Below are 60,948 nucleotides of genomic sequence, written 5' to 3' on the forward strand. Positions count from 1 at the left end.
ATTGACAGGTCGGCAGTCAAGTGCTGCACGACACTTTCACTTTGTGTAGATTAGACAAAAGAGGCGTTTAACCCCTGTGGAGGGCATTGTTTCCATTAAGAATTAAGCTTGTATTCTGCATTTGTAATGATGACACTTAGTTGCTTGAGTGTACCTCAATGGAGCCAAATAACCTTTCAGGTTTTTATGCTAATATCCATATTTATGTGGTTCCCTGTTGGCTGAGAAAATGCTTTGACCTCTTGCCCTTATTAGTCTTAAAAGCTAGCGAATTAGTGAGAACATGAATTTACATGAGGCTCTCCGAGACCAAAAAGCAGATCTCTTACACATAAAGTGGGATACCACAACACCAAATCTGAGAAAAAAGAGAATACCATGGGGAGATGCAATTAAGCAGGATTCCTTGCATTATTATCATTATTAGTTTTGCATGTTTGCACATCTAATTCAGAATTTATCCCTATTAACTGTCCTGTTCATGTCCAGTCAAGCTGTAGATCTGCATGTGTGTGTTTTTAAATGTGCACTAATGTCAGTACGTTGGTGCAACCTACAGAAACAGGTGCAACGTGGCTTTTCCCTTTAGATATTTATGTCCCTTTTGTTGCATTTTAAGATTTAAATGAGAGAAAATGTGTAAAAGAACAAACTGATCTGACATAACATTGAAACAGGCTGCATAACATTTCCCTCTCTTTCCACTTTATCTTTGACATGCAAAGACGTTGAATCCTGACAGGAAAACAGTGGGCAGAGTGGGAACTGTGGACCTTTGAACAGATCAGGTTTTACATAATAATTGGTTGCAGCAATTATGACATTGCTCTCTTGTTTGTAAATTCTTGTCATGAAGCCTCAAGTTTGGCTTGTGGTCTCTTCTGGAGCAACAAATGACCATATCTGGTGAAAAGGAGGGAGCTGGAGTGTCAGATGTTCTTCAGCCAGCACCTGGTGGCTCTTAGAGGAATTGCTGACAGACAGAAGCTACTTCCATCTTTTATGCACACTCTGATTTTCATGTTGTGCAGTTTGGAGGCCAGATCATGTTCTTCAAGCCATTCTTACATCGTTTGTGTGGGGAGGCTGTTGTCATCAGGGAGTGCATGATGTTACCTCATAGCTGTTTTGATGCTAAACCTGGTCAGCTTATGAGAGTCACATCATGAAATCAATCCTAAATAATAACAGAAACTACCGTTTAACTGAAATAGAGTTTCATGATTATTTCTGCATAGTCACCCCAGTCAAAGTCCATATTTCCATCATGTTAAAGGCTAAATTTAACCCCACATTAAGCTGCAGTGAACCATTACTGACATTAAAGTCTAAACGTCAGATTTAATGCATGAAGTGAAAGGGATCGTGGCTTCCCTGAGTGTTATTCAGATCCATTGGAAGAACAGAAAGAAAAGAGGAGAGAGAAAAGAACAGAGCAGCAGATCATGTGGATAATCATTCCAGGTCAGCGGCTTGATGAGCAAGCGGCATTAACACAGCACGGTTTAATGCAAGCAGGGACTCCAGCGGAAACAAACGGAGGAGAGCTAGCAAAGCAGGGATGGATGGATGGATTGCTTAGAGAAGACAAATCACAAGATTGTATAGAAACATGGTCAGGCAAGTGTGCAGAATTTGCCCAATGCTGCTTTCATTACAAGCCAATGGTGCGTAGCTGAGAGGTATAAATTTCTCCTCCGTTTTAGTGTAGAGGAATATGATATAAACTCTAAAAGGATCCCGAAGCTCTCTATGCTCTATAACTAATGCTGATGGGGTTTTGTCCCTATACTCTATGACTTCAGTGAATTTCGTCAATCTAATAGAGTTTTTACACCACAGGTACCCATAAAACAAGGTTTTTATCCCCTTGTTTTTATGCAGGTGTCTCTCCAACTGCATGAAGTAGCTCAGTTTTTCATCAGCACTCCGAAAGCTAAGACTCAGTGGTTCAGTATACCTCCACCTCCCGGAGGACAGGTATATCATTACACATCTTGAATTGATGACATTGCACTGCATCCTTCAGGTTATGTTTCTGTTGTTAACAATTCAAATCAAGCAAGTTTTCCAGCTTCACATAGCAGGACCAATAACAAGAGTCCAGCTGTCTTTAATGCTTTCAGAATATGTAGGTATATATTTTTTTATTATGATTATTAGTTTTCTCTTTAGTCGAATCACATTTTGGACAATTTACTAATAAAAAACAATTTTCCAGACTCAAGAATTTACCTATAAAAAAACAAAAAAAACAAACAGCAAGAAGGTCGCTGGTTTGAGCCTTGGTTGGGGGGGGGGGGGGGGGGGTTTGAACAGTTGCATTTCTGTGTGGGGTTTGCATGTTCTCCCCGTGTATGCGTGGGTTCTCTTTGGGTACTTCCTCTCACTGTTTAAAAACATGCATGTTAGGTTAATTATCTCTCTAAGTTCTCTCTAGGAGTGTGTGTGAATGGTTGTTTGTCTCTCTATGTTGGCTGGACTGGTGACCTGTCCAGGGTGTACCCTGCTTCTCACCTGCTAAATGCTGGGTTAGGCTCCAGCTTGCCCGCGACCGTTCATTGGACAAAGCATTGCAGATAATGGATGGATAGAATGGAGATTTAATTAGGATAAAAATCTTCATCCTGAAATGGAAAAAATAAAAAAATTAAGTTTACAGTTTTGTTTGTATTGCATCCATTAATGTGAAAGTCAGCTAAAAGCATCTTTAAGATCCACTTAACAAGCTGGCAGTTATAATCCAGTTAAAACATATCTATTGTATCCATTACATCCACATTAGTCCAGTTTCTAATAATTGTGTTCACATAAAGTCGGTTAATGAAAAATAATTGTCTAGCAAAGGAAACCAGCAGATAGCATGTAATCTCGTCTTTAATTCCTTCCCCCCATTCTGAACATGTATAAGATGATGGGCAAAAAACAAGAAAAAACTCCCTTTAAACAGGAGGGAAAAAGCTCCAGCAGGACCAGAACCAGAAGGGCGACCCCTGAAAAATACATTAACTACTTTATATCACTAAAATTTAATCTCCAACTATTTACCACAACTACTTTTTAAAGGAGCATTCATTTGGCTTTTTTATATTATAACTATCTATAGATAGATAGATAGATAGATAGAGAGAGAGAGAGAGAGAGAGAGAGAGATGTTAAAATGCACCTGTAAAGCACCAACAAAAAACAGATGTGTAGAAACAACTGAATGCTGGGGTACTCTGGTGGAGGTGATGGGAAACACAATCATTGATCAGGTGCATAGACCAGACTACAGAGTGTTCTGGTTGCCTTAAACCTCTCCACATGTGGATGTCTGCAGGTGCAGGCAGGCTAACTCAAGCTAGCAAGACAAAATATAGACAATGGTTATTTAAGGCTGATCATTTGGTGTTTATTGTTGAAATTTTAGAATCAACCACTAAGCCCTGGTCTACATATGCTTCAACAAACTACCTACAACATGGAGTCGTTGCTTTCCCATAATAGCTTCCATGGAGTGTAACTTAACATTGAGTCTGTTTTAAACACACCAAATAATCAGACAATGATAAGAGAAGAAATGGTGCATAATGTAGACAATGCAAATGCATTACAAAGCAGATTCTTTAGGCAGACTGCATAAAATCCAAACATCCCTCTGTTGCACTGAGTCTGGAAGCTTGTGGACAATATGAAGAGGCCACACAGTTCCCGCTGCCCTCACAGGATGACAAATGTGTTTTTCTCTGTAGCAGGAGTCACAGTTATTCATAGATAAAATCAAATCTAAGCTAAGATGCAGAATTCAATCACAAGTGGTCAGTCTAGATGAATTCGAGACATGTTCTCGGGTTTGAGGTGTAATCCATCCTAGCTTCTCTAACGTATAAATTCAGAGAACATGCATGCTGTAACATTTCAACCAATTTAAAATAAATTAGAGGAGCATTTTCTTTAAGCATGTTTACAAGTAAACCTTAAACCAAAAGAGATTTTTCTTCTTTAATTCTCTCATTACTTAAACATTCCTCTTAGCTGCACTATCTTCTCTCTACTCGCTGCTGACATATTGGTTCTGAAACATCCTAAAAAGCCTCAAATGGCCTTAATCGAGTCGAGAGGCAGAGAGGAGACGGCGGGGAGGGAGAGCGGTTTGAGATGAATCCACCAGAAAATGGATGCATTTCCTTCTTCATAGCTCAGCTGGAATTGCTTCCATGGGGAAATCATAAAGCAGAACACCAGCAGAGGAATCCCTCCTCTGGCCTCTTTGAGGAGAGACTGATGCCGACGCTAGCCGGGACTGACACCTCTCTGAATCGTGTTTTATGCAAATCCAGGTCTTTAAAACAAGCATCCAGGGGTAATATTTACAGAATAACAGGCCTGACATAGTCGGCCTTCTGCCTGCTCCTTATCTATTCGATTAATCACATCAGCAGAGATACAAATGCTTCAATCACAACATGAAAGCATGACGGATGAATGAGCAGCGAGGTTCCCCTGCTTTCTCTTACTCCCTTCTTTCAGACAACTTTCTCTCTTCCATCACTTTTCCTGCCTCTTTTTTCTTCTGCCCTGTACAGCTGTTGGTTTTTTTGTTTTGTTTAGTTTTTTTCCCATCCTCTCAACGTGTTTCTTTAAATGCATCTTGCAGGATAAACAGAGGATGGGTCTCAACCTCTTGCCTGGTCCATGAAGGCAATTTCATGGATGTACAAGGAATAAAATGGAGGTCCAAAACAAAGATCAGGTCAGAGGAATATAAAGATTTTAGGGCCTCAAAGCCTCCATTTCTCTGACATCTTGCAATTGCTCCAAACTGATGTAACAACCCAGTCACCAGAAAAAACTATTTTCATTTTCCATTGAAACCAAAAGCATGTGCAATGTATGCCTGAATGTTTTATCAATTCTTCTTACGTTTGGGACACATGCAATAACTTTGGGCTCATATTTGAACATCAACTTTATACCATCAAATGAGCAGGTACTGAGAGAAGGGTGGGCATTAGACCCAGTATTAAATATACCAGTTACAAGGAAAGACCGTGTCTGTGTGGCAAGACGATGTGTGAGCAAAGGAAGAATTAGACCATCTGCAGGCTTGAGGTAGACAACCAACGTTTATTGTGACCTTCTCCACACACTGAACGTTCCAACTTCCCTCTGTGCAGTCCGTCTGATTGGCAGCACCTCCTATATACCCCGAGGCACCACCCTCTCAATTCAAACAGGCCTATCACAGCAGACTTCTGAAAAAAATATTTTTAAAAGTTAAGATTATTAATAAAACATGATTATATTGCAACATTTCTACTTAATTCTACAGTTCATAAATTAACAATTAAAACAGGATCATAGAAAACCAAACAAAATATTTGTACAATCCTCAATGTTCACGTTTCAGCCTCTAATCACATCCACTCAATTATTCAGTCAAGACTGAGAACATGCCCACACACACTCTCTGCAAGAGAACTCCATGGTAGGCCTCCTCACTGAGCAATGACCAAAATTCCTTCTCAGAAGAAACACTTTGACAGGGAATGATTGACATTACACGAATTAGAAAACAAACACTGGATGATGACTGCCCATCATTAACCTTTGTACACAAGGGGTAACATAAGGCTCAGGAGGGTGCTAGTGCTTCCTAATTGTGTGTTCTACATGCCAATAAAAAAGATAACACTTACATTTGAACTGATCCAAAACACATTAAGCTTTTAGTTTCTAGGAATGTAAAATAAAGTCCTCTCTGGAGCTTGTACTGTGATTAAGGTACAAAATGTGTAAATGTACAAAAAATAAGGTGAGTTTTGTTTGTTTTGAAGAGGACTGATAATTGTGATGGGAAGTACTGTGCTAACGCTTCAGAGCATGTCAAGCAATCCAGGAAGTATTTCCATAAAACGTGTGTTGAGGCTTGTAGTTTAATTTCAGATGAGTGATGTCATTTATTACGTCTGAAGCCTTGCTGCCTGGGCATCCCTCAAATACCAAATAAGCTATTTCCAAATAAAGAAAATGACTAAACTCAAACACAGTTGAGTTTAATCAATATTGTTTTTTTATTTTTTTATGAAAAAGTCATTAACTCTCCTGTGTACTATGCATCATTATATTAATTAAACAAGCATATTTACTGTCCTCTACCTTCTTCAAACAATTCCCATTTTCAGAAGTGACACAGAACATGAATATTTATTTATTATTTATTGTTATATGACATTACACCAAGACAACTTTCGGCTAAAGGATTGGTTTACAAAATGGGATGCATTCATAAACCAATTACAGTTTATTTCACTATAGTTTAGTCATAATAAACACAACAGTAAATACACTATGTTGATATAAACACATTATTTTTAGTCTCAACAGCTTTTACAGGTCATATGTTTAAGATCAAAGTTGCCTGTTTCTTTGGCCAGCAGGTGATTTCATGTCCACATTGTATTTATTCTTCATGGAAGCTTCATCTGACCATCACTAGCTGCTGTTGTTTCCTTCCTCCAGGTTTATTTCTAGTAAAAACGACAACTACATAGCAACAAGCAGCATTGCCCACACTGCCACCTTCTGGTGGTGTTATGCAGCCTAACAGTTCATGAAAAGTTATTACCATCTCTTTTTTTGTGGCTTTTTAAAACATCACTTCAAATTAGCTTCACTAGCAAATGGCAGCCCAATCACTGCTGCTTTGTTGTGTTCTCTGGAGGTCTTTGGTGCAGCTTTTTCTGCCTCAGGCATTCAATGCTTGCAGGGTGGGCCAAGAACAGATCCACACTGTCAAATTCAATGTCCTGCAACTCGCCACTGTGATAGCAGATAGTTGATGACTGTGGTCATGACTGGATTGTATGATTGTGTTTCTATTTTAAATTTCACAAACTATAAGATTCTGTCATCTCATTCTAAAGTTGCATGAAAAATAAAGGTGGAAAGATGATCTAAGTCTGAATCCCTCCTTCCATCTACCCCTGGACTATATTGGCCTGGTCCTAGCTGTATTAATGGAGGTTATCCCTTCCCTCTTTCTTTCTTTTCTTCCTCCTCCCTCAGCCGTTCTCCTCATTGCGCCTCCTCCTCACGTCTCTCCACCCCTCCACATTAATCACATGGCAGGGAGAATAAAGCAGAGCATCTGTAATAGTTTAGCAGCATCGCTGAAGGACGCGCAGAGGTCGGCTAGCATTGCGGCTAATGTGTGGACACCCGGGGTATGGTGTGTGTGTGTCTGTGTGTGTTTGTGTGCACACGTTTTCATGTATTAATAGTAATAGATGGCTTGGTGTGGATGCAAGGACAGAACGGGGACATGGGGTGCTAAAAATGGATCACTACCTTGTGGTTTAACACACATGTATGTGCACATATCTACTGACATACATGCTTGTGAATGCGACACATTGGAGTATACACACCGGGGTTAGACATTAGTTAGAAAATTCTGTGGCTGATTTTGTTTCATTTGATTCAGTCCTTGTCCATTTATGTGGTATTTTACTGGATATTGGTAAATCTTAACTCATTGACTTCTTATTTCACTTCTTCTCGGTTGCAGGAAGTCAGAGGCTGGTCTCACAGAGGAGCGTTTGGCCGTCTTTTTTAGTGCCAGGTTGATTTGTTGTTACTGCAGTGGTTTTGCGTCACCTCAATTCTCTTGGTGCCAACATTTCCTCCTGATTTCGGCTGCCTTCCTGCTTGTTATCACATTGCAAAATGCTCTTTTTTTTCTTTCTTTCTTTGTACCCAGAAGGTAGTGTAAAGATTTCCTGTTGATAGGCTGCTGCAAACTGTCTCCCATCATGGCTCAGAGGGAAAAGCAGTTGCATTCATTTTCATCTTTTATCAAACCAAACAAAGATGTCAAAGTCATCCGAGGACTTCTTTTATCAGGATTTTTAATTTCATGGTTGTTGTTTTAAAAGCATTTGTAGTGTTTGTTGTTTGAGTAGTTTTTGAATATCCACACAAACACACACACACACACATATATATATATATATACATATATATATATATATATATATATATATATATATATATATATATACAAACACACACACACGTACACCATACAGTCTACCACCCTATGATAACGTTTATGTTGAAGTCTTAGAAGCAGATAAGGAAGTCATTGTGTCTCCTGTAATGAAAAGGGAAGGTGACGATACAGATAGGGTTTTCAGTATCTTTGGTGGAAAAGCAGCACGCGAGGTGTAACCTTGAGTACAGCTCATGTCAATCAATCCAATCCATTCAGCCACCTCAACTCACCTCCTTCCCTCCCTCGACTGGTGAGACAAAGACACTCTGTGTCCAGCTTCAGCTCATATTGATTAAATTTACCAAGAGGTGACACAAGCTTGGCATCAGTGCTTCTGTTTCTGACTTGCTTTTGATGGTGATAAATATTATGTACGTTCCTGGAGCTACTGATGCCCAGCAACATTCCAAGGCTGAGAAACAACATTTTACAACTTTTCCTTTCGGTTTACTGCGTCACGTTACACCTGACTTTATGTTATGCAATGCAACACACTCCAGCAACTGGATATCAACACAATGGTCGTTTGATTGTGGACCATGGTTGATTTATCGAAGAAATCAAGGCAACATTATCGGAAGAAGAGAAGAAAAGAAAGACAAAAAGTAAAAAGCAAGAGATAAGACAAGAGAAAGAGTTCGCTGTGAGCCAGGTCTTCTTGTCCAGTATCACTGCCTGGCCTCACCTCAGTTCCCATAAACACACTCCTAAACACTTCAGATTTCCTGATGCTCAAAAACACGGCCTATGAATCTCTCAGCTGATCAAGTCATCATCTTATCTTCTTTATATCAGGCATGATTTACCTGATTTTGCCTGCAGGCAGGGAATCTACATGTAGAAAATACTTTTTCAAGCCTAACCCTAACAATCTGACACAGTTCCTTAAAGAAAAAGTTCAAGCTCCAACAGACTCAGATGTCATGTGATCGGTGCATGGGTGCTCCCTCTCAAAATAAATCCATAGCTAAATACATATTTGTCCTTAAAGATTGATATTTGTATTCAGTTGTCTTTCAGGTGCTGCTCTTCTAATCCTTTTTGTTTTCCAAATATGGCCATGTGTGGTTCTATAAAGACCAAAATGGCACACACAAACTAGTGGCTCACATCATGTTGATTCTGTTGACTTTTTACATAAAGTTTGTGGTTTCTTACTGATTCCTGCTGTCTTTGTGCTATGCTAAGCTTAACCCTTTAATGCCCAACCCATGAAAAAATGGTAAGAAAAGTCCAATTTATTTTAATATAAGGTCTTTAATAAAAATGTAACAAAAAATTTACATTTTTTGGGGGGGGGTATCTACCATTTATTGTCATGTGATATTTTAAAAATATTATAATGTGGTTTTCTGCTTCTGGGTATCTATTAGGGGACAGAAGCTCTGATTGTGTTCAACAGGATTTTGAACAATGTTAATACTATAAATTTAAGCAAAATGTCTCAAAAAATGTATGTAACAAATATGTCACATCAGGCTCTTATGGGTTAAAACAGGGTTAACTATCCTCCTGAACAAACAGAAACTACGATATTTAATAATCCTTCCCTTTTACTGAAGTTCTTTGTCATTGTTACTTAGAACATGTATATGTAGAAATGTCTTATGGTCTTATCTGTGGTGTCATGCTTGAAGTATATCCAAACAAATCCTTTAGTCACAGGATGCTGTGATAGAAATTTTAAACTACGAATGTTAAAGTGAATTTAGTCTAAAATTTTCATTTTGTTTCAGTCATCCTGTCACGTAATGCTTACTTTTCATTTTCACTTCATGCCATCTGTGTTATTAGGTTTTCATGTCTGAATCTCTGCATTCAGCTGAGCTCATACACACATATAATTCACATCAAACACACCCACACACACCTCCAACAGTAACATCTTTCTCTGGTTCCTAACAGCCTGAATCTTGGCCTGTGTTGCAGGAGGATGAGACGGGCGAGGGGCGCTTCAGCTTCCCCGGCTATGGCATGGGCCCCACCTGCCTGCAGGCCAAAGACGGCATGGCCATCAAGGGCAACAACAACAACGCCCCGACCTCGGCCGCACCCGAGAAGAGCATCGAGGAGATGAAGAAGCTCTTTATCAGTCGGGCCAAACGTATTGACACGGTGTCCCGTGTGGCCTTCCCGCTCGTCTTCCTCATTTTTAATATTTTCTACTGGATCACTTACAAGATCATCCGCAGCGAGGACATCCACAAGCAGTAGTTCAAAATAAAGAGGAGGAGGGCGGTGATACAGAAGAAACAAAAAAGAGGAAGATGAATTCAAGGAGATATAATTGCCCCTTTTACCAACCAAGCCTCTTGTCCTGGTCCTCTTCTTACAACCTCTTCCTCTTTCAGTCGAGGATAAGTTGCTTTTTGTGGCAGTTAATCTTCCCAAACTTTACCTGACCTTATCTTTTGAAGCACTTATCGTTTTGTTTTCCCTTCATTCTTCTCCCACTTCCTCAATCCCAGCTCCTCTTCTCGTGTCTTTCCAGCTCCTGAATAATCCGAACCAGTGCAATAGCAATGCAGTAAAATGCATGATATATGAATGTGGCAATATATTAAAGAAAAGAAGAAAAAGTCAACTTTTTCAGGCTCACTCAAGAAACTGTTTGGAAGTGAACTAACTGGAACAAAAAGGAGACATTAAGGAGATCTTGTATTTGATTTCAGTTTTTTGTGTGAAGACCAGATATATATAATTCTATATGAAAACATGATGTGGGGACGGGGCGGGGGATGTGCAAGAGGTATACGGTACTGTAATATACTCATATATCTATTATAATTGGAAAAAAATATATAAACTTTGTCTCCAAAGGTGGAAATCTGGAATGAAAGATGTTTCACCCAAAAAAGGGAAAAAAAAAAGAAAGGAAAGCGGATCAGTGCTTCCACTAAACAGAGTGATGGAAGGATCTTGCATTCTATATATCTAGATTTGCTTTTAACATGTATTGCGAGCACTTGTCAAAGCTTTCCTTCCCTCCCGCTGCCAACGCCACAAAAACTGCAGAGACATTTGAGGTTTGATGCTGCTGCTACTGCAAATCACATGACTGGATTTAAGGAAAATAGAGAAACAATAGCAACAACAAAAAAATGAAAAAAGAGAGAAACAAAAACACTGGACAAACAGTGCTGAAGAGTATCTGTGATAAACGTGTTCCTCTGTCAGTCCGTGATTTATTTCATATTGCATTTGTTGTTTTTTGGGGGGCTTTTTTGTACTTTAAATTATTTCATGTGCCAACTAAACATGTCACTTGTGGCTGTACTATGCTCTTCAGCTCCGACCTTTTCGTCTGGAGGGAGGGAGAGTTGTTCGATGTCAGCAGCTGACGTCTTCTGACGTGCTTCTTCTGGGTTTTTTTGATCACTGGGATTTTAGTTTCCATCAGCAGGAGAGAAAGACCAGCTCCATCCCTGGAAGGAGGAAAAAAAACAAAAAAAACAACGCTGTTTCTCATCAGCTTTCCTTGCCGTGTTGATCGGGAACTGAAACATTAATATGTTTACATCCTTGTAGTGCTTCCTTGCTTTGACCCCGCCTTAATGTGACACCTACAACCCCACCCTTCCTGTCCCCAGCTGAGAGGATATATGTCGTAAATTATACAGATTATAAGACCTGTTATACCTTAATTAACTGTACTTCCATCTCATTCATATGCGCCAACTGTAGCTGTAATCTTCATAAAGCTATGTCACCTACACAGAGCAGACGTAGGGGTTTTTTGCCATGTTGGATGGGATCTGATAAGTTGGACAGATTGCTTTGACTGATGATTTTGTTTTGCACCAGGCTTCTCTATGCAATGATCAGTATATGCAATTATAATTTTTTCCATACTTTTAGCTTTTGCATCTATAAGCTGTCTTGAGACTATCAGAGATTTCTGTTTCACTTATTGCACTGCTGACCGCTAAGCAAAGTCATGATTACTTTTAAGAATGTCTGTGACAGGAGGCGACTGCAGGCACTTTTGCCCAATCCCTACAGATTAGTGTGGGAATTATTGTTTCTTGGAAGAAACCTGCGTAAAGCAGATCGAGCCAAACTGAGCCAATCAGAACTTTAAAAGAACGTTAATAAATTTAGCTTGATTTTCTTTGTGTGCATAAATGTCTGCTTTTGAAGTATTTTTGAGTATTTTACCTCAGTCATTTGCATAGTCTGCTGAAGATGCCCCAAAGTGCTTCTTTACTGCAGAAATTCACAGAGGTTATAATGTGAAAGTAGCAAAGCTAAAGCTTTGTAGCAAAGTTACAGCTAAACTGATTCATGATAAAGATGTATTGTATTTTTATTGTTGTCCTTTGAATTTCTGGCCTCTAAATTCAAAAAGTGAGCTTCTTTTTTCATAAATCTCAAAGAATTGCCTCAGCTTTTTAGATAACATGAGAAGATGGCTATCATAGAGGATAGCTTAGCTTAGCTTAGCTTAACATTATTGGCCAAGAACAGTATGTAACAATTTCCTTTTAAATCTCAGTTTATGTACCAATTAAACATATAAAATACTGTTTTTCCACTAAGCGCTGTTAGATTTGCAAGCTGGTAAAGCTCATTACATTCATATCAGCTCCAGCCTCCAATTTTTTGCTAAATTTATCAAAAAAAGATGAAGGATAAACTTTCCTAAATGATTATTGCTCATTCAGCATGCATATATGAGCCACACCGTCTGTTTGACCAAAGTCCAATTTAAAATGGTGACTGGACTTACTGTACCTACATGGAAAAATCCATGTTTCTATACAAGTACATTTCAAATGCCAATCACAGGATCATGTCCCAGGGTCCTGTTTTCCTACGTCCAATATTCTGCTAGCATATTTAATATTGTTTAAATTGCATATTGTTGGACATCCATTATGTGAAGAATATAGGCCCTGGGAATGTGCACCCCCTATAGCCCTTTTACATTTAAGTCTACATAATTTTCATTTGTTTTAATCTATTGGTACAGTTTATCCTTGTTTACATGACACAAGATTCATGTAATTTGTTTTATCTGAACTCTAGGGGTGTTTAAGACTGATCTGAAGGGCTATGCTGCATATTCCTCTGTTCATATTCAAATTGAGGACTAAGTCAGTCTAAAGATTCATGAGAACAATTCAAGATTTTATCAGCATAAGAATCCATCATTGACTTTAAAAAGTCATTTATGACCACAAACAAAAAAAAAACACAATGGACAGTGTTGTTGTGTCAGCTCAGACATGTAGCATATCTTATTTGTTTTTGTTTTGTTTGTTTGTTTGTTTTTTTAGGTTATTAGCAAACTCCAGGCTACATCCAAAAACTGAACTTTTAGCATAAAGTAGCAAACCTGAGCTGGACATAACTTTATTTATCTACAAATAATTTTAGACTACAGAATTCAAAGTTCAACTTTACATTTATGTAAGTAGAAATCTAACAGAAAGCAAGAAAAGAGTTCAAACATGTGCATAGCAAGCTAGTCAGAAAGTAGCAAATAGCAAAACATGCTATTTAGCTTTCTTGATAGGAATTAATCACAGCTTACTGGTGGCATTTCTGCTTTAGACTGAAAAAAAATCAAAGTTTTTCCTTGAATCAGCTTTTGAATAATATCTAAATTAGCTCTCTGCTAATGACAGCTTTTCTGCTAACGTATGTAGCAGCAATGTAGCAAAATGTGAGAGATGCAGGGGATGCTAGTTTGTGCACCTGACTGGAGTTTTTTGTCCCATTTCTCTGTTATTTATTTGTTTGGCAAAATTGCATTTTTAATTTAATGTCTTTCTTTCATGCAGGCAGTATTCTAACAAAAAAACAACTTTTAGTTGCCCCAAAAACTAGCTTATAGATCTAACAATCAATCAATACAACTTATTAGCATCTTAGATGTGATAATTTTATTTCCCATTTGAAAGGTTTGTTGTGACCCATCAGACCCCATTTTTGCACCAAAAGGCAGCTTCTATAAGCTAAATAATTTGGCATTTGTACCAGTTCTGTTAGCAAATAAAAAATGGTTCATCTACAGAGTGACATACTCTATCTGAACCAGCTCAAACTGTCCTCACCTCCACATCTCTAATCACAACCAAAACCCGAGCAGGAAACCTTAGTTAGACTGACTCATTAATTCCTTCTGTGCCATAAACATCTAAACTGGAGGAACTTCTCTCCACGAGCCAACAGCAGTCAGCCATTTTTTAGAATGCACATACATATCTTCTCGTGCCATATGGGGTTGAATATGCAACTAGAAAGAATACGAAAAAGGACCTACAAGCATATCATGCATTCATTCAACCACCATTTTACAAGCTTCATGATCCTTTCCTCCGGTGTGGGGCTTGTGTGTATCATAGTCATTTTAGAGTATGTCATAGGCCTCACAATGCTGTATGAATCATCAATCATTCAATGTGAGTTTGGGGTAGGGAGGGCTTCATAACATTAGATAGATGCTGAGTTTATATTACATCATGGAGCAGTGTGATGCAGACAGACCAAGGAGTGAACAAGAACGATGAGTTTCTGGATGTTTATATATCCCTAGGTTCTGAACTGGATTTTAAAGACGCATGGTTTGATTTGTTGATAATAATAATTCTATGTTGTTTTTTCGAGGGGTGTTGTTTGATTCACTTGTATTTTATTGTATGTATTGTACAATCTGACGCCCTGAGGCAGAAGGAAAAATACAGTGACCCCTAAACTGCTGTGAACTAAAGGAAATATTAAAATTATTATTATTTATTTATTACCTTTTTTTGCACAAGTTGGAATGGCCTTAATTTTGCTTTACTTGCTTCTATTGTGTATTGGCACAAAGTGCACCTGTTTAGTTTGCTAAATTTACAATGCTCATTATGATGCTTATAATCTGAGAGTGCACATCAAAGCAGGATTAAAAAAAAGATCAGCAAATCCTTTTTACTTTTCATTAATCTGAGAAATGATATTTTGCATGAATATAAATACAATGGCAGATATTTTGGCTTGTACAAAAAAAGTGAAGCAATTTGAAGAGAAAAAAAAAGAATGTACCATTTCTGCTGTATCTGTATATATCTAAATATTTATTGAAATATGTCATACTACTAATTCTATTAACGATTAAAGGTTTTCTGAACAAAACTCTCTTTACCTGTTTTTGAACATTGTCAAGATTGTTGGAGTTGGATCTTCTGCTTTCTGTTACTCGACTCAAGGATCTGTGTAATCATTAAAGAAAAGTATTAAAAATTGCAAATAAATTCTTGCTATGAGTTTTCTTTATTCTCCAAAATACTGTTGATGAGTAGATTTGTATCTGTACGTTTCTTAACACTTTCCTTGTCAACTTTTAATGTGGTTTTGTTCAAAAGTTGCCCAGCTTTCTGACTTTTTCACTCATTTTCTATTCAGTTCTTGTACCTGACCATTTTCAGAGGAATGCGTGATTTGTAAAGCCACTTAACCCTGACCTATGAACCAGTCAAGCATAAAAAAGGCTCCTAACTCAAAGGATGAACCAGTGTTGTGTTGACACATTACCAGGAATTGCAAAGAATCAATTGAAAATTGGACCTATATGCACTCTTACTAGAAGCCTGTCACAAAAACATAATTTGTCCCCATTCTTTTAGTTGCTTGTCTGAAAGGTAAATACACTTTGACAGACAGAAAATGTGATTTTAGCAGCAACAAGGTGATTCCCAAAGAGCTATTGGCTAAAAACAAATCTGAGCATGGTGTGCAGTGTTTCCTTAAAAACTTTTCAGGTAACAAGAGGACAAAAGAGGTGTCAGGACTAAAAAGCTATCTAGAGCAAAGGAACAAATCCAGCAAAGACCTGACACAGGACCTGAGAACTGGACTCTCAGCTGATCCATCTACTGTTGGCCAAAGCCTCATCAGAAATGATCTCTATGAATGGATGTCTGTCAAAAAGCATTAAGGGAAAAGCCAAAAAAGTATTGCATCAGATTTGTCTCAAATGTTGGGAGTGCAGTAAAAACATGCTCATATGCAAGTTACACTATTCCCGCACTAATTTAGCACTTGCAGGTCGCAGAAACACACACTCAGGACCATGAGCCTTCCACAAGTTCAAGAGATTCTGCTGGGTCTTCACTTTGTCATTGAAATAAAGTTCAGTTTTTGACACAAAGTAATATATGATGACAAAGTCTTATTTTATACGTAAATATTAATATATATGGGGGCTTGAGGCCTCTGAGTGCTATGTCTGAAAATGCTGAAAACCATGTTGGTCCAAAATGACTTTATTCAGGAAACGTCTGCAAAGAGTAAACCCATACATCCTGTCTCCTCTCACCTCTGTGTACCTATGAATTAAGATATCTTTCAGACTGAAAAATTAAGCCAATGCAAATTTGCTTTCAGCCTGCATTCTGTCAAGTGGCCACCAGGGGGCAACTCATTGTGTGTAGATGAAAAGGACTTCTTGCTTAACATATGACTTCATTTAAAGTTTTCCTGATACATTTTCTGGTCTCATTGACTATGTCCACGTCTTTAATCTAAATATGTGATGTTCATTTAGCAAATTATGGTCGTATTTTGATTAAAATAGATGATAACGCAGCTATTAATGTTAAATAGCTTAAGTTTTTTTTTTGTGTGTGTGTGTATTATTCTGTGTATTTTACAGTCAGTATTTTTATTTTTTTTGCGGATGCGCTGTGTATTTCCTATGTACAGCACTCAAATGCATTACTCACTTTCAAAGACCGGTTTCAGAGAAGTGTTAATTTCAGCAGCCAGTTAATCTGTTTAATTTAAGCACAAATTAAATGTTTGCTGTAATTATTCGACATAAACTCATACACTCAGTTGAGCTTTGCTTAAAACACCCACAGAAACATCCAGGCTCTGTCCATTCTCCTCTCTGTCTCCCTTTAGTTCAGCCTGAGTTCAGGTGAAGTTAGTGGGGTAGAGGAAATCAAAATCCTTGGAGAGCTTTGGTTGAGCCCGTCTTCTCACAAACAAAAACACATGAGTGCATATTTACCTGAATTCACTGGGGAAGCTCAGCTAATAAAATACCTGGTTTCATCTACAGGAACCCACTTGGAATTAACTCATGAGTTCAGGCAAAAAGTAAATGAGTAATGGTTGAGATATCAAGATACTAATGTATTTATTCATATCCAGACATAGGATAAAGAAAATCCGCCCTCGTTTAGTTCCAGGGTTTTATTTATGAAGAGTTAAAAACATTGGTCCTTACCAGGTCTTAAAATGAGGTAAAACAACCTCAGAATAAGAACACAGCACATATTACACTGTCATTTAACAAAAACTATGCAAAATCGGTGTGTCAAAAACTGCATCCAGCTCATGATCCAGTCGTTTGTAGAAGCAACCTCAGCAGCAATCATTTAAAAGTTTTCTTTATGAAGTTCTCAGTCTCTCACATGGTTGTGGAGAATTTTGGTTGACTTGTCTTTACCACGTTGTCTTAGTTCATTTAGGTTTGCAGCATTGGTTTCTGCACTCGTCTCTGAATGTCTCAACACAATATTTCAAGCAGATAAAAGTCTGGACTTTGACTGGATCATGTCAACACCTTGATTCTTTTATTTTTCAGCCCTTCTTTTGCAGATTTGCTGCTGCTGTATTTGGGATCATTGTCCTTTTGCATGAGTAATTTTCTGCCAAGCTTTATCTGTCAAACAGATGCACTCCTTTTTGACACTAGAGAGGAGTTTATGGTCTTGTGGCTGCAGAACAAGCCCAGATCATAAGCCCGCCAAGTACGATGTTTGACTCTTGGTATGAGATGTTTATGCTAATATGCTGTGTTTCCACTTTGGTCTGGTCTGTCTAAAGAACATTGTTCCAGAAGTCCTGTGTGTTGAGATGCAACTGTAATAAGTTAAGTTGTGCTGAGATGAAGATGAGGCTTTCTCCTAAGCCCTTAAAAAAAGGAAGCCATAGTTGTTCAGCCTTCGTTTTTCATTGTACTATCATGAACTTTAACATTTAGCATGCTGAGGCCTGTAGAGTCTGAGCTGTAGCTCTTAAGTTTATTGCAGTTTCTCTGAATATTGCACAATCTGACCTTAAACTTGTTGGGGCATCCACTTCTGGAAAGACTGACAGATGACTTGAACGTTTTCCACTGGTGAATAACCTTTCTCACTGAAGAATGGTAGATGTCTCACACTGATGGGCACAAGTTCTCTTCCTCCTGGTCATTATGTCAACACACAGCTGAATGCTGCAGATCAGGAAAACTGACATCATTTCTGCTTTTGTAGAGGTGCTCACAGTCAATTCATCTAGAATATTTCATTATCATACCTGGCTGAGTTACCAGAGGTAGACTTCGTTTTTCTTAAATAATTAAGGAAGCAGTAAAGCACAGAGTGAATGACTATTAAATGCGTAAAGCAAAAAAAACTTACTCTGCTGCTAATAATCTTTGCTGCTTAAATTCAAATTGATTTAGAATTAAATCAGCAGAGACGGCTGAGCAGAGAGCAGAACCCGTTTGGAGTCCGGCTCTGTCAGAACCCTGCAATCACCAGGACAGATGACTACTTAAACACTCCCTGCATGAAGCTTCAGGCTTGTTGGTTTCTTGCAGAAAATCAATGCTAATCATACAGATGGAAGCAGTATTCATACATTTGCAGGCCCTCTTGAAGTGTGACCGTGCATTTGGGTACTAAATGGGAGGCTTAGTGATTCTTTTCTGTTATTCATAGCGGCATTAAAAAGCTTGGCTGATTGTAGGTGCTTTTGCTGTCACAATAATTTAAAGTGCAGAAAACCCATGAAGAAGAAGGCAATTAAGGGAGGTCAAGAAAATCAGCTTTTTATGAGTCTTACCAATAGCACTCAGCTTTAATCTTTATTCAGCTCACAGAAAAAGAATTTCATTTTCTGACACCTTTTGGCCTCTTTTGAATTTATAAGACAGCTGCAAATAGAGCAAGACAGAAGTGGACAGACAGGGTTGCAGAAGCAGCCATGCTGAACGGCTAAAAATCATTTTGAAAACATAAACCGCCTGTCTTTGTTTTTAAACCACTTGTTTTCTGACAAAATATCTTGTGCTATAAGACAATATAAGCTTACAATGACTGCAGCAGTATTAAACATCTCTGCTTTGGCATGAGCAGAGGAAAAAAGTAGACCTGAGAATTTATTGACTTATGTTGCCTGATGTTAGAACTGTGACTGTAATCAGAATAATATGATATTGGATGGAAAATTAGCAACGAAAACCTAAATATTTTCCTATATTGAACCATGTCTGCACGTAATCCAGACTAACGGTGAAATTACACCAATAACTGACGTGTGCACGCCTAAAAAAATACTTGCTCAAGCTCAGGTCTGGCAAAAACAGTGGGCACAAAAGTTTTAAACTACAGTTGCTGCGTTCTGTCAGCAGCGGTTGCTATGGCGTTAAGCTCAGACCTACAGATGGCTACATGTGACACACCACACCCTGCAGCAGCCGTTTGTTAACCAGCACGTCCTGATCTATCCCTTGTTGTTCAGGAACTTTGAGTCATAACTTTAAATCAATCAATAAATAAATAAATGTGGCTGCATTGACGAGGGCAATTACAAAAATCAAATACCAATTGGCCTGTCCTGGAGAAAAACATCAGTTACACAAACTGGCCATTTTATTAGGTAATAGTAACAGGACGCCTTTTAAGAAAGCAGCTGGAGAGGATCTGAGCTTTGTGACATGGTGCATTATCCTGCTGGAAGTAGCATCAGAAGATGCTACACTGTGGTCATAAAGGGATGGACATGGTCAGCAACAACACTCAGGTAGGCTGTGGTGGTTAAACCATTCAGTTAGTAAGGGGCCAAAAATGTGCTAAGAAAATATCCCTCACACCATTAAACCACCAGCAACCTGATCTGTTGACACAGGGCAGGATGGATCCATGTTTTCATGTCTCCACCGTCTGATTGTTGCAAATGAAATGGAGACTCATCAGACCAGCAGCGTTTTTCCATCTTCTATTTCTTTTAGATTTAGTGAGTCTGTGTGAATTGTAGCCTCAGTTTCCTCTTAGCTGACAGGAGTAACATCCAGTGTGTCTTCTGCTGCTGTAGCCCATCTGCTTCAAGGTTGGACGTGTTGTACATTCAGATGCTATTCTGCATACCTTGGTGGGAACCAGTAGTTATTTGACTTCATGTTGTCTGTGACTATTCTCTGTAAACCCTACAGATGGTTTTGTGTGAAAATCCTTGTAGATCAGCAGCTTCTGAAATACTCAGACCAAGAACCATGTTCAAAGTCACTTAAATCTCCTTTCTACCTCATTCCAGTGCTCATTTTAAACTTCAGCTTGTCATCTTCACCATGTCTACACGACTAAATGCATTGAGTTGCTGCCATGTGATTGGCTGATGCGTTAACAAGCAGTTGAACAGGTGAACCTGATAACATGGACACTGAGTGTATTACTCCGAGATAAGTGCACTAAAGTTCAGTGCTTAATTATTCTAGAGAAAAATTATATTCTTACTCAAGACGTATATTTTTTTTTTATCCAATAGCTATTTAAGTCCCTTTGGAGATTTCCCAGGTGCATCCAACAGGGAGATTCCCAGGCAGACCCAGAGCACGCTGGGGGGATTACAGCCTGGGAACACCTCCGATTCCCCAGGGACAAGCTGGCGAGTGTCATCGGGGAGGACTGGACTCCCTCCTGGACCACAGATAAGTAATGATGGGTGGCTGCTTTAAGCCTCCACCATATCAAACCTCTTAACCCACTGAAGGCCTACAGCTCAACTTGAAAATCATGCTTTAAAATCTCAGTTTGCTGGAAAACAAAGTTAGTCTTATACTGTTTATAAAATTATTTTTGAACTTTAAGATTTTGTTGATCAAATTTGATCACCTTCACCTTTTCATCACGACATCCATTTTTTCTGCGTCAGAGATGACACACCCAAAATAAATTAGGTAGATCTTTACAAATACAAGCTGTATGCATAACCTTGGTCCTAAAAGAGAGCTGAGACATGATGCAGCGTCAGAAGCGTAAATTTAATTAGAACACAGTAGAAAATGTAAATGTTATCTCCTCCTGAAGGAAAACCACATTACCAGAGGACAGCAGCCCAATGTATCTAGGAAGTGGTAAAGTATTATCTGATGAGTAGCTGTGCAAAAACAAAATTTAAAAAGGTTAACCTGAGCAGTTTTAACAGATGTTACACAGGTAAATATCTCAGGAACCCATCAGCTGATGTGGACACATTGAGGCAGAGTCACGATTTCACCTTAGAAATACAATGAGGAAAGAAAGCGAACCCCAAATATCACAGAAAGAGTGAATAGTTCACCATAAAACCCTCTTCATCGCCATGGAAACTAAAGGACCTTCATGAATCATTTCAAACCAAGGCAGAGCCCCATGAGAACACATTAGCAGTTTAAAACGAACAGAAGACATGCTTTATGATGGGAGTCTTTTTGCTTTCGTTTTTGCTGCTAGTTCGCAGATTTTGTCCTCACACAGTGATGAAACAGACATCTTTGTAATCAGCAGCCTCTGCCTTCTCTTGCCGCCTTGTGTGGAGAAATTAGAAGCACTAAGTGGACAGAGCTGCTCATGTTTTTCTAATATTTCCATATTGATGCCTTGGGTTTGAACTGTGTTTCATTTGGAAACCCTGCTGTCTTAAAAGTCTTTTAGCAGTTTCTTTCTGGGATTTTGACACGCTACATGTTAAGATTGCTGCTTCTTAGCATGAGCAAGATTCTTCTATGCTGCCTCCTGTACAGGGGGCTTTCGTAATGAAGAGGCCAACATTTGCATCTTGAATTATTGCATCAGGCTTGAAGATGAAAGCATCGCTCTACCTGTGAAAAGCAAATGAATGTAGCATTAGGTCTAAATACTATTTATTTTATAAGTAGCATCTTCATTTCAGTTCTGACTTTAGTTTGTTTTCCACTGCCATGCTGGTCCTTCACAGACATTAAAACCAGGAAGGTGGATTCTGTTGAATTAACTTAAAAGTTGTTCCCATTTCATGCTTACATTGGATTTAGCATGTTATTCGTCCTGTAAGGATCTGAAAACTACCGTATTAAAGGCTGAAACCCCTCCCTGGGAAAGATTTCCTGGAAAAGGCCCCTGCTGTGGAAACGCAGCTGCAGTCACACCTAACATATTTCAAAGCTTAATATAATTTTATATCCAATTACTCAATAAGCAACCAAAGACTAGGAATCTGTTCTAAAATTCAACACCAGCCACTTCTACAAAACCACCAACTTAATTTGGCGTAAGCTATTCCCAGTCAGAGAAAAACAGACAAAAAGGTAAAACAGTAAATCGCTTTTAATTTAGTTCTCTCATCGGCATGTGAGCTTATTTTAAACATGATGACAAATGAAGTGCATCGGTAATAGAAGCCTAACAGGTTTTGATACATGCTCCATTCAGACGAGTCTGTAAATCCACATATTACAAGCTAACATTACTCAAATAAAGACCACTACAGTTCAGCGCTTGACCTGACAGAATAAAAAGATAAGACAGATCCATCGCTAGATACAACGGTGGCAGCAATACACAGGATTGCCCAAGCAGTAAAGTACACGTTCCTTTAAGAAACAGGGAGAGAACGCGAAAAATTAACACAAAACTAACCTCTGGGTTTTTAATCCCGCAATTCAAGTAGCATTTACCCTTTTTCGTCTGTTTGTGTGTGTGTTTCGATTTGTTGTTGTATTCAAGTTCAGCATGAATGAAAGAATAAAAATATTGACTTGAGTCCAGATAATAATACATGTGAAAAATCCATAAAAATGTCAATGTGGATGATCTGACAGCGGGGCTGGTTGCGTCTCTGGTGTGAGCTGTGGTGTGGATTCAGAAAGGAGAAAGAACAACCATACAGAAAGATACGAAGATGACCTGGGGAGCAACCACTCGCACCGTTCTGGAGTGTCAGGCGATGGGGCCTTGCTCATGATGCTCATAATGATGTGGTGGTGGGGTTGGGATGAGGAGGCAGCAATCTTCATGAGACAGGCGACAGTTGAGTCTGGCTGCCGAATTCAGCAGGAGCTGGCGTGACTTAACGGTGAAGCTTGATCAAACCTGCGTCAATTACTAACAGAAAACCCTTCAATGTACATACAGGAGACGGAAAGGAGGACACGAGTCAAAAAGTTCAGTGTATGAACAGCAACCTAATTTTAACTGTTAAAAATCCCCCAGATTTTCTCTCCTGGATGTAGAGTAAAGGGCTTTACTTCCTAATTTGGTTTTTGTCCAATCAGAAACATCAACAACCAAGTAAACTGAATCCAGACAGTAATCTAACTCAGGTTTGGAGCCCAGGTGGTTCATTGGCGTGGAGCAGAGTAGCGCCCCTCACTGGGCCCAGCACCCCGTCCAGAACCAAAGCTGGGTTTCTGTGCCATGCCTCCACGAGTGGGGGGGCCTCTGGGTCCTCCGCCGCCTCCTACTCGCTCTCTGGGACCACCGGGACCTCCAGGACCACGGGGCCTCACGTCCCGCCTGTCGCCCTCTCTGGCTGACCGGGTCTTCTTCTCCTCCACATTCAGACGGACATCACCTCTGAACTTGATGGGCTGAACAACAGAAGCAAAAATGTTTCCCACAATTACTTACAGCCGAGACGGCTTCATCCACCGATGATGCATTTTTAACTAGAAAACTTGCAGTTCGAAACGGTGCATACCCTGATGTTGAGGATCTTCTGTACAGGTTCAGAGTCATCAAACACCACAAAGCCAAAGTTTGGTAGCTTCCCTCCACTGTTTATCCTAAGCTCCAGAACAGTACCATACTCTGTATGAGAGGAGATAAAATATCAGATGCTGGATGACATTCTGATTAAATTTTAAGTTTCCCTAAGAAAAAAAAAAAAAAAAAAAAAAAAAAAAAAAAGGTATAATCTGTCACATTATCCCGTGTTGCTGAAGCAGCATTATTAACCCAACTCACGTTCAAAGAACTCTTTTAGTTCATTTCTGTCCACATCATGAGGAACGTTGCCCACAAAGAGCTGGTGGGCATCAGGATACCGGACCACCCTGCGACCCTCCGACTCGCCCTGTTCACCCTCTCGAGCTGAAAAAATGAGAACAGAAGAGACTGAAACACGTGTAGATTTATTAACCATAAGCAAGGGAGAAGCATTTCATTCATTCTACAAGACACACAGACTCATGAGACTCTGAAGTTATTATCTCCACCAAGGTGGAGGTCATGTATTCACTGGCTTTCACTGGTATTCAATAGCTTGTTGTGTGTCAGGTGTCGTCTGGGTCTGATGTCAAAATGTGAGCAAGATGAAGACTGTTTAGATACAAGTCGTCATTAAACTAGATCATTTAGTGGTCCATTCATGGTTCGTAAACTTTCGTTTTTTGTGGTTAAACCGTCTTGTCAGAGAACAGCACGTTATGCAATAACTCAGTTAATACAGTTAAACATGTGCATTCAAGCGTTTAGAGAAAGTCAAGTTAAGGTCAGCTGTGAAGGTTAACAGTGTATTTATGTGCATTGTGATATTACACAAAAAGCCAAATATCACTAATTTTGTGTGAGTAGTGCAAGTGAAACATTCAAACTAACAACACAGCTGTTTTAAGCATCTGCTGGAACAAAAACAAACCAAAACTCAAAGGTAAAGCGAGCTAACCACGCGTGGAAAAAGACTATGCACCGTCATGTCTGAGCAAAACAGTTTCCATCAGTTTCATCCCTCTTATACTAAATGGATCGCTCGGGGAAGAAAAAAAAAAAAAAAAAAAGTTTAGAATTGAATATGAAGAAAAAAAAAAATAGAATGATTTTTTTTTTACTTTTATTGTACACTTTATTACCAATGACCAAACTAGTAATCAATCAGATGTACTTTTGAGATTTAACCTTGTATGTGTACTCTGTATGCACCTGGTCTTGGCCCTCTGTGTGCTGGTGGAGGACCTCCAGGCCTCTGTTCCCTCGGTCTCTGGTCTCTCTGTGGTCTCTGTGTTGCTGTTTGGGACTCTGACTTTACCTCTGCTCTGGGCTGCAAGAGTCAAAATATGTTTTCATGTTTCCTGCTGTTAAAATTAAGAAGATTTAAGTAAACTGAACCCCCCAAAGCAACATGCCTGACATCAAATCCATCAACAAGGCCAACTTTTATATTAAATACCCTATTTATAATCATAAGCAACTTAAAACTTACTGGTGCTGTGGGAGTGACTTTGACGACATGTGGGGGGATTCCGGAGACTGGGACAGCGCCACTAGGAGGGAGGTTTTTACTAGTGACCGATGCCCAGGAAAACGGCTACAAGGGTACAAATAAAAGCAGGAAAATTAGAGCTTGCCCGCACCATTCAAAATCTAAATTATTGTTTTTGTTCATGTAAAACAATTCTTTAAGCATCGACGCCCTGTCTTCAGACCTACCCTGTTGTCTTCTGGAGCAGCAGGGGCAGGTTCAGCAGGTGCAGCAGAGGCAGGTTCTGTAGAAGGTGGGGCAGGAGTGGCAGGACTCTTCTCTGTCTGGTCGTCGGCTGTGTGCGTTTCTGTCTGTTTCTCCAGAACCGCCTCAACTTTCAGCTCCACGTCAGCAACCTCGGCCTCCGTCTCCACCTCTGGCTCTGGTTCTGGACTTGCAGCATCCACCTCATCCTGGTCACCAGGAGCCGTTGGCTCTGAGCTACAAGAACGAGGTAAACATCAGTTTTCTTTAACAAAGAACACTTGTTGCTTAATTGTGGCTTTGTACGTCACAGATCTACACTGACTGGCAGCATGTTACTGATCTGCTATGGAAATATGGACAAGTATTGTTAACGATGTAAAAAGTGCAGCCGTAATCCTAAATACATAACCCCCCCCCCCCCCCCCCCCGAAAAAACTAGCAAACAGGTACGGGTCTCCAATTGGATAATTACTGCATAGATGATTATCTTCCTGCAAGTACCTTCTCATTTCTGAAACAACCATGTGGAAAGATTCATTCTGTGGTCGTGAAAAAGAAATCTAAGAGGGGTCAAATCAAACAGATCAAACATCTAAGGCAGGGGTCTCCAACTCTGAGCTACTGTCCTGCAGGTTTTAGATGTCTCCTACTACAACACACCTCTGCACAAGCCTGTTAATGACCCAGTGATTTGAGTCAGGTGTGTTGCATCAGGGTAGAATCCAAAACCTGCAGGACAGTAGCTCACAAGGTCCAGAGTTGGAGATCCCTGATCTAAGGAGACGCAGGAACTACTAAAACTGGGTTAAGAACTGTCCAACACATTAGTAAAAACTAGAGGGTTAGTGGGGAACCATCATCTTTCAGGAAGAAATGTGGTCAGGAAAAAAAAAATCGTGCCCTGCAATCAGTTAACGTTTGGTAAAATCAAATCAAAGAAAAATATCAGTAAAACTCAGGGCTATGTTTAATAATTAAAGTAAGAACGCTGCCACACAAACAATGTGAAGGGAATGCATGGGATTGGGACTGAACAGCTGTGTAAGAAACTCACTAATCAGTTATCCAGTGTTTCTCAACCCAGGTCCTCAGGACCCACTGCCCTGCATGTTCTTAGTATGTTCCTACTCCAACTGATTCAGATCAATGAGATTAGCAAGTTGTCTCAAATTCTGTAAATGAGCCATTCATTTCATTCAGGTGTGCTGAAGTAGGGCTACCTCTAAAACATGCAGGGCAGTGGGTCGTGAGGACCAGAACTGAGAAACACTGGGGTAACTGGATGAAAATGTTTTAGTTTGCTAGGGAGCATCAAGATTGAACTCTGGAGCAATGAAAGAAGGTCATGTAGTCTGATGAGTCCAGAATGACCCTGTTCCAGAGTGATGGGAGCAGCAGGATAAGAAATCATGTCTAGTGCCTACAGTAGAAGCCTGTGGGGGCAGTCTATGATCTGGGGTTGCTGCAGTTGGTCGGGTCTAGGTTCAGCAACACTATGTGTTTACTGAATGAGGTCAGCTGATACCTGAATACTGAATGAACATATGTCATCAATGGATTTTTTCTTTCCTTATGGTACAAGTATATTTTTCCAACCTGACAATGCCATGATTCATCAGGCTTAAGCATGAGACAATTTTCACACATGAATTGGCCACAGAGTCCAGACCTGAACCCCAATAAGAATCTTTGGAATGTCCAGGGGAAGACTTTGTGCAGTGGTCAGATTCTCCCACCGTCAATACAAGATCTTAATGCAACACTGGATGGAAATTGTTCTTGTGACATTGTAGAAGCTTATTGAAACAATGCCACAGTGAATGTGCTGTACTCAATGCTAAATTTGGTCCAACAACATTTATGGTAGTTTTTTTTTTTTTTTTTTTTTGGACCAAGCAGAACAGAAGTACTACATAAAGTGTTACTTCAAAGAAATCCAGCCTTGAGGATCATGGTGCCATCTACCAGTGTAAACAGCTATTGCAACATAACACAAAAAAGAATGAGTTTGGTGTTTAATAAAAAATATTAACGGCATAAAAAACACTTTAAAAATTCATGCCGTACCAGGCCGTCTGGTCATAGAAGGAAGCGGATTCCTCCGGAGCCACATCAGGGGAGGGGACCCTCTCGAGCTCCTCTACCTCATCCTCAGACTCTGAAAACAAAACCAGGTGTATGATAATAAATATTTACACCAGACTGCTGCAGTTTAACAAACGACAGATGAGGTATTGTGAGAAAACTGAGGATTTTGAGGCCACTGTTACAGTTATGTCTTGGCTCATCTGGAACTTTAAACATTAACGTTTTGCGTTTGTTTTCTGGAAGGGCTTCTGTACTTCCAGACATGTTAATGTCCTTCAAGCTGTTCACCCACCTACCTTTCTTTCATTTTCTGGTTGTTGTACATAAGAAATCTGTATCAATTTAAATTTCTCTGGTTAAATGACAGCTAGATTAAAGAGTTTGTGTTCACAGTAAAGTTTAATAGAGTTAAAGAAGGTAAAATAAGTTCCTACCTTCTGGGGGCTCAGAGTCGGAGTCGCCAAACACCTCGTCTTGGTAACGAAACACATCATTATGGACGTAGAATTTATTGGCAACCGTACCCTAAAAGCACAGAGCAACAAAATTCACTATTATAGCTTGATCATAAAGAAAACCCAAAGTATTCTTAAAAGCTTTGCAAGTTGAAGACCTCTACTAGAAGGCGTGGTGCTGTACTAACCTCAGGTGCCAGAACGAAGGTCTGCATGAACTTCCTCATGGGCTGCATGTTGTTGGAAAGCTCACCCATCACCTGCACCACCACACCCTCGTTCAGGGTGGCATGCGCATCCACATGCCTGATCTTGGTGTGACAGTCTCGGAAACTCAGAGCCATCACCCTCTTATGGATCTCCTGCAAAAAAGGTTAAACAACGATGTAATCTAGAATGGCAAAAGATCCACATTCATTCATTCATCTAACACACAGACGTCTCTGCAGTGCTTTTCACCAACCTTTCATTCAGAGAGCTGCTTTTCTTTTACTGGGTTGCAGGACTCCACACAAACAGTCAAAAGAAGCATTTATTGTTAATAAATCTAAAATATCCAGTTTTTTTTAATGAATTTTACACAATTTTTGGAACAGCTGTGTCAGATTGTTTTGTTTTTGTAACCTGTTGTAAATGAACCATTTGATTGGATAAATGGTCAATTAGTGCAGAAAACTTTAGCTCAAGGTGTCTGGACATGCCTTTTACAACCGTTTTGTCGTACAACTTCCATGTCTTTTGAACTGACTGAATAGTTTCTTTGTAACTCCAGTTTAACTTTTTAAAACTTTTATTTAAAAAGGAATAAATTTTCTATGCACAAAAGATGAGGGCGGTCACCAGGCCATCTGCTTATTTGTGGAACAGATATTTTCAAGCTGCTCTGTTCGATTCGTAAGACATTTGCGTCTTCCTGTGACAATGTTCCTGGATGCCGACATTTCCAATCACAACATTATTTCCCTTTCATTTTTAAAAAAGGGACAAAAATAAAGATTTTTGTATTTAATTGTCTGATCTGAGCCTCAGAGTTGGCACGAGAATGATGTAAACGGTGGATTTTTAAAGAACCTGCCTCTTATAAAAAATAAAAAAGAGGAAAAGCCTAATATTGAATAACAAAACAACTGGGAAAAATTAATCATTAACTGAGCAAGAAATTTATAATTTGAAGTTTTTTTTGAGGGGTGGATTACAACTCTAACCACTCGTTTAAAAAGGGGGAAAAATGCTTTCCTTTAACCTGTGTTGCTTCATTTCCCACTACGCAGATGTGTGGGAGTCTGGTGTGATGCCTCTCTATGGAAATAACACTTAAAAAGCTCTTATCTGCCAGATGAAGCCTACTTACAGACTGTCCATAAACAGCCTCCGCCGGTTTGCCGTTGCTGTCCAGGCCGCCGTGCACGTAGGAGGAGTTCTTTCCGTAAAACCTGAGCAGAAAAGATTAATAGAAACAAAGTTAAAGCCATGCTATTCTGTAGTACGAAAGAAGTTACTTTCAATAAAGTGCCATTTTTAATCCAAGCAGCCAAACGTGCAGTCGGCCTGCTTGACATGTCACTCTTCTCTGCAATGCACCTGCTCATTATCTCTAATAAACACAAGTGCCAAACAGTTGATGGTCGTACCTGTGCAGGTAGTCAGGAGCCTGGTTCAGGAGTGTGTAATACTGTCGGACAAACTCTCGCCCGACCAGCTGGGCACTTGGCTTCTCCATCACCATTTCTTTGGTCAACTTGAAATCTCTGCAGAAAAGAGATGAACCAGATTAATTATATTTTCACCCAACTTCACTCAATATAGAGATTAAAAGAAAACATGCAGTGTTTGGTCCAAAGATTAGTCAAGTGAAAAGCTTGATAACTGGTCTTTAAAATGTCTTTAGTGCTCAGCTATAAAAGATGACTAATTTCCGTTTTTTAACCTTCAGTATAAATGGCCATTTTATTGAAATCTGACTGAGCAATATTAAAATCCCCAAGCTTGCTGACAACTGTTCAAGTATTCTTATTTTTTCCTTTCAACTACTTAAGTCATTAAAAGGCGGACAACATCCCCACCCTCTGAAATTACAGATGGCTGTTTTTCTTTTCACATTAACCTATATTAGAACTAGTCATTTGTGGAGTTTAAATGGCCCCTAACAAGTAAATTTGGCATGTTTAAGCTTGAGATATTGCTGGCCTCAATAGTTTCACACACAATGGGTGGAGTATTTCATCCATAACTGAATGGAATGGGTGTGCTATGGGACATCACAGTGACTGCTGCATCTAAGGAGTTAGTCAACTGAATATCCTGTTGTACACTACTTTTTCTTGCCCAGATCAGACACGCATTAGTTACTGTTTTATTACAAAACATAACAGTGAGAATTCAGATCCTGCTGCGATGAGTCATTCGACCGCCCTGACGGGAGAACACTCGTGTCCGATCCCCTGAGCAAATCTGAACGATAACTCAGGTTGGGTAAACATATCGTCTGATTTCACAACCGCAAGCAGTGTCTGACTCACCACATTACCCGCTCATTTTTCATTTATTTTTTGGGCCAGCAGCACAGTGTTTGATCTACAAAAACAGACCGACGGACAAAAGTTTATTTCCCCCATCTGGGCGCACAGACATGAAAACAACTAGCCCAGGGCACGAAAGAAACCACGACATTTGCTTTTGTATGAGCCGAAAAACTCAAGCTGGATCATTGTACTCAGGACCGACCCCTCTGTTGCTTTATTCACACTACTGCTATTCAAAGTTGTCACCTAGAGGAAGAACTACTGTCATTTTCTTGGCTGATTCAGATGTACCACACACACACACCACTTACCAGATAAAAAAAATGTTCCCGTTTTTTAAATTAACCTCAAAAATAAGAATCACAACAGGGTAGACTTTAAAAATTTAAAACGTAAAATAAATCCTTTAACTTCAAGTGCTGCATTTGAGCTTTTGGACATAAAACCCAAAGTTACAGGTAACAATGAAACAAGTAGGCTGTCAACTAATGTAGATCCAACACACACCAATACGGGTATTGTGTGTAAAAACAGCTTTGGATAAGGTATGTTCTGTAGACAGCTTGTAACAACTTATAAGCATGCGTTTCACTTTTGATTGCAGCTGTTTGAACATCTGTCAGATAAACAATTTTGTGTTACAAATAACAGAAAGTTTACTCTTTTACAACAGTGTTCCTCAATCCAGGTCCTCAGGATCCACAGCTCTTCATGTTTTTAGATGTGTTCCTACTCCAACACACTTGATTCATACTTTACAAGCCTGCTAACGAGCCTCTCATTTCATTCAGGTGTTCAAGTAGGGTTGCCTATAAATATTTGGTCAACTGATTCAAGGATAGTTTGTGCGATTTCTCTACAGCTTATTGTACACGTCTGTATTACCACACTACCGTCTGAAGGTGCAACAGAAAATGACAAGCTAAATATGATTTGGTTTTAAAAGTCACAGTATCAGTTTATATGAAATATGTCAGAGGAAAGTAACCAGTCACAGTCAACTAACAGGGATAAATATGAGGTTATTTTAAAATTTGCACATTAATTTTGCTAATAAATATTACAAAATACTTCTTAAGGAGGGACAATCCAGGGAGGTCAAGCTGAATGTTCACAAGACTGGAATAAAATGTCTGATAGATACATCAGACATTACAAAGCAGACCGCTTTAATGAGGGACTTGACTGAAGCCGGAGGATGAGCGAGTTCAGTAGGCAGAGTTCCATAAAATGGGACTCTACTGGAAAAGGTCTTGTGTTCCTTTGTCACCGGCTGTGACCTGGAAATAATTGGTGGCGTGGTGTCGGCAAATCAAGGTCAGGAGGGAACATACCAGGTCCATCACTTAGATGTATTTAGGTTCAAAGCCATTTAAAAACTTAAGAAAATAAGTAGGACTGAGCGATATGAACCAAACCTTATATTGATATTTTTTACCTGAATCACGATCTACGATATATACCTCGATATATTTTTTGTCAAGTAACCAAATAGACAGTTCTAATTTACAGCCTTTAGTACTAAATGTACTTTTATTTAGGATCAGCAGCACATGTGCATTAAAACAGCTGACTGAAATTAAAGTATCTTTAAATTAAATGCTCATAAAACAAAATTAAAAATACTTTTCAATGACCATAACAAAAATACGGATGTGCAAAATGCAAAAGATGCTTTTAACTAAAAACAAGCCATCTCGAGATAAACGATATTCCCTCCTTCTACATCGTGCCTGATAAAGTCTGATATTTGAAAATCTTGATATATTGCCCAGCCCTAAAAATAAGGTTTGCATATCAAATAACCTTGTGGATCCAGTAAGTTAGTGGTGAAACCCCAGTAGAGAATATTCGGGGTCACCCAAAAATGTCATGTTTTTTCCATGAAAACTCACATTAAACAAATAGGATGCGAAATCAATAAAAAAATATAGTCAAAACACTGACGTTAGAAATAATGATTTGTACCTGAAAAAATACTTTTGTCCTTGCTTTCATCAAAAAATCCTCCATTTGCAGCAATTACAGCCTTGCAGACCTTTGGCATTCTAGCGTTCAATTTGTTGAGGTAATCAGGAAATTTCACCCCTTGCTTCCTGAAGGACCTCCCACAAGTCGGATTGGCTTGATGGACACTTCTTCCACACCGTGTGGTCAAGCTGTTCCCACAGCAGCTCAATAGGGTTGAGATCTGGTGACTGTGTTGGCCACTTCATTATAGACAGAATACCCGCTGACGGCTTCTTCCCTAAATAGTTCTTGCATAGTTTAGAGCTCTGCTTTGGGCCATTGTCTTGTTGTAGGCCAAAATTGGCTCAAATCAAGCGCTGTCCACTGGGTATGGCATGGCGTTTCAAAATGGAGTGATAGCTATCCTTATTCAGTATCCCTTTTACCCTGTACAAATCTACCACTTCACCAGCACCAAAGCATCCCCAGACCATCACGTTTCCTCCACCATGCTTGACAGATGGCGTCAAGCACTGCTCCAGCATCTTTTCATTTGTTCTGAGTCTCACAACTGTTCTTCTTTGTGATCCAAACACCTCAAACTTAGATTCATCTGTCCATAAGACCTTTTTCCAGTCTTCCTCTGTCCAGTGTTTGTGTTCCTTTGCCCATCTTAATCATTTCCTTGGATCATTTTGTTGGCTAGTCTCAGATATGGCTTTTTCTTTGCTACTCTGCCTAGAAGGCCAGCATCCTGGTGTCGCCTCTTCACTGTTGACGTTGATACTGGTGTTTCGCGGGTACCATTTATTGAAGCTGCCAGTTGAGGACCTGTGAAGCATCTGTTTCTCAAACTAAAGACTCTGATGCACTTTTCCGCTTGCTCAGTTGTGCACCGGGGCCTCCCACTTCTATTTTGGTTAGAACCAGTTTGTGCTGTTCTTCGAAAGGAATAGTACACACCATTGTAGGATATCTTGAGTTTCTTGGCTATTTCTCTTATGGAATAGCCGTCATTTCTCAGAACAAGAATAGACTGATGAGTTTCAGTAGAAAGTTCTTTTCTTCAACAAGTTCTGGTCATTTTGAGCTCCAGATACTGAACTAGCCAAAGGAAGACCAATTTTTTTTTTTGCCTCTTTAATCAGTACAACAGTTTTCAGCTGTGCTAACATGATTGCACGAGGCTTTTCAAATGATCAATTAGCCTTTTAAAATGATAAACTTGGATTAGCTAACAGAATATGCCACTGGAACACAGGAGTGATGGTTGCTGAAAATGGGTCTCTGTACACCTGTGTAGATATTCCAATAAAAAAAAAAATAAAAAAAAAAAACCTGTTTCCAGCAATAACAGTCATTTACCACATTAAGAATGTCTAGATTGTATTTCTGGTTAATTTCATGTTATGTTATTTGAAGAAAATACTGCTTTTAAAGCTTAGTTTGCAGAAAACGCTGAGCCATCCATTGAGCACTCTTTTTTTTTTTTTCTTCTTATTACAGCCAGTGTTTTTGCTGCCATTAAAAACAGAAGTGGCAGGCTAGAAGATAATAGCAGCACTAAAATGATAAACTGGGATTTTGTGTGAGGAGGATGAGAGATGCAAACACTGTTCCCCTGGTCATTCAGTAACCAGACGAACGAGGGTTATTCTCTCGTGGTCTGTCAGTCACACCTGTCCACGCAAGCACGAGCCATCTGCTGTTCTAACACACACACTTGACAAACAGCACACAACCGGATCCAGGAGGCACAGCAACAGACGAGTTTAAAGTGTGCTGGGACACATCAAACTATGCCAGCTATCGACAAGTAACCATTAGCCTTGTTGTATCCGTGTTTTAATAAATAAAAAAAAGACAAAAACCTCAAATCTGACTAATTACATTTGCCTAATCTCCATCAAAAAACTGAACGTGTAAAAGTGTGTGCATGGCACACAGACAAAGGCCACGCCATGACAGAAGTGATGGTGCCATTCAGTTGAGACCGGCCTGCAAACAATCATGGCGGCCCGGCACGTCGAACGGGACTCCCGGCCAGTTCACCGGCTGGTTCCAGATATAACCTGGGCTCACATGGCACGCTGCTTGGTTCACTGTGGAGCTAAACAGCGACAGCTGGACGAGCCCATAGGCCCCAAACCAGAGCAGAGTGGGGCTACAGTACGGTTTCAGGAGTTGCCCCAGCACGTGTCCCAGCTTCTCCCCGCCACACTTTCCTCTCGAGCGGGGCTAACCGATTAGCTTGTCCAAAACAAGAACACAACCGTACAACTGCCGTGAAATTTGGATTAAATAGTGGGGTAAATTATGTAGAGATGAACGAGACATCAAAAGCCAGGACGGGAGGAAGTCACGACTAAACGGGGCTAAAAGTGGGCTACACATGGGCGGTGGGTATCTCCTGGAAATTCAAAGTGAAACTAAGTACTCATTGCGGTCGTTTAAATTCCGCATAACAACTCACTGTCAGGGATGATTAACCCATAACGGTAATTAAAGTCACTTAATTGTGAAAACATTGTCAAAATTTACGACTAGCCGTGAAAACTGATCGATAATGTCAGTCAAAGCTGACAACGACCATCCATATACCAGGATGTAGACGAAGACGAGGAAAGCGAACTGGTAAAACATACGAGGTAGCATTGCAAACTTACACTTTTTGCCTAAAATACACAAAAATGTTCAAAATAACAACTTACCAATGGGTCAATTATTTAAACAAATGCGTTGTGTTGTAACAAGTGATTTCTTTATATCACCGTAGCGGCAGCAACACCACTAGCGGCTTCGCAACGTGCTGAACTACCCGGGTACCGGTTTCACCTCTGCAACCACACATGATATTCCGCCTCTTCAGTGATTTCTAACCAATGAAGTTCAGACTTCTCATGTCACTTACCAATAGTAGGACAGGGCCATGAGCTTCTCACACCAAAATCCAATCGTTAAGCGTTATATTGCTGGTTGCTTTTTTCATGGGAACCAATCACATCATAGCAGTGGTTGAAGGTACGATGGTTTTATGTTTTGCTTCGGCCGGTATTACCTTGTCTAGGAGTGTACCGGAGACGTTTTCCCGCTTGGGGGCGACAAATGTGTTAAGTGAGTGTGAACAAATGTGATTCTATAAAATCAATGTATATATTTATAGTTTATTTCCCTAATCTACATAAAAAAACATTTAAAAAACATTTTAAAAAGTGATACTAGATGGTTATCGCTTCCAAAAGAATTCCAGGCAGAATCAATGGCACATCCAGTTATGTAAAAAAAAAAAAAAAAACATCTACAACACACAGAACTTAAGGATATATTTAATCATTTATTTTTTTGTCTACATCAGAATATTATATTGATTCTTATTTGAATGTGGATTCATTTTATTTACTAAAAATGTAATTCCTCAGTGAAATTAGACACTTGTGCACTTTTTTAAACAAAACACCCCAGACATCCAACAGCACCGTTAATTAATCATACTTGATTAACTTTTCTTTGATATAATTCTTTTTGATATAAAAACTATTTGTAGCAATGTGTCTAGGTAATTAGGACATGAAAACTGAATCCACTTGAGTTTCCAGTGAAGGACATCCTTTTTTTTAAAAGAAAGAAAAATGCATGAGAGACTTAGAAAAAGAAAAACATATTAGATTAGCAAGCACTCCCTTTGTTTTCTCTCTTGGCTACAGGCTGAGACAGCATTAAGGAGGAGCTGCTAGCTGCAGCAAAGAGGAGGGACTTCAGGCTAATGGACCAGGCCCGGCTGTTGTTTCACATTCTTGAAACTGGAGTCTGGATGAGCGGGTGGGAATGGTAACAAGGTGCTTTGCCGCTCCTTCTGCTGTCGCCCAGGGGACCACAGACAGCTTTGTATACAGTCAGCTGGTGAAAATCAAACACAGAAGTGCAGAAGAGCTGCAGAGAACAAACCGAAGACTGCAGGAGCAAAAGCATATACAAACTCAGCTATATGGAAGACAATATTTGTGTGTGAACATGGTGTCCTTGAGTTTTCCTTTCACTTATTTTACTGCTTCTTTGACACAGATATATACTTTTATCATTTTAGTGAGACTGCAGTGTTAAATGGCCTGAGGTAATTTTTCAGATGATACATACTAATGTTTAAAGTGTAAAGTTTTAACATCCTTAAGCTTTAATTTTTATTATGCCCATCAAACACATCAAACCTTTATTTATAATCAAGCTTGATATATTATGTTGTGTTAATAATGTTTATGAGTGACTTTACTTGTAATTTGTTGGCTGCAAGATCAAAATATGCTTATCAAACATTGGCAAATGAGCCAATTGTCCTAGGATAGGTAATAGTTATCTACTGGACCATCATGTCTTATCCCATGGGGCAGCTTTCCATGCATGAACTGAACCTTTATGTTTTCCTACACATACTGACACAAAGTGTGACACTAAGAACACAAACTTGCTAAATACCTATGTGGGTTAGTATCAACAGGTAAAACTAATAATGTAACAGATTTCTGTGGTTTTGGATCCTTAAACAACAGACTGCGTCCACAAGCTGTGCAGGAAAAATCCAGACTGGGGTTTCATTTAGAAAAGAGTAAATTGTGGAGGAAATGTATGTAATGCTGTAACTTACAGATGTCAAATAAAGTCACATTATCTGCATTTACAAATATCCCAACTACTCAAATTACAAATAATTACAAATATGCAGTATGATAATCATCGCTAGAAATTAAATCAAAGTTCTTCTTAACTCACCAAACTGATGAGGGTTAGAGTAAAAGGGAACACCTGTGGGATTTGATAGGATGTGTAAATATCAGTATACAGTATGTGTTACTGGTGAAAAAATGAAGAGGTTTCAGCTTTGCCTTAAAGAAAAAAAATCAAGATGACTATCCCTTTGGAATGATGTAGCTGTAGCTCTAAATCTATATCAGATCTTAGTACAATGTGAACATCTGTGATAAAGTGAAGCAAAACAAAATGGAAAAAATAGTACAAACAGTTCAGCTTGAGGTCTCCAAAATGGCCTTTTACGCAGAGTTTGGACATGTTCTCGATGTCTTCTGATTGGGGAACTTAATGTTTTAAAAAGTTCAAATAAAAACCAATACTTCAGGGGAAAACAAGGGAGAGGCAGTTTTTGCAGTAGCTCAATAAATGGTTATTTCTGGGCCTCTTACCCAACTCAGCAGGGGAAAATTTAAACCATGATTTTTGTAAAACGCAACACTCAAAGACAAGAGGATAAGCTCCTCCTTATGAAGAGATTTTTTATAATTCAAATTCCCAAAAAATGGCAAAAAGTTTTAAATAAAAAAAAAGTGAAGCCTGTCCTGTAAACAGCCATGGCGCCGTGCTGGTCCCTTCTCAGGTTATATCAATAAAAATTCCTTTGAAGAGGGAGACACGCAGATATGAAGGCATGCAGAGATTTCCAGATCTTTTCATAGTCTTTTATTCAAGGAAAGAGATCGCTCGTGCTCTCAGTGTCAGTAAAAACATGTTTGTGAGAAAAACTCTCAGCCTGCGAGATTCCCCTCCCTTTATTCAAACATTATCCTGTTTTCACACGTGTCCTCATCAAGGACACAGAATTTGCATGGAAAACAAAAACTCTTCTAACAGTAGTCAGAAATATAAAAAAACTAAATACACAAAATGAGCCAAAAAAAGCATATCCCACCACCAGCACCAATGGAGCACAGAAACTGACCAGTTTGCTCTGTAGAAAGCAAGCAAAGGGACCATTTATTTAGAAACTTTATTTTTTGACTTTACAGTTTTGTCTCCTTGAGATTAATGTGTCAAACTGACCTCCAATTAAAAAGCCCTGAACACATCATAGCAAATACAGCATAAAATATTGTCAACGACGTAAATTTACATCAGAGGTCTTTTAGTTTTCTTAATGGGTGTTTTCTTCAACAAACAAGAGAATTCAGATGTTCATGAACACACGATGGTTAGTACAAACTGTGCACGTTTCTCTTTTGGAATAATTTTTTTTAGTGGTATAGGTAGGAAAGATCATTATTTAAACAATAAAAAAAACAAAAAGAATTTGCATTTAGCACCTTAACTGTTTCTTCTTTTCTTTATTAAACTTATGGATCAGCACCGTCCGGTTAGTAGCAACTAGAGTTGTGTGTCATGCTGCTGTTGCTTGTCAGAGGAACTTAGATGATAAGGTCTTTGTCCACGTCCTCTGCCAAAACAAAGACACAAAATGCTCATTATTACAGGTTGATGGTCAGTGAAGGCATTAAAATACAAAAAATACCAGATGAAGAATCATGGCAGCATTATTTAATAGCGAAATATCCCTTGTTGTCCTCATGTTAAAAGGTAAATAATTCTATTTTCAGATTAAATTAATTAAAAAAAATTTTTTTAAATCTAAACTGTAAAGAATTTATTTAATAGAGGCAAATCACAAATGAATGCAATTGTAAATTATTACTAACTATATCACAGATTAATTTCTTTATGTTAAATGAAGGAAGCAATAATATTTAGCATAATATGCTGTAGCTACAGAATAACAGATGTAGAGAACATAGATGCAGATTTGCTACAGTGTTGTGCAGCTGTGAGTCCATCAAGTTACTGTGGTCAACATCTACTAATAGAAACTAATAGAATTAGATTTTCCAGCCAGAATCTACCACACTAAAATTTTTAATTTTTAGAAAGTATTGAAAGGTGTTTTATCAAACTGAACTGGATCAGCTATATGACAAGAAAATGAACTAAAGATATGTACGCCACAGAATAAAGGATGAGTCATCAATGTAAAGTGACATGCAAAGTCAGTTCAAAGTCATCTTTTTTATTTATAAATTTCCTTTTGTGATTTTAGAGGACATGACTGGTACAAAATGATCACTGAAATAGCTGACATAGAAAAAAGCTGAACATGGAATTAAAATAAAGTACTACAGTGGTATGAAAGTGGTTTAGGGTGCAGGTTGTGTTGAAATTTATACACAAATGTGAAAACCAGAAATGTGGTTATCTGTTGATCGACACTTACGCTCCTTGATGCCGAAGCAGGCGGCCCACTCCTCCAGGGCGATGTATTTGTCGCTGTCAGCATCGCACTGCTCAAAGAAGAGGGTGGTGCAATGCTCCATGGGAATAAGAGGGGCGCGCAGGGGGGCGAGCTCAGAGTGGGTCAGGTATCTGGTGATATACAAACATTGAAACACAACATTGTGAGTCATTTAGGGGAGCACACATACAGAACGTAACAGCAGAACCTCCATGATCAGGATTTCTTGACCTTAGAAGGAATATACTGAAGTACTGGAATTATATTATAATTATACTTTGGATATTTTGCTTAATCAACCACACTGTCAACATATCAGCTCTCTGTCTGCAAGAAGCTTGTTTTCAAGGCCAAACCAAACACTGACGAACTCTGCTGGTTCTCTGTATCGTTTCCACATACGTACCCATCAACAGGGTGCTGGTCAAGCTGGCCAAACTGCCAGTGGACAGGGAAGATGTACATGTTGTAGTTCTTTTCGAAATCATAGGCCAGCAGGTCCAGAGAGTGATCGCCGGCCTGCAGCCTCTTATCATTCTCGTAGATCTTCTTCACCTGAAAGGTTAGATGAAACAGTAAATAGTTGCTCATAGCAACTAGGTCACCTAATCTCTATAGTGTTATGTGGTTTCTCATGAAAACCTGTGAGCACTGTTATGTTGAAGTGCTGTTTTTGGTTTAATTGCTACTAACTTAATGAGAATGGAGCGATCCATGTTAAGTTTTCACCTTCTGTTAACAAAGTCTGTCCAGTTCCAACAATATAATAGCAGGGAATTACATAAGAATAAATAAGTGAGACTGATTTTAAAATGCTTAAAATAACACTTCACATATTCTGCACTGGATAGCTCGCCATTGTTGTGAATAATATTTTGTGTCCATAATATTAACCAGTTTGTTGCTTCACCTTTGTGACCTTACAGTGTTGAATGGTATTCAAGTGGTGAAAGAAGAATAAACTCTGCATTTTTGTTCATGTAAAACTAACTTTCATCACATTGCTTTCTTTGGGGGACTCTACAAAATAGTAATCTAATAGTTACTATTTTGTAATAAAGGTAAGGAATTCCTAAATGAAGACAAACCTTTTATCTCTTTAAGGCTCAAATCTATTGCACAGTAAAATAGTCAGAAATAAAACTACAGAGCACTCTGAGAGGCTATATTCATGTTAAAGAATAGTAGAAGGTTGGCTACTCATTTGATTTATAATAAGCCAGCGCTTGTGACAAAACAACTGTTGGTGGTAACCCCTGCAGCTAGTTTTTCCATCCATTATTTTTGGTGTTCACTAGCATTGTAAGCCTAATTGCTAGTACCGCTAAACTAGTGACTCACTGGATTAAATATTTCCTCAGGTGAGCACTAGCATGGACAGGCTAAATTGGCCTTTTTACGTGTCTGCTGTAACTGACTGTGCTTAAAAGCAGACAGTCAGATGGTGTTGAACACTGAATGCCGACTTGTTCATACAGTATGTGGTATGTGATTGTCAACATAGCAGCTGGGTCTGCAAAGCTTTGTACAGATTGGACAAATGACCTTAACTTGGTCCATCTTGGTCATGTTACTATACAATTTTTGGTGTAAATATACATTTACAACATCCAATATACTTTGAAACACCACTTTGCACTATTTGCTACTCTGATTTTCCTTTTAGGATTGCTATACTCACTAGTTTCATAATAGGAAGCTAACATAACATTAAGCTAATGCAACATAGCCTAATATAACATATTAGCTGATTTTACCAAAAAGTTAAAAGGTCATGTAAAAACAAAAAGTATTATGTTTTCTTTACATGCTTCCTTCATGGACATTTAAGAGGCAATTGCTATTTATTTATGCATTGAGTGACCCATTGGAGAGGCCCATCCTTCATGTTGAGATACACCTGTTTAAACTACCTACCTGCAGTTAACACAAATTAACACAAGCTCAATTTAGGCATCCACTGCAGACAGATAAGGAGGAAGGAATGTATATACTTCTAGTGTCTTAAGCACTACATGTTAGGAATACCTCTCTTCATCTATTGTGAACTGAATAACACTTTGTATAATTAAAAATAATCTCACCCTGAGCTTCTGTTTCTCGGTCAGCAGGTTGTTGTCTTCATCTCGCTCATACAGAGTTACCAGAACGTTCTTCAGCCAGTCCCTCATACGCAGTGGGAACTCGCTCAGCTCATTTTCCAGGCAGGGCTCAATGTCTGCAGGCAGGAAACATATTCACAACAATATTTCACTAAACTCCAGTACAGTAACTTCAACGTCCTGCCTTCAAACAGGTTTCTCACACATGTGCAACAGATTTTAGATTTGCAAAGAGTAACTAAATCCTTTTCTAATGCTTCAACAGAATCATTTATGGAGCATCAGATTAAAACCCTTTTTTGGACACGACTGAAGGAGAAAACAGATATCTCAAACTTGCTCGGTAACCTGCTTCGGTACAAAATTAAGATTCATTTGAAGCCTCATCAAAAGAAAATCAGTCCCCATCTAAATGTTCCAGACTAAATCCTTTTTTTTGTGTGTGTAGTGAACACTAGCATGATCTCCATCTGAACCCTTCAGCCCTGACTCATCCCCTCATTACGCTGGAAGAATTGCAGCCTGCGTGTCGGGACGGATCCTCCTTGTGTTGCAGACCTGCAGGGTCTGACATGAAAATCCAACCCACCCATCAATCACCGAGATGCCAGCTTTCAGAGCACAGCCTCTGAGAACAAACAGTACACTTAGAGCACGCTGACAAGACCTGAGCTCAGCTTCGGCTACAAAACTTATCACACGTGAGAAAAACTGACTGGAAACAAAACAAGAACTTATCAGACATCTGATGTCTGCATGCGCACAAACACATATAGATAAAAAGAAAAATATGAAACAACACTGTCAAAATAAGACAGTTCAAGTTCATGATTCTGTTTGGACAATAGTAAGATTAAATTCCAGCTAAAGTAACGATTATTTCCATTTGGCTTATGAATTTCTGCAGTGAAAACAACCTGGTGTGCAAACATATTTTTTGCTTTAACCACCACTTAACCCTTCAAGGCTGAGGTGGTTAAAAAAAATTTTTAATGATGGATTTTCCACTTTCTTGTTTTTGTTTCTCATTGTATAAGTTCAAGATTGCATCTGGTATAGCATCTGTACTGCAGCTCTTTAGTTTTACTGTATTTAAAGTTTGCAACTTTTTTTTTCTGCACACCGTCTCTGTTATTTGGTCAGTTTGACTTTATTCTCTACAAACAAGTTCAATCCAGCAGAGGCCCTCTCAAACTTTCATGCTACATTATCATTTGGCCCCTGTAAGTCAGGTGTGTCCAGGCAAGCGAGGCAACATCATCGCCATGGCAACATGGAACATTTGGAAAAGCTTTCTGACGTAGATTGCGCTTCATCGTGTATTTCAGTGCCTTTCTGTGATGTTTTCCTAACTGACAATAAATGAATGAACCAAAAAGAAATGAAAAACATATTTTCCAAGCTTGGTCTGTAACATGAGTCTGGACTGGGTGATAATGCTCCACCTGCCTCCACCCTCCTTACACGCTTATTAGCTATTGATAAGCAAGTTAATGCAGAAGGGTGTTTTTTCTTTGTTGCCATTTACTGATAACATAGCTATTTTAATAAAAGCATCATTAGTGACATTTAGCAAACTGAAGAATTCAATCTGTCCTGATGCAGGACAAAGATTCTTTAGAATGTTATTACATGGGGTTGTAAGTTTAAGTCTGCTGAATTTCCTTCTAAACGTCTGTGTAAACTGACAATTCAGTGGGGTTGGTATCATGTTGCACCTTAAGTTTGATGCAAAGTGCATGAACTCACATTTGCAAGGTCCAATGTAGTCGAGGTGCAGCTTGTGGCCCTTCTTGGTTCCCTCCAGAGCGCACTTGGTAGCAAAGAAGTGGCAAGATGAGTCGTATGTCTTGTTGTCAGTGCCACAGATCTGGAAACAGAATAACAGCTCAGTCTGAAGGGTCATGTTTTTTTAGGAACTCATGTCCATTTCTGTCATGGATAATCAAATCTTTTTCACTGTATTTAAATCATTTTCATCTCAAAAGTTGAAAACATTTTTGTCAAAAACCTAAATTGACAGAATATTTGGTGAGGCAGAGAGAGTCAGAGTGTAACATTTTGCCTCATTACATGAAAGTTTTGGTTGTTTTCCAACTCCCATGTTAACTGAAATAAAGTTGTGAGTAAGTAATGGGTTGGACCGTGTTTACCTGAAACTACAGATTTTACACAGGTTTGAAGAGGCTGGTTTTGAACTCACATGCTCAAACTCTCCCTCAGCAGCGGGGCAGGTGGAGGGGTCCTGGCACACACACATGGGGGTGTTGCTGTCATCAACCTCACACACTTTGCCCTTTTTGCAGTGGTAGTTCAGGCAAGGATCTGCAGAGTAATATAAAAAATAAATAAATAAACAAAGCTGCTGACTGTTAGCTGAACACGTGTCATAAACACTGCTACGTCCAATGAAATGAAAGCAACTTGAACGAATAATCAGCAGAATGATTTTATAATTAGGACTATTAAATATTTAAAGATACAAATTAAATGTTTTAAATATAAATAGTTAGTTATTTTTCCCCCGTAGTGAATGCAAATTTGAGCAATCTCAGCGAAAATACATGTAATAAAATATCCAGTCCTCTGCAGAAGAGGCTTGATGATCATGAATTTACATGAATTTCCCTGCAAAGGGATTAATAAAGTATTTTTCATTTCATTTTTCATTTCATTCATTTCATTCATATATCTGCTCAAGCATGGGTCCAATTAGTTGCAAATACATCATATAAAATACACCATTTTACATCCTCACTCATAGTGTATGAATTACAGCACTCCAACATATATATATAAATATATATAGTATCTTTTGAAGAAGATGCTACCCTTGAAAATGATTTTATCATTACTTGACTTGACGTGAACTACTAAGTATACATGCCTCAAATATAATCCAAAGTTTAGAAGTAATTATAAGAAAATTCATTATATGATCCATATTAGTCCAGTTTACTATGTTCATATGAGCCAGTTTGTAAAAATAATGGTCAAGCTAAAAGGACCAATGGATTGCACTGAATCTCCTCTTTGATTCAATCCTCCATCCTGTGCTGCACAAGATGACAATGGAAAAATTCCATTTTAACAGGAAGGAAAACCTCCAGCAGAACCAGTGCTAGGAAAGGGGGGAGGATGGTGTTATAGAAAAGTTACCAAGAGTCTGAATGAGTAAAAGTAATTAGAAGATTTATTACAGGAGAAGTATAAAATACAAACAATTTCACTTGCAAGTTGAGAGTGTCGTCCAGACTTGCATGAAGTCCAGAGAGACTCTGCCTTTGCATCATTAGCATCAGTTTTTATTCAACCTGGTTCAGGCTGAAAATCAGTCTCAGACTGATAGTAGGAGAAAGGAGATTGAGAGGTGCCATTCTCGCCCAATCAGGCTGTCGTTCTCTAAACAACTGTTTTCTATCAGCTGCCCATCAGTCTCATCTTTCTCCCACGTCATGAATCTGAAAGAATGGTCAGTCTGTCCTCACATACAATGAATAATAACGTCAATGTTCTATATCAGAAGGAAAAGAAAACATACGTCATGAGATGTAACTGAGAATAACAAATGAATAAATGCATTTTACGAGCAAAAATATCATTACACTTGTAGTTATTGTATGAGTAAATATGATTGATTGCCACATGTATTAAAATTACTTCCACAATGGGCTGCACATATAGTTCTTAAGTTCTTGACAACTCCGTTTTGCTTTTAGACAGTTTTTGCATGTTCATTTCCTCCATTTAACTGCATTTAAGTAGTCTTTTTAGAAATTTATATTTTATCACCCATTCATAGATTGGGTAAACATGATTTTAAATATTTCTTAATTTTTGCTTTTTACAGATTTCCTTTATACTATTTAAATTAATAAAATACCAATAAACAAACAACAAACAAACCACTGTGGCTGAACACAGATAACATCTCTAAGTAAATAACATTAAACTTCTAGTTTTCTAAAATAAACTAAAGTTTATGTTACATAAGACTGTGAAATGTCATTTGCAGGCACAAGAACTTTGATTTAGGTGAGTTTATGCTGGTTAGAGCAAAGACTGGAGTGTTTTTGATGCAAATATGGCTCATTTTTGTTGGATTGTTTTCTTTTTTTTTTTTTCTGCTCTCTGAGTTGGCTGTGGCTGAGCTGCCTCTTAAACTTGGGTGGAACATGTAATCACAGCCGTCTGCTCGCAGTCTGTCATTATGACTGTTGATTTGCCAGTCTGAAGCTTGAATGAACTTAGAAACCTGTGAAGCTGCAGGATGGAGTCAGTGGGATGCAGCTAAATCAAATGCTTTCAGCTTTGTGTATCAGAGAGGCTGAAAATCGGGATGAGGGTTGTTATAGTTTAGATAATCAGTGTAAGCTAATGCAGGATTTTCCTGGGTGACATAAACAAGTTGACATTTGTGTACTTACTCTCAGCTGCAACATCTTCAATAATCTCAATGGCCTCGTCAAACTCTCCAACCTCCACCTGCACTGGGTTGGCTCCCACCTCGATCTCCTGAGGAACATGAGAGGTCAGACGGTGAGCAGCTAAAGTTCTGAACAATCAGAATGAGAAAAGAAAAAACTGTCCATCTGATCTGTAAAAATGCTCAGCTTTATTTCTGTACAACGTCCGCTTAAACCAAACCGCCTAACTACCCCTGGTAATTCTGAAAAAAAACTTGAAACATCACCACGAAAAGAGGAGTCCGCCCTGAAGGCCAAACACAGTCTGGAAGACCATAATATCCAGCAATAACAAGCAGCTGGCTCCACATGTGGTGCAGTCATTAAAAAAAGGAACCTAATGGTTTCCTGACCAGCTGAACCAGAGGCTAAAATTAACAGCTGTGGGATCTCTGGTCTCACTGGACCTCTGGAGGAGGAAACCATAAAACGTTCACATTAAAGCTCAAGATTTGGTTGCAGGACTATTTCTAAACTGAAGCACCTTTCACAACTGCTCATGAGTGACTTTAAGCATTTCCTAAAAAGGCAAAACATAGAGGAGCTGGAACCTGTCTGCTGGAAAAGCCTCAGATGTAGGAGATGCTTTGGATGTGGAATGGACTCATTAGATTTGGATGACGACTCAGATCTTAAAGGTTAAACTTAAAGTAGAACCTTTTTTCTTTTTGTTTTTTACTATTACACATAAAGGTCAGCTCCCCCAAAATGAATCAAAACAGAAATATTATCAGGATATTTCAACTGGAATGAACCTTACTTGCAATTTGCTTCTTTTTCTGGCTTCTCACTGACTTTCTTAAGTATCAACCCTGGAAGAAAAGTTACTTATTGGTTGAAGCTCAGAAGTTTTAGGGATGACTTATTTTAAGGATAAAAAAATGTATATATGTTGGAAACCGCTGATTTAACTCCTAGGAGACCTGGAATGTTATGGCCATTTCAGACCCAGACTGAGAACACAGGCACAACTTAAAGCTTCAGCCGTGCTGGTTCATTCCCAGAGAGAAATCTGCAGAGCACAACCATGTGAAACAATGCAACATTGGCTGAAAGGTTCAAACCCCCAAAGCTCCATCACAGATTAGATTTGAGCAGATGCCAATTCAAACTCACATGGGAGCAAAAGTATTTGAGCTGATTTTGTAAGAGAGGCCTTTTTTTAGTAAAAAAAAGAAAAAAAAATGGGGATGGACAGTATCATTGTGACATGGAAGTTTCCACTGAATTCAATTCAGCTTTATTTGTATAACACCAGTTTACAACAAAGTCATCTCAAGGTCCTTTAAAGACACAATCATTTCAAGTCAGTTCATTGTGATCCAATTTAAACTAACAAATATAACTGAGTTCTTACAAGCTAATTCATAAAAAATGAACTGCCTTGCTAAGATGAAGCAACAGATTAGATATTGTCCTCGATTCAATCCCCCATCCTGAGAATGCACAACAGTGGCAGCAGTGGAAGTTTGCAGGAAAGTCTAATCACACAGGCAGAGACTGGCCACAAATTGTCCACAGCTGCTTTCTTGTCTGTAAATATCCTCTTTAGCTCTGTGTTTATTTCTCAATCCCCTGGTTGCTTTATGAAAGATATAGAAGAAAAAAAGATATCAGGACCTTCTTGCTCATCCTTTATGCTGACATTGCAATAATCCATCATGTCTGGGTGAGCAGCATCTATCATTACATATGTTTATAATATCAGTTTAACAGTATCTCCACCTTCTCTGATGGGACTCTTTAGGGTTTTTTTCATGGCTTCATTTGGGTTTTTTGAGACAGAGCTGAAGCACAGCAGAGGGAGGGGGCGGGGCCTATAAATTAAAACTGAACAAGTTCTGCTTTAAAGGACTGGAAATAAAAATGTTTTCATCTCTTTTCTAAAAAAAACAACATGCTACTGTGCAATAATATACATCTAATAAAGTACTGAGTGAGCTTCAAGGGGAATGTGTTTTGGCTTGAACTGGAAAAACAGGATTTCTAAACAAAACCATAACTAATCACTTTAAACCAGAGGAACATCTGTACTGACCTCAACAACTGGCTCCTCGACAACTGGCTCCTCTGTAACCAGCTCTTCCATGATGGGCTCCTCCTCAGCCTGCAACACACATTTCAATGCATTTGAGTGAAGAAAGTTGGAAGCAATGACCTCATGTGTGCACACAAAGAAAAGAAAAGAAAGATCCACACAATGTGGATCTCCATGCACACAATCAAACTCACAGACCTACACTCAGGGGAGCAATTGACTTTAGGAAAACAAACAGACTTTATATGTGGCTGCACACACGTACAAGAAGAAATACACAGGAAGTTAACATGGGTGAGAACACCCAGTTATCACAACACACATACAAACGGTAATGCACACTGTTGCATGTGGACTGTTGCTCGCACAGGAAAAAGAAGAAAGACTGCATCTGATCACACACCAGCACACACACACAGTATGACTTACAGGAGCAGCCATGGCATGGCCAGCCAGGCACAGGAGGAAGACAATCCACACCCTCATCTTCAAAGTCTGTGAAGAAAAAGAGACAACTTTTCTGTCATGCTGTTTCACAATGAACGTTCACACACACATGCAAAATAAAATAATCTTTTACCAACAGTTTCCCAGACTTTCACATGGGAACACCAACAACAAAAAAACATCGCAGAAATGTCATTGCAAGAGTTTCCCCGGCTGATACTGCAGATCATTATGTTTGGAGGTTTAAGATGAATCAAATAGGTGGGTTAACTTTTGAACCTTTTAAATTAAGCTATGCTCCTAAGAGTCTGACATTTTACTCTAGAACTCGTAAGACAACTGAAACACACGCCAGACGAAACTTGAACTAACTTAAATTAAATAAAGATTATTGCAGTTTTGCACTTAAAGCAGCTCCACATAATTTTCTTTAGGAACACCAGCGTGTTTTCACAGACGAGCTCCTGACACATCTGCAGAGTAATTATCCTGCCTTCTAAGCACCACTCAGACATACATCTCTTTTAATAGCAACAGAAATGTGACCTCATCATTGTAATTTTTATATTACAGCACAATGCAAACTTTTCACTTTTCTTAATTCAAATAAAAAAGAAAAAATCTGCTGAATGTTTTGCTACGTGCTAGTGAACATGTTTAAACTGACTGTACGTAGAAACGTTTTGTTCTTACTTCACATTGACAATGATATTAATAGTTTTTGCAACATCACATGTTGTTGATCATAAAAATATTAAACTATTTAAAAAGTTGAGGCAACTGTGTTAACCCCGATCATGCCTCTTGAACCAGGTTTTTGGTTCCAGCCTGGCTGGGGAGGAAGAGATGGAGCCAGGCTCTTATGTGTAGAGTTTGCATGTTCTCATTGGGTGTGTGTGGGTTTTTTCCCCAATACTCCGGCTTCCTCTCTCAGTCCAAAGACATGCATGTTAGGCTAACTGACCACTCTAAATTCCCCCTAACAGTGAGAGTGAGAGGGTGTCTCTCTGTGTGTGATAGACTGGTGATCCGTCAGGGCCTGGTAGCTGCTGGGATAGGCTCCAACCCCTGCAACCCTGCACTGGAATAAACGGATATAGAAACTGGATGGATGGTTACAATTTGGGTTCTTTTTTCTGTTCTTTCTCCAACATAGTAGCAATAACCATAAATCTGGATTAGAATTCTATGATGCTGAAGCAGTGAACAAAGGCTAACCATCTCAAAACATCACATAAAACTCTAACTCTAACTACAGAGTTGGCTGTGTTCACCAGCTTGTTATGTTGAAGCTCACAGGGATTCTCTCATTCTTAAATTAGAGCAAACACAGTAGCTTGGCTCACCACCACCACCACCTGTAATGGGCTAATGGGCTGTCTACGTACAGTTCTGCTGTTTGGGTGGAAACAGGAGCGTCAACTCCCATCTTGATGAGCTCCTTCACAGCACATTTTCCATGACCTGAGGCAACATGTTTTCAACCCTTCATCTTTCTGCCTGGCCTCTGCTTTGAATAATAATTCCCACACAGCTTCTCTGAACACTCATTTACGTGTGAAAAATCCTGAGAGGTATCTAATTATATGATTCTGATGATGGTGGAGGCTTTAATCATACGCGTAATGTTTACAGTTATATGAAACCATACATCAGATGCCTTCAAGGTGTGTGTGTTGACTTGCTCCACTTCTAAAACTAAATTACAAGACGAGAATGCCTACCTTCAATACAGATGTACAAAAACTACAGTATTTTTAACCTAACCATCTATAAAAGGCTGATTAAAACCCTGTTTACCATAAAAAATAGTTAAAATAAGTTCACAGAAGAATTGTGAGCCACGTGTTTTGAGCGACATTCAACCATGTAGCTGCGATACTCGTTTTCATCCCTTAGTTATATCTTCTTAATAAACGTAATTTGCATAACTATATAAACTGAGCAAGTATATTAGCCACATTGAAAGACAAATGAAAAATTCACTTAATCGTTTAAGTGAGAATGAAGTTTTTTGCCCCCTTGTGGTCAAACTCTGAAACAAGCTGAAGCAGTTTATCATGGAGAAAATTAAGCTGATGTTGAGACACCTTTGTTTTTTTTTCTTGTTTGTTCTGAGAGTGTATACTACACACACACTCTGAATCCCTGAATCTTAACTTCGGGATATTGTTTCTACACTCTAACTGTGAGATTAACCTCTAAAACCACACCTTAGTCCAATTCTAATTTCCATGACCAAATATTAAACCAGTTTGGACAAAATTTTAAATGAGTTTTTCCATCTCATCCCTTCTAAATTTGACGATTTTTAGCCAATCAAAACCAAATCTAACCAGGCAACAATGGTTGTAAACAGAGATAATGGGAAAGGGTACCTTACAAGATAACATTCCCATCCCAGCGTTTCTCCGTAAATGGTGTATTTATTTTCCTTGTTGCTTACCAGTAAATCTTATTTAAATTGACCCATAACATTAAACATGCTGATCTATCCATATATTTTTTTGATTTAAGTTAAAATTCTTGATTTCAATTGGCCACTTTGTGCAGCATTACAATGTTCGCTCCTTCTTCATGTGACAGCAACACATTTAATGTCTGACTAATGAGGAGGAAATGTCAGATTTAGGGGTTTTAATCTTTTCAACACATGCACCTTGTAGTTCTCTGCAAATTTCTGCCTCCTGATCAGATCAGCTGCAACCTTTAAGTGCAGATAGCAGTGCATTGTTGAGTAAAGTGACTGCCTCTAAGATGACGTATACCAGTTTGGTGTTTTGACTTTTAAAAGTCACAGTCTCTGAGGTTTTAGACTGTACCTCAGATTTTTAGGTTAAGCTGCATTATTGTATTGCATTGTATTGTATTTTTACAATAAACAATACAAACAATACAAAAATAAGTCAGTAACAGATTATATTGAACAAAAAGTTAATTCAGCCTTTCTAGAATCCACATAGTTTTACAAACAGAACAAGCCGGGAAACAAATACGTTTTCCTGATAGGAAGGTATAAGTTTCCTGTTTGATGTGGCTGCCGTGAGAAAAGTCCTCTGTCGATGGATCTGTCTTCCTCCAGCTGCCTGTCTGTGCATCCATTGTTTGAAACTCTATATAAAATCAACTCCTTCTTCTCTTTCCTCTTGTCTCAGAAACAAAATAGGGGTTCCTTTGTTTGGTAATGGATCGTTGCATTGCTTGGTCTTCCCCTTTTTCTCTATATAATCTCCTTCCTCATGTCCATTAAATCAGCTGTTTTCAAAGACGGACAGAAAGCAACGGATGCGTGGAACATAGGGGTAAGTTTAAGTGTTTGCGGAGGCCGACTGTAAAGATGAATGTCTGAAAAAAAAAAGTCTCAAAACAAGGGTTTGTGTCTGTGTCTGTTTCATCTGCTTTAAGGGAAATTTCTTATATAGAATAATAAAAATGAAACGGGTTGACACAGTTTGTAAAACATGCAGAACCCTGGCGGAGATCAGCAACAGGATATTAAGAGTTACAAATCAGAGCCGTGCATAGTCTGAATTCCTGCACCCTGGCAGCAGGTTTAAACCAATAACAGAGTGAAACTTGATAATCCGATTTTCTCTTGAAAATTAAACCTTGTAAAATTCCTTCACTACACAGAACAAATCAGACATGAAGGAATGGGATTTTAATGCTGTGGGGGAACGCCTCGTCCTGCAGGTGAAAAGGATTTATGATATGAAAGGTCTGAAAAGGGCGACATGTTCGGACATATGCAGTGAAAAGGAAAATGTTTTGCTTGCAGTAATATGCTGCTTGATGAACCAATTCAAGAGAAATCTGACATTTTGATGACAAAGGTTCGGTATGCCACACATGGCAGTTTTCAGAAATGACTGACATGTTTGCTTTTGGTTGTAAATACACGTATGAGGCGTAACATTATTTTCCTGGCAGCCAGTTGCACAATCAGACCGCGAACATGAGCAGAGACTATGTCCTCATGGTCATGTGTGGATGGAAATATATTTTAAAAAGAGGCAATGCTAATAATGATCGAGCTAATGTAAAATAAACCCAGTGGCAACATTTATATTTAATTTCACTCATAAATTTTTAAGTCAGATGGCCAATCAGTGTCAGCTTGTGTGTTTGTAAGGTTATGCAGCTTACCACTGCTTTTTTAGTAGTTTCCATTTGAGGAACCAGTGTCTAAAGGAGATTTTATAGTCACTGTTTTCATACAGTTAATGTTATACACTCAAGCAGTTTAAAGGACTATGTGCAATCAAGGATTTTTTTTTTTTACATTCACACCACCATTAGAGAAAAGGATTGTGATGATAGCTAAAGAACAAAAAGGAACAACAATTCACTAGCAATAGTTGTAGAGATTGCTTTTGAGGCAAACCTGATGTGGTTTAGACACATTAACAAATACTTTTTTTGTGATTTCTTCACATCAACATGATGTTTTGCTAGCTAGCATTAGCTGTGCTTATTTATATTTCATACTGCCCTTGCAATAAAGATATTAATGCACACTGTGCAAGCATGATTTTCCTTTAAGGGACCAAAAGTATGAATGTGAACATCACGTACAATAAACTAACGGTATTGTATCAACAGGAAAAATGATGGTATCGCCCATCCCTTATTCAAATGCTTCTAATGGTTCTGCAAGTTCCAGGTGGAATTTGCAGATATAAAACACACAAGTTGGTTAAGGATTGTTGTATTTCTTCAGCGTTTTCCAGATGTGATTTTTTAAACAATTTTGCAGTTGCAAACAAGTTTCTTTAGACCAGGGGTAGCCAATGTCGGTCCTCGAGGGCACCGGCAGGTTTTCCAGATTTCCCTGCTCCAGCACACCTGACTCAAATTAAATGGATCCAACAGCCTATAAGGATCTCCACAATGACTTGTTAGTTTAAGTCAGGTGTGTTGGAGCACGGAAATCTGGAAAACCTGCCGGATTGGTGCCCTCGAGGACCGACGTTGGCTACCCCTGCTTTAGACATAAATATTGACATAAATATGGCATGTTTCCTCAGAATTACAGTATGATTTACTTTTGTTCTGACACACAACTAAATGCAAAACATCAACTAATATTTTTTTATTTTTTTAAACACGTTCATGGTCCATACATGTGATGCTGATTTTACAAGTGTGATCTTTTCACACCCAAGTCATGCTAGGACTTTTACAGTACTGACCACTGTTTGAGGGTACAAAAAAAATGTCAGGCTAAGAAGTCAAAAGCAGGCGTAGACGTGGAAAATTACAGAAGCCCTGGCAAGGGACACAGACGGTGATGTGTCCAAATAAGTTCTGCCTGTGGAAATGTCTCGGTCCCTTGAAAAAGAAAAAGTGTTCCGGTAATGGGAAATTTTGTTAGGATATCGTACACAAAAGTAACATGTAAGCAGGAGTAAATATAGACCTAAATGCAATTGCAAAGGCAGGAAAAAATAACCGGTCTCAATCCTCAAAAATCGTAGGGTAAATATTTGATTTGGAAAGACATGGTGTTCCTATCATATGAACACTTTAGAATATTCCTAGTTGGTCAAAGAGTCATTGGGCTCAGCTCTGCAGGAAGGGGAGGCCGGACAAACTGACGTAACAGCAAAACAAATTATTTTATTTGGAAAGCTGTTTTCATAATCAAACAGGGCCGAGGCTAAAAGGGAAACTTCAGGCTCATAAAGGGGCCTTTTTCCCCTCCAAAGGTATTTAATTTGGGTTAGTTAGGTAAGCAAATGTAAACTTGCTTTGGAGGAAAACAACCTGTGCTAGAACTGTTGCTAATTCAGATATCTCCTTCGCTGTCACTGTAATGTCACTCTGCCTCTGTTGCTTTTTCCATCGGGGCCTTAGAGGGAACAGAATTAGAAGAATTCTTACTTCATCTCCACAGTGATATAACAGGCGGGTTCAGAGACCTGAACAAACAACCTGTCGCAGTTCGCCTGACTACAAATGGAACAGGCAAACAACCATGTGCTAAGGAAAATATCTGGTAAAAACTGGGAGAATGAGGAGTGATTTTCCTGTGTCTGCACGGAGCTCTACAGGCATGGAGCTCTTTCCTTCTTCTCACACAAAGAACAATTCTGTTTATTCCAATAAACAAAAAAGGGAGGAAGACTCTTCTGTGATGGCCTTCACCATCTGGTTTTATTCTTTTTGGGTGGGGGTTGTCAGAGAAAGGTGCAAAAGGTCAAACAGGTGCTTAAAAGTCTTTGAAGACATCTGATAATGACTGAAGCTGTACTAAGCCCTTTGTAATTGATTAAACATGCTGCACACTATTAGAAAACTAAGATAAGATTTGAATCTTATACACCATACCAAGCTACACTCATTATAAGGCAAATATTTTTTAATAGAATTAGGCAGACATGACATTCTTCTTTTGTAGTGTATTTAAACTCCTATTACTCAGTGACAGTATTAACTAGAGAGAATCCGAGTGTTCACCAGTGCTGCCATTGTTTTAGCTGATTACATGTGTGGACATGCCTATGTTTGTGTGGCGTTACGCCAGTGTTACATCTGGGGAAATGACAGCAGACAGCAGCTCAGACAGCGAGACAAAAATGGTCATGAAAAAAAAAAAATTTAAAAAATAATTAAATTAATAAATAAAGATTATTCACAAGTCTCACTGGAAGTCACTGGAAATGAGACTTAAGTGCGAATCAAGTCCGAGTCCCAACTCAAGTCCCCATCTCTGCCTCGAATGCAGTTTAAACCGACCTGAAAACCACACTACACTACAAAACATGAGAAAGTGATGAAAACTGAAGAGTTTGTACTTATGCTGATGAGCATAAACTGTGCTTGTACATTTTTTTATATCCTCTGGACATTTTTTGTCTTTTGTAAAGGAGACAGGACCAATCAGCTTATAATCCAGAAAAAGGAACATGTTTAAACAATGTGTTGTGTCTGTTTTATCACAAATCACATTTACCTAACTCTAAGCAGAAACATTTCCACATCTAAACCTAAAATGAATAACTGTTCATTAAAAACAACAATTCCAGTGCTGACTGTATCATCTAAGGCTACGTTAACAACAAGTTGCAAACTAAGGTAAGTTATGAAAGCACTGACTCTTTTAGTGTATATTTCCACCATCAAACTTCTCCAACCTCCATGTGCAGACTTTTTCACCTATTATTTGATGATCATTCTTTTTTGTGAGCTTTTCGCTAAATGCCATAAGACTGCATTTCTTTGCTTAATCCATGTGCACAGTAACAAAAAGAGGCCATTCATGTTCTAGGGCACAGTTTGGAAGATTTGAATTTATGGCAGTTTAGGGAAATTTTGTGAAGATCATCAAAACAATTACAGAGTCAATGTTGATATTTGATCCACTAAAGCAGCTCCAAATCTGAACACTGACATTTTCCTCGGGTATCTGAAACTTTCAAGGTTTGACATTTGAGAGGTCATGAGTTTAATTTTGTTTCAGAAAGGATTTTAGGGCAGCAGTATCTTAACAGAAAAGATATCAGAGAGAGGAAGAAGACACTCAAAAAAGTCCAGCTTCAGACTCAACCATTTGAGCTATCTGCCACAAACCTCATTGGTCAGGTTTTTTACTGATATCACATGCAATTTCAGTAAAATAAAGTTGTTGACTCCAACATCTGAACTTACTTTTGTCTAAAACAGTATTTTTATTTATTTATTTATTTATTTGTATATCTAGTTTTTACTTCTTTAGCGCTGTTGTGCTGTTCCGTCAATATTACCATCTGAGTGCATCAACAAGTTTCTTAATATGTAGTAAATTAAGTTAAGATTGTTACTGAAATGTAAAAGCGTTAAACAATGCTTTATCAATTAAAGAAATGCAGATATTTTCTTTAAACTGTCTGCAGAAGTTCACAGGATCACATTATATCTATTGCAACAAAAAGTGATACAAAACTACTACATATCTATAGTTTTTACTTCAGCTGCTTACACGATGTAAAAGTTAACAGCTGCCATGTTGGAAACCCACAGTAAGGAGACACCTGACGAGCTAACTTTTCTCTGGAGGACGGTGGAGCTCCTTTAAATGACTCTACAAAGAGCCGTTCTTTTAGAACCAGTTACCTGTATCACTGAGCACAAAGAGCACAAACAAGAACCGATGAATGGAGGAGAACTCAGGAGGAAAACGGAGAAGAAAAGTCAGGATCTTTGTAAGCTCAGCTCTTCATCACCTGACCTCTTGGACCCAGAGCCCCATTTTGATATTCTATGTTAATTTTCTCCTCTATGGATGTAAATCTGTGGTTGAAATTACTTTTGTTGCCTTCACAGACCTTGTTGTTGTCTTTATGAGGTCAATATAGCAACCTGTAAGCAAGTCATTCATTTTTAGATGTTAATATGAGTCTAATTATAGTTTTTAAGAAGCATCTTCATGTAAATGTGGCTTCCATTGCTTTTATATTGCTTCTAATCCTAAATGTCGGTCCATTTTTTGCTGAAACATAAAGTGGCATGTTTGTTTCTAACAATATAAGTCTTCCTCTATACTGAACATCTATTGTCTGTCTCTGTACCATTTTTTGTAATCAATCCACTTAAATGTCTCTATTTCTTACACTTAATGTGTCTTTCCTTCTCTGTCCCTCTCTTTTTTCCAGTCCTTTTCGCTGACACTAAATCTCCTCCTTGTCCACGTTGAGCCCAGACAGCAGCACAATTCCTGCTTCCTGTCGGGGGATTAGCAATTTTCTAGAGATTGCCAAGCTGGCCTGGTATTTCACAGCATCCTCAGCTCCAAAACCGCCTCCCTCCCCTTCCTTTCCTCCTCCCAGTTGGGCCCAGACCTGCCACCTCAACAATTAAGCACCTCAGACGCTCCGTCTCCGTCTCCGTTTCCGTCTCGCTTGTACTGATGCCAACACATTATGCTTCAGTCTTTCCAAAGAAGGCAAAGAGACAGCCTTGGCAGGTGTGACCAACAAATAAAACAAGAAGTTTTTTTAAGAAAGTGATGACATTTGTCTTAAGATGTGAACTATTGCATACAGATGAATAAAACTCCCATTTAAAAAACTGCTGAAGATCTAGAAATTGTCAAATACACTAATAATTCCAGCTGATGTCAAGAAGAATGAATGAATGACAAGATTATTATTACTTTTCATCCAATTTTGACAGAAAATGCCAAAGTATCAGTAAAAATCTGCACATTTATCAATAGTTTAAGTGGGGTTTTTATGTCTTAGGTTGATTTCTTTTCTTTTTCTTTTTTTTTCTTTTTCAGCAGCTAAGCCAACGACGCAGCATCTTGTCTCAAGCAAAAAGTAAAAATCACCCCCAAACAACTGTGGGCATCCCAGTTTTAGGGCCATATATAAGAGTTGAAAAACATTTGTTAATTTAAGATTTATATAACAGCCACCTCTGCAAGTTTCAGGTTTTGCTCCAAATTCTGAAGCCTGTTCCTCTGCAGCCACAAGCGTCTCACTAATGAGAAGTTCTGGTTCACAGTTTAATGTCAAAGCTGGAGGTGGATTTGAGCAGAGACATGGAAGTTGTTCCTAAAACTTTGCCACAAAGTTGGAAGATATAGAGCATTTTGTGCTGCTGATAAAGCTCTTCACTTCAAGGAATCTACAGCTGGTAACTGGTCACCATGACAACCCGCATTCCTTTACATTGGAGTAATCAGAGAGTGGCAGTCACAGAAGGGATGAAGGGAGGGAGACAGAGTGGAGTGAGTTACTTGTGGAAAAATGTTCCCTTTGCTCTCGCAGGCTTTGTTGGAATTTCATCCTCCAACTCTCCTCCCATTGCTTTCTTTCTTTCCTTTTGGTTGATTCATTTTCCACGAAGGACACAGGACAGAGGTCTCTAGAGTTACTAAATTAAAGAGGGTGTTGGAGTTTCTGTATCCAAACTAAACTCCAACCATTTTAAAGTGGACAATAAGACAAAGCAAACAAACAAACATAAGAAAATCAAACAGCTGAAAAAGCCTGCCTGCATCCCTCCTCCCATCAGCCCTTCAACAGCCCCCACTCCTCCTCCTCTTATTGCCGATGTGGCACAATACCGCCACAGAAATGAATTGTCCTAATCACAGATTGTTTGACTCAAGCTAAACTGATCTTAGGTGATTTATGTGGAAAAACTGGGACTGATAGCAATGCAAACAGCTGAGCTAAATGTTTAAAAATTGAGATTTTTACCTCCTTAAGATGTACAGAAATATAAATCTTAACTTTTAAGCTAATTTGAATGAAGCTATTATGCAACTTTGTTTTAACTTAATTTAGAGGTTCGTGAATTTTCAAAGCATGTTTGCAGTTGAAAATAAGATGTGGCAAACTCTGGAAAAAGGACATTCTTAGTCCCATAACAATCCGTAAACCTTTCTGACCGCGTCAGAGGTTGAACAACAGAGTGAGACCTCCTACCTTCAGCTTTGCAGAGCAGGGACACCAGGAGAGAAGTCAGCCGTCTGCGGGGCCCGGGAAGATATAACAAGCTCACCAGTTCACAAAAAAGACATTTGCAGTGGGACGTCCCAGTTTGGACAGTCTCCCCCCACCCCTCCTTCCATCCCCTAGCGTCCCTCCTCTCTTCTGCCCATGGTGGGTGGGGCATTGTGTTAACTCTCTGCTCCTAACTAGCAACTGGAAAATGGAGACAGATAGTCTTCCCAGTGCTTTCTTTGATGTGGGAGGTGAAGATCTGAGGATGAGTATGGTGGAGTGTTGAAGGGTAACATTTTGTGTTAATTTATTTTGATAAAATACAACAACTTGTATCTTTGTGCTATGAAGTCATTCATCTTTAATTGGAAATAAAAGGTTTTAAACTGGATGAGACAGCATCATGTGGGTCTAATGTCAGGAAATGTCTCTAATGCTGACTCACCATCTCTAGAGCTTTTCATACTGGGGGGGGGGGGGTCATTCATTGCGGTTAGAGGTCAGAGGTTCCATGATGTCATGGAAGAGCTGTGTTCGCTGTCTGATTCAGTTATTCTTGTATCTTTGGTCACAGACAGAGAAGAAAAGAGAGGCCTTGGTTTTTAATTTGTAAAATGTTTTCCACTGAAGATGACAGTTTATGTGTAAATAAATGTTAATTAAATATTGGTGCATCTTACTCTGTGAGTTTTCTGAAAATATTTTCAGCAGCATAACAATCCAACTATTCAGAAGTTTTTCACTGATTTAGTTCTGCAAGTTGTCTGCACAGATGCCCTGCAGCCTTGAACTTTCTATATTTTTTCAAAGGGGCTTCATGTGAGAGCTACAGAAATAAAGGGAAGAAGATAGTTGTATCCAGCTATTTATGATACTCTGGGTGTTGTGATGGGTAGTGTTGTCATTTCCTGGTTCAAGTCTCAGCTCAGGCTTCTTGTAAAAGTCAAAAATATGGATAAGAGGTAGTTAGAAAGTGACCACATGGTGCGTACACATGATTGCTTGTCTGTTTTGTGAAGGGCTGGTGATTTGTCGAGGATGTAGCTGCCTCTCTTAAAGTCTGTCCCTATGACTCCAAACAGAATGAAATGGGTATTCCTGGCAGCATAGCAGCATCTCATTGTGTTTAGAATGTTGACATGGTCAAGACAACTTATTGAAATTCAAACTGAGCATCAGAATGATGAAGAAAAAGGATTGCGGCTTTTCAATCTTAGTGAGAGTTTTTTTATTTGATCTTATTTGTTTTAACTGGTTTTAGTGTGTTGGTCTTTAGCTGTTCTTTTTTCTGATGTTCTCCTCCCTGAGCCGCCACCTTAATGTGGTGGAGGAGTTTGTGCGACCTGACGATCCTAGAGGCTATGTTGTCGGGGGCCCATGCCCCTGGCAGGGTCATCCATGGCAAACAGGTGTCTAGGGGAGGGACCAGACAAAGTGTGGCTCAGGCCTGGAGGTGGGACAGAGAGGCGAGTGCTTGGTGGCTGGGCCTTTGTCCATGGGGCCCGGTTGGGCTCAGCCTGAAAGGGTGACATGGGCCTCCCCTCCCTTGGGCTCACTACCTGTAGGAAGGGCCATAGGGGTCGGGTGCAGTGTGAGCTGGGTTGCTGCCAGAGGCGGGGACCCCGGTGGTCTGATCCTCGGCTGCAAAAGCTAGTTCTAGTGACATGGAATGTCTCCTCTCTGGCGGGGAAGGAGCCTGAGCTGGTGCACGAGGTTGAGCGGTTCCGACTACATATAGTTGGACTCACCTACACGCATGGCTTGGGCTCTGGAACCACTGTCCTTGAGAGGGGCTCGACCCTCTTTCATTCTGGAGTTGCTCCCGGTGAGAGGTGCCGAGCAGGTGTGGGCATGCTCATTGCCCCTCGACTTGGCGCCTGTACTTTGGGGTTTACCCCAGT

The 60,948-nt window shown here is 39.1% G+C and overlaps 3 protein-coding genes across 7 annotated transcripts in view; 1 reads left to right on the plus strand and 2 right to left on the minus strand.

Annotated features, from left to right (window-relative positions):
- The window catches only part of glra1 (glycine receptor, alpha 1), a 130,376-nt gene extending 118,835 nt beyond the window's left edge, over positions 1-11,541 (plus strand). For 3 of the 5 annotated variants that reach the window (XM_041989962.1, XM_041989963.1, XM_041989965.1), the window contains one exon: positions 9,944-11,541. In XM_041989962.1, coding sequence (XP_041845896.1) covers positions 9,944-10,252 — 309 coding nt within the window. In that variant the 3' untranslated portion in view covers positions 10,253-11,541. The remainder of the gene's footprint in view (positions 1-9,943) is intronic. The other 2 variants (XM_041989964.1, XM_041989966.1) reach the window with 1 other exon arrangement.
- Positions 11,542-22,347: 10,806 nt separating this feature from the next.
- Positions 22,348-35,335, minus strand: g3bp1 (GTPase activating protein (SH3 domain) binding protein 1). The gene is made up of 12 exons (XM_041989959.1): positions 35,210-35,335; positions 29,658-29,774; positions 29,378-29,459; positions 28,215-28,388; positions 28,006-28,096; positions 27,551-27,641; positions 25,465-25,717; positions 25,238-25,342; positions 24,958-25,075; positions 24,004-24,129; positions 23,738-23,847; positions 22,348-23,627 (listed from the first exon to the last, which is right to left on the minus strand). The coding sequence occupies exons 2-12, from the start codon at positions 29,750-29,752 to the stop codon at positions 23,379-23,381; spliced, it is 1,494 nt and encodes a 497-aa protein (XP_041845893.1). The 5' UTR covers positions 29,753-29,774; positions 35,210-35,335; the 3' UTR covers positions 22,348-23,378.
- A 2,702-nt stretch (positions 35,336-38,037) lies between these two features.
- On the minus strand, positions 38,038-59,164 carry sparc (secreted protein, acidic, cysteine-rich (osteonectin)). Its single transcript, XM_041989968.1, has 10 exons — positions 59,030-59,164; positions 48,597-48,662; positions 48,168-48,236; positions 46,091-46,178; positions 43,867-43,988; positions 43,413-43,533; positions 41,646-41,779; positions 39,968-40,116; positions 39,544-39,692; positions 38,038-38,715 (listed from the first exon to the last, which is right to left on the minus strand). The coding sequence occupies exons 2-10, from the start codon at positions 48,651-48,653 to the stop codon at positions 38,687-38,689; spliced, it is 918 nt and encodes a 305-aa protein (XP_041845902.1). The 5' UTR covers positions 48,654-48,662; positions 59,030-59,164; the 3' UTR covers positions 38,038-38,686.
- Between the last annotated feature and the right edge of the window lie 1,784 nt (positions 59,165-60,948).

The sequence above is a fragment of the Melanotaenia boesemani genome, chromosome 7 (assembly GCF_017639745.1).
Source record: "Melanotaenia boesemani isolate fMelBoe1 chromosome 7, fMelBoe1.pri, whole genome shotgun sequence".
In the NCBI taxonomy this organism is placed as follows: domain Eukaryota; kingdom Metazoa; phylum Chordata; class Actinopteri; order Atheriniformes; family Melanotaeniidae; genus Melanotaenia; species Melanotaenia boesemani.

Bases quoted from the DNA above. Each gene is read 5' to 3' on its own strand.
- g3bp1 (XM_041989959.1), bottom strand. From the start codon at position 29,752: ATGGTGATGGAGAAGCCAAGTGCCCAGCTGGTCGGGCGAGAGTTTGTC. The intron at 29,460-29,657 runs GTACGACCATCA...TTTTCTGCTCAG, and splicing joins GCTCCTGACTACCTGCACAG to GTTTTACGGAAAGAACTCCT. The intron at 27,642-28,005 runs GTAGGAACTTAT...TTTTGTTTTCAG, and splicing joins CGACTCTGAGCCCCCAGAAG to AGTCTGAGGATGAGGTAGAG.
- sparc (XM_041989968.1), bottom strand. From the start codon at position 48,653: ATGAGGGTGTGGATTGTCTTCCTCCTGTGCCTGGCTGGCCATGCCATG. The intron at 43,989-46,090 runs GTAAGTACACAA...ATTACTCTGCAG, and splicing joins TGAAGATGTTGCAGCTGAGA to ATCCTTGCCTGAACTACCAC. The intron at 39,693-39,967 runs GTACGTATGTGG...GTATATCACCAG, and splicing joins GACCAGCACCCTGTTGATGG to ATACCTGACCCACTCTGAGC.